The sequence below is a fragment of the Phyllobates terribilis genome, unplaced genomic scaffold (genome assembly GCF_046119375.1).
Source record: "Phyllobates terribilis strain yellow unplaced genomic scaffold, ASM4611937v1 Scaffold_4__5_contigs__length_816908805, whole genome shotgun sequence".
Lineage (NCBI taxonomy): Eukaryota > Metazoa > Chordata > Amphibia > Anura > Dendrobatidae > Phyllobates > Phyllobates terribilis.
In genome coordinates this window covers 25062213-25134301 of record NW_027362764.1, presented here as the reverse complement: position 1 = coordinate 25134301, position 72089 = coordinate 25062213, and the positions used below count along the sequence as shown (strand labels likewise).

Genomic DNA, 72089 nt, shown 5'->3' with positions numbered 1-72089 from the left:
AGCCTGTGGCTGCTGAGGTGTTATGGAAGCCCAGGTGGCTTTGATAGCAGCCTTCAGCTCGTCTGCATTGTTGGGTCTGGGGTCTCTCATCTTCCTCTTGACAATACCCCATAGATTCTCTATAATAGATTCTCTATGGGGTTAAGGTCAGGCGAGTTTGCTGCCAATCAAGCACAGTGATACTGTTGTGTGTAAACGAGGTATTGGTACTTTTGGCCGTGTGGACAGGGGCCAAGTCCTGCTGGAGAAGGACATTTCCATCTCCATAAAGCTTGTCGGCAGAGGGAAGCATGAAGGGCTGTAAAATGTCCTGGTAGATGGCGGCGCTGACTTTGGTCTTGATAAAACACAGTGGACCTCCACCAGCAGATGACATGGCCCCCCAAACCATCACTGATTGTGGAGACTTCACACCAGACCTCCAGCAGCTTGGATTGTGGCCTCTCCACTCTTCCTCCAGACTCTGGGACCTTGATTTCCAAATGAAATGCAAAATTTACTTTCATCTGAAAACACCTTGGAGCACTGAGAACAGTCCAGGTCTTCTTCTCCTTGGCCCAGGTAAGAGGCTTCTGGCGTTGTCTATTGGTCATGAGTGGGTTGACACAAGGAATGTGACACTTGTAGCCCATGTTCTGGATACGTCTGTGTGTGGTGGCTCTTGAAGCAATGACTCCAGCAGCAGTCCACTCCTTGTGAATCTCATCCAAATGTTTGAATGGCCTTTTCTTAACAATCCTTTCCAGGCTGCGGTTATCCCGGTTGCTTCTGCACCTTTTTCTACCATACTTTTTCCTTCCACTCAACTTTCCATTAATCTACTTGGATACAGCACTGTGTGAACAGACAGATTCTTTAGCAATGACCTTTTGTGGCTTTCCCTCCTTGTGGAGTGTGTCAGTGACTGCCTTCTGGACATCTGTCAAGTCAGCAGTCTTCCCTATGATTGTGGAACCTACTGAAACAGACTAAGGGACCACTTTAAAAGCTTAGGAAGCCTTTGCAGCTGTTTTTTTGTTAATTATTCTAATTTACTGAGATAATGACTCTTGTGTTCTCATTGGCTGTAAGCCATAATCATCAACATTAACAGAAATAAACACGTGAAATAGATCCCTCTGTGTGTAATGGCTCTATATAACAGATTCCTCTGCGTGTAATGGCTCTATATAATAGATCCCTCTGCGTGTAATGACTCTATATAATAGATCCCTCTGCGTGTAATGACTCTATATAATAGATCCCTCTGCGTGTAATGACTCTATATAATAGATCCCTCTGCGTGTAATGACTCTATATAATAGATCCCTCTGCGTGTAATGACTCTATATAATAGATCCCTCTGCGTGTAATGGCTCTATATAATAGATCCCTCTGCGTGTAATGGCTCTATATAATAGATCCCTCTGCGTGTAATGGCTCTATATAATAGATCCCTCTGCGTGTAATGGCTCTATATAATAGATCCCTCTGTGTGTAATGACTCTATATAATAGATCCCTCTGTGTGTAATGACTCTATATAATAGATCCCTCTGTGTGTAATGACTCTATATAATAGATCCCTCTGTATGTAATGACTCTATATAATAGATCCCTCTGTGTGTAATGACTCTATATAATAGATCCCTCTGGCTTGGTCACACTATACTGTGTTCCAAATTATTATGCAAATAATATTTTCTCAGATTTTCACAGATTACCTATATGAATTGCAGTCATTGTAATTTTCCAGTCAAATAACTATTAGAGGACAATTGAAAGGTTTTTGTATAATCTGCCGATGATAACAGGATATTTTTAAAAAAATAAAACACTCAAACTGCACTCAAAATGCATGTTCCAAATTATTCTGCACAGCAGAGTTTTCAACCTTTTCATTTTAATAAAGAACAAAAAAATGGTCATTTGTGAAATTATAAGCATTAGCAGGTTATTACAAACTGAAATCAAACAGTTTTCAACTCAAAACTTTATTCTAGGTGATGTTACATTTGCACATAGGACCCCTTGTTGGAAAGGAGCTTCTGAACTCTCTCGTCCATTGAATTTGTCAGGTTTTGGATGGTTTCTGCTTCAATTGTTTTGCATGAGGACTAGTGTTGAGCATTCCGATACCGAGTTCCGATACTTTTAGAATATCGAATACCGGAATCGGAAGTTCCCATAATGCCTGCGCTCTGCAGCGTCTCTGAAGGATGACAAGCTGGATGGCAGCGCTCAGCTTACTGTACTTGTCATTTAGTGTAAAGGATTTATTAAAAAAAACAATAGTGTTTTCATGCACCGTCTCTTAAAAAAAGCCGGCCGGCAATTCATCAGCGGCATACACCGGTACCCGACAATTTAGAACAGAAAGAATAGAGCATCACACATAGATTAGATAGATAGAAACATGTCAGTCACATATATAATAAGTACAGTGACAGTGTTGGTTACTGTACTTGTCATTTAGTGTTAAAATAAAGGATTTATTAAAAAAAAAATTGGCGTGGGGGTCCCCGTAATTTTAGTCTCTAGCGGAGGTTAAGCAGACGGCTGGGGCAGATGTTTGAAGCCTGGGAAGGGGGTAATACCCACGGAGCTTCCCAGGCTACTAATATCAGCCCCCAGCTGAATACCTAGCCTTTACTAGCTATTAAAATGGGGGACCCCCAAAAAAATGATGTGGGGTCCCCCCTATTTTAATAGCTAGCAAAGGCTAGGCAGACAGCTGGGGGCTGATATTAATAGCCCAGGAAGGGTGCCATGAATATTGGCCCCCTCCCAGGCTAGAAACACCAGCCGTCAGCCGCCCCAGAAATGGCGCATCCATAGGATGCCCCAATTCTGGCACTTAGCCTCGCTCTTCCACGCTGCCCTGGTGCGGTGGCAGGGGGTAATAGGGTTGGGGTTGATGTCCGCTTATAATGCCAGCTGACATCAAGCCCAGGTTAGTAATGGAGAGGCGTCTATAAGACACCCCCATTACTAACCCCATAGTCAAAGTTACAAAAAAACACAAACACCCAGAAAAAAGTCCTTTAATGGAAATAAAGACACAATTCTTTATTGTTCTAAATTAAACCATACTTACCATCACGCCCATTCCAGCTGAAGCCAACGATCTCCTGCAATAAAAGAAAAATAATAAAGCAGCATCATCCTTACCTCTCCATGGTTCCCAGGACAGCTTCAGCTCTGCTACATCGAGATGACAGGCTGGACCGCAGCAGAACGCTGCCATCCAGCCTGTCATCCCGCAGACACTGAGAAGCGCAGGCATGCTTGCCCTCCTCAGTGTCTGGCTGTGACGGCATCCAGATGAGCCGAGGTCATGTCCAATGAACTCAGCTCACCTCATGCACGTCACTGACAGCGTGGGAGAATTCTCCTGCACTCAGCGCTTCAGCGTGAGAATTCTCCCACGCTGTCAGTGACGTACATGAGGTGAGCCGAGTTCATTGGACATGACCTCACCTCCTTCACGTCACTGACAGCGTGGGAAAATTCTCACGCTGAAGCGCTGAGTGCAGGAGAATTCTCCCACGCTGTCAGTGACGTGCATGAGGTGAGCCGAGTTCATTGGACATGACCTCGGCTCATCTGGATGCCGTCACAGCGAGACACTGAGGAGCGCAAGCATGCCTGCGCTTCTCAGTGTCTGCGGGATGACAGGCTGGATGGCAGCGTTCTGCTGCGGTCCAGCCTGTCATCTCGATGTAGCAGAGCTGGACCGGTCCTGGGAACCATGGAAAGGTAGGGACGATGCTGCTTTATTATTTTTCTTTTATTGCAGGAGATCGTTGGCTTCAGCTGGAATGGGCGTGACGGTAAGTATGGTTTAATTTAGAACAATAAAGAATTGTGTCTTTATTTCCATTAAAGGACTTTTTTCTGGGTGTTTGTGTTTTTTTAAATACTTTACTAGAAATTCATGGCGGTCATGTCTAATATTGGAGTGACCCCATGAATTTCGGGCTTAGGGCCAGCTGATAATGCCAAGCTGGCCCTAACCCCTTTATTACCCAGTGAGCCACCGCACCAGGGCCCTGGATGAGTTGGGTACAGCGCCAGAAGATGGCACTTCTATGAACTTCTGGGGTGGCTGCGGACTGCAATTTGCACCGGGGGGGGGGGGGGGGCCAGAAAGCTTGGGCCTCCCTGCGCTGCAGATTCCAGCCCCCAGCTGCCTAGTTGTACCTGGCTGGACACAAAAATAGGGCGAAGCCCCACGTATTTTTTTTTTTTAATTATTTCATGAAATTCATGAAATAATTAAGAAAAAAAGGGCTTCCCTATATTGTTGTGTCCGGCCAGGTACAAATAGGCAGCTGGTGGTTGGGGGCAGCCCGTTCCTGCCTGCTGTACCTGGCTGGACACAAATATAGTGCGAAGCCCCACGTCAATTTTTTTTTAAATTATTTCAGGAAATTCATGAAATAATTAAAAAAAAATTGAGGTGGGGCTTCGCCCTATATTTGTGTCCAGCCAGGTACAACTAGGCAGCTGGGGGCTGGAATCTGCAGCGCAGGGAGGCCCAAGCTTTCTGCCCCCCCCCCCCCCCCTGCTAATTGCAGTCCGCAGCCACCCCGGAAAATGGCGCGTTCATAGAAGCGCCATCTTCTGGCGCTGTACCCAACTCATCCAGGGCCCTGGTGCGGTGGCTCACTGGGTAATAAAGGGGTTAGGGCCAGCTTGGTATTATCAGCTGGCCCCAAGCCCGAAATTCATGGGGTCACGCCAATATTAGACATGACCGCCATGAATTTCTAGTAAAGTATTTAAAAAAAACACAAACACCCAGAAAAAAGTCCTTTAATTAAAATAAAGACACAATTCTTTATTGTTCTAAATTAAACCATACTTACCGTCACGCCCATTCCAGCTGAAGCCAACGATCTCCTGCAATAAAAGAAAAATAATAAAGCAACCTCATCCTTACCTTTCCATGGTTCCCAGGACAGCTTGAGCTCTGCTACATTCACATGACAGGCTGGACCGCAGCAGAACGCCGCCATCCAGCCTGTCATCCCACAGACACTGAGAAGCGCAGGCATGCTTGCGTGCCTCAGTGTCTCGCTGTGACAGCATAAAGATGAGCCGAGGTCATGTCCAATGAACTCGGCTCACCTCATGTACGTCACTGACAGCGTGGGAAAATTCTCCTGCACTCAGCGCTTCAGCGTGAGAATTCTCCCACGCTGTCAGTGACGTACATGAGGTGAGCTGAGTGCATTGGACATGACCTCACCTCATGCACGTCACTGACAGCGTGGGAAAATTCTCACGCTGAAGCGCTGAATGCAGGAGAATTTTCCCACGCTGTGTCAGTGACGTACATGAGGTGAGCTGAGTTCATTGGACATGAACTCGCCTCATGCACGTCACTGACAGCGTGGGAAAATTCTCACGCTGAAGCGCTGAGTGCAGGAGAATTTTCCCACACTGTCAGTGACGTGCATGAGGTGAGCCGAGTTCATTGGACATGACCTCGGCTCATCTTTATGCCGTCACAGCGAGCCACTGAGGAGCACAAGCAAGCCTGCGCTTCTCAGTGTCTGCGGGATGACAGGCTGGATGGCAGCGTTCTGCTGCGGTCCAGCCTGTCATCTCGATGTAGCAGAGCTGGAGCCGTCCTGGGAACCATGGAAAGGTAAGGATGAGGTTGCTTTATTATTTTACTTTTATTGCAGGAGATCGTTGGCTTCAGCTGGAATGGGCGTGACGGTAAGTATGGTTTAATTTAGAACAATAAAGAATTGTGTGTTTATTTCAATTAAAGGACTTTATTCTGGGTGTTTGTGTTTTTTTTTAACTTTGACTATGGGGTTAGTAATGGGGGTGTCTTATAGACGCCTCTCCATTACTAACCTGGGCTTGATGTCAGCTGACATTATAAGCTGACATGAACCCCACCACTATTACCCCACTGCCACCGCACCAGGGCAGTGGGAAGAGCGAGGCTAAGTGCCAGAATTGGCGCATCCTATGGATGCGCCATTTCTGGGGAGGTTGACGGCTGGTGTTTCTAGCCTGGGAGGGGGCCAATATTCATGGCACCCTTCCTGGGCTATTAATATCAGCCCCAGCTGTCTGCCTAGCCTTTGCTAGCTATTAAAATAGGGGGGACCCCACATCATTTTTTTGGGGGTCCCCCATTTTAATAGCTTGTAAAGGCTAGGTATTCAGCTGGGGGCTGATATTAGTAGCCTGGGAAGCTCCGTGGGTATTACCCCCTTCCCAGGCTTCAAACATCTGCCCCAGCCGTCTGCTTAACCTCCGCTAGAGACTAAAATTATGGGGAACCCCACGCCAATTTTTTTTTTTAATAAATCCTTTAACACTAAATGACAAGTACAGTAAGCAACACTATCACTGTACTTCTTATATATGTGACTGGCATGTTTCTATCTATCTAATCTATGTGTGATGCTCTATTCTTTCTGTTCTAAATTGTCGGGTACCGGTGTATGCCGCTGCTGAATTGCCGCTTTTCATGTTTCACTGTGAGCACTGTTCCCATCGATTTGGGCAACCACCTCCCCCAATACATTTTACATTATTGTTAGTTGTTTTCCTTCATGTAGAATTAACCTACAAGGAAAGAAAGGGTTTATTTTCATTCCGATATTTGTGTCCCATTGACTTGCATTGGTTTCCGGTATCGGAATCGGTCCAATCCGATCCGATATTTCCTGATATCGGAAGGTATCGCTCAACACTAATGAGGACAGAATACCCTCCCAGAGCTGTTGCTTAGATGTGAACTGCCTCCCACCATCATAGACACTCCTTTTGATGATGCTCCAGAGGTTCTCAATGGGGTTGAGGTCAGGGGAGCATGGGGGCCACACCATAAGTTTGTCCCCTTTTATGCCCATAGCAGCGAGATGCAGATGTGTTATGTGCAGCATGAGACGGGGCATTATCATGCATGAAAATGATCTTGCTGCGGAATACACGGTTCTTCTTCTTGAACCATGGAAGGAAGTGCTGTTTGAGAAACTCAACATACATTATGGAGTTCATCTTTACCCCTTCAGGGATCCTAAAAGGGCCGACAATCTCTCTCCCCATGATTCCAGCCCAAAACATTACTCCACCTCCTCCTTGTTGGCGCCGTAGCCGTGTTTGCATGAGGTGTCCATCAACCAGCCATCCTCCACTCCATCCATCTGGACCATCGAGATCATTTCATGCATGATAATGCCCCGTCTCATGCTGCACATAACACATCTGCATCTCTGGCTGCTATGGGCATAAAAGGGGACAAACTTATGGTGTGACCCCCATGCTCCCCTGACCTCTACCCCATTGAGAACCTCTGGAGCATCATCAAAAGGAGTGTCTATGATGGCGGGAGGCAGTTCACATCTAAGCAACAGCTCTGGGAGGGTATTCTGTCCTCATGCAAAACAATTGAAGCAGAAACCATCCAAAACCTGACAAATTCAATGGGCGAGAGAGTTCAGAAGCTCCTTTCCAACAAGGGGTCCTATGTGCAAATGTAACATCACCTAGAATAAAGTTTTGAGTTGTAAACTGTTTGATTTCAGTGTGTAATAACCTGCTAATGCTTATAATTGCAAAAATTACCATTTTTTTGTTCTTTATTAAAATGAAAAGGTTGAAAACTCTGCTGTGCATAATAATTTGGAACATGCATTTTGAGTGCAGCTTGAGTGTTTTATTTTTTAAAAATATCCTGTTATCATCGGCAGATTATACAAAAACCTTTCAATTGTCCTCTAATAGTTATTTGACTGGAAAATTACAATGACTGCAATTCATATAGGGAATTTGGGAAAATCTGAGAAACTATTATTTGCATAATAATTTGGAACACAGTGTATATAATATAGGAGTTTCACTTTTTGTATTGAAGAACTGAAATAAATAAACTTTTTGATGATATTCTAATTTAGTGAGCGCACTTGTATGTTCGGTATCCCCAGTTACCATGACATGGTCCCAGTCTACATGATTAAGCTCTTCCCTTAATTTGCTGAAATCAGCTTTCCTAAATTCCAGGTTTTTGCATTTCTCTTTTTTTTTTTTTAAATATTACATTGAATCTTACCATATTATGGTCGCTGTTTTCCAAATACTCCCGGACTTGTAGATTTGAAACCAGACCCAGCAGAGCACCAGACCCAGCAGAGCACCAGACCCAGCAGAGCACCTCCCCTGGTCGGTTCATCTACAGCTGAGAGAGGTCATTGTTCTGAACTGTAGATAAGAACTTTTAGCAAAACCGGACGATACTATGTCCCATTGAGTATCTGGATAGTTACCATCCCCCATAATAAGGACCCTATTATTATTTGCTGCATTTTTAATTTGCTCCAGCATTTCATCCCCTACAAGCTCAGCTATATGAGGAGGCTTGTAACAAACTCCAATCAGCAGCTTTCCATTATGGCCATCCCCATGTACATTTACCCAGACTGACTCTACATTGTCACAGCGCCCCCCCAATGTCATCATTGAGCACACAAAATAGTTAATAAATAACATTTCCCACATGTCTACTTTACATCAGCACAATTTTGGAACCAAATTTTTATTTTTTTTTTATTAGGGAGCTATAAGGGTTAAAAGTTGACCAGCGATTTCTCATTTTTCCAACAAAATTTACAAAAAACATTTTTTTTTTAGGGACCAGATCACATTTGAAGTCACTTTGAGGGGGTCTTTACGACAGAAAATACCCAAAAGTGACACCATTCTAAAAACTGCACCCCTCAAGGTGCTCAAAACCACATTCAAGAACTTTATTAACCCTTCAGGTGCTTCACAGGAATTTTTGGAATGTGAAAGAAAAAAAAATTAACATTTAACTTTTTTCACAAAAATGTTACTTTAGACCCAATATTTTTTTTATTTGCGCAGGGGTAACAGGAAAAAATGGACCCTAAAATTTGTTGTGCAATTTCTCTTGAGTTAGCAGATACCCCATATGTGGGGAAAAACCACTGTTTGGGCGCACGGCAGGGCTCGGAAGGGAAGGAGCGCCATTTGACTTTCTGAATGTAAAATTTGCTTGAATAATTAGCGGACGCCATTATGCGTTTAGGCACATCAGGGGCTCCCCAAACAGTGGAAACCCCCCACAAGTGACTCCATTTTGGAAACTAGACCCCTCAGGGAACTTATCTAGATGCATGGTGAGTACCCTGAACCCCCAGGTACCTTGGAGAAGTTTATAACATGGAGCCGTGAAAATTAAAAAAAAAAAAAAAAAAAACTTTGTCCACATAATGTTTTAGCCACAATTTTTTATTTTCACAAGGGTAAGAGGATTTCTTGGATGGACCCCAAAAACTGTTGTGCAATTTCTCCTGAGTACGACGATACCCCATATGTGGGGAAAATACAGTGTTTGGGCGCACGGCAGAGTTCAGAAGGGAAGGAGAACTGTGTGACTTTTTGAACGCAAAATTGGCTGGAATCGAGAGCGGACGCCATGTCGCGTTTGGAGAGCCCCTGTGTGCCTAAATAGTGGAAACCCCCCACAAGTGACCTCATTTTGGAAACTACACCCCTCAAGGATTTTATCAAGGGGTATAGTGAACATTTTGAACCCAGAAGTACGACACAGAATTTGATAACATTAGGTCATCATATTGAATAAGTTGTCGTCATTAGTCTTGAGCGCAAGTACTCGCTACTTGAGTTTGCATCGGGTACTCAGGTATGCACCATGTATCGCGTGTGCTCGAGTGACATGCTCCAGTCCCCGCCCACATGTTTCACGGTTATTAGACACCCAAAAAAAACATGCGGGGGATCGCTCGTGCATGGCAGGCAATCCCCGCGAGTTTTTTTTGGCCTCGAAGCATATGAGGCGGAGACTCGAGCATGTCACTCGAGCACCCGCGATACTCGGTGCATACCCGAGCACCCGATGCAAACTCAAGTAGCGAGCACTTGCGCTCAACAATAGTCGCCATATCGTTTTTTTTTTTTTTACACTTTTGAAAAAAATCCCTAGCACAAGCCCAACGCCAAGCCTAACCCTAACCCGAGAGTTTATTTTTTACGCCGTTCCTTGTGCGGTATAAGTGATTAGAAGACTTTATTCTTCAGGTCGGTGCGATTACAGCGATACCAGATTCATATGGGGTTTTTATGACTGACAGCTGTCACACACTAAAAGACACTTTTTTTTTTTTGCAAAATCTAGTTTTTGCATCGCCATATTTTGAGAGCTATAATTTTTCCAGATTTTGGCAGACAGTCATGTGACGGCTCGTTTTTTGCGGGATGACTTGACGTTTTTATTGGCGCAATTTTCAGGCACGTGACATCTTTTGATCGCTTTCTATTCTGATTTTTGGGAGGCAGAATAAACAAAAACCAGCAATTCAAAAAAAATATATATATTTTTTTATGCTGTTCCGCGTGTGGTAAAATTGATAAGGCGGCTTTATTCTTCGGGTCAGTACGTTTACAGCGGTACCACATTTATATCGTTTTTCTATGTTTTGGAGCTTTTACACAATAAAAGCTATTTTATAGAAAAAAATATTTTTTTGCATCGCTTTATTCTGAGAGCTAGAAGTTTTTTATTTTTCGGCTGATGGAGCTGTATGGCGGCTTGTTTTTTTGCAGGACAACATGATGTTTTCAGCGGTACCATTTTTATTTATATTTGTCTTTTTGATCGCGTGTTATTTCATTTTTTGTTTGGCGGTATGGTGATAAAGCATTGTTTTTTGCTTTATTTATTTTTTTACCGTGTTCACTAAAGGGGTTAACTAGTGGGACAGTTTTATAGGTCAAGTCGTTCCAGACGCGGCGATACCAAATATGTGTCATTGGTCCAGGTCACCATGATGTACTATTAGGTCACACGTCAGGAAGGGGTTAAGTTGGATCTTATGAAAATACACACCCTCCCTCCACCTTTTTTGTCTTTCCTCCTGTCCTTTCTGAATGTAGTATATCCTTCCCTGTTGGTCACCCAGTCATGGCTTCCATCCAGCACATCATATTCCATGACCGACATAAGAGTCTCCAGTTCATTAGTTTTATTTGTGAGGCTTCTAATATTTTCCAGCCGACATTTAATACTATCAGCACATTTGTTACTCCGCCTCACCTCCCTACTATCATAGCATATCCCAGCCCCCCCTAAATCCACATTAACCCCTACTGTCTACTCTATCCCCTTATTAGCACAAGTACACTATAAAAGCTCCTCCATCTGTCTGACCAGTCCCCTCCCCCAGCACAGCTGCACCCTCCCCATTGATGTGCAGCCTGTCCCTAGCGTAGAGCCTGTAGCCAACAGCGAAATCAGCCCAGTTCTCCATGAATCCAAACCCTTCCTTCCTGCACCAATTTCCAAGCCACTTATTTATCTCCCTAAGCTTCGGCTGTCCATCTAGTGACGCACGTGGCATCGGCCGTATGTCTGAAAACACCACCTTGGAGCTCCTGGCCTTCAGCTTCTCTCCTAGTTCCCTGTAATCATTTTTAAAGGACCTTCCACCACCCTCTGTCATTGGTACCGATATTATAGAGCCGTCTACCACCAACCTGTCTGGCCTTCGCTGCACTTCTGATTCCCTCCTTCCTACAGCAGCCATTTTCTTGGTTTCTATGGGCAACATCCCGCCGCAGTGACAGCCAGTCCCCCAGGGCCCGCCATCCTACTATCAACCAAACAGGCATATTTACGAGATTGTGCCAGATCAGGACTGGGCTCCCTGGCACTTTCCCCCCTTACCCATCTACTTTTGGGTCCTGATCTTCCCCACCTCCATATCACTGGCCCCAGCCAAAGCCACTCAGTGAGCTCTAGACTCCTCTCCCGGTTTGCAATGCTGCACATTTAGATCCAGTATCTGGGCTTCAAACATGTAACTCGCTGACATCGAGCGCAGACATATTCACCCTCAAACGGCATGTCAAGGCCTGGAGACATCTCAAGATGCACCTGGTAGCATTGTCCATGGAGCTCATACTAAATGAGGATTTGGCAAGTCACTCAGCGTTTGTGACATGGACGTCACACACTCAGTGTGAGTCTTAGACTTACTCTTCGAACTCAATACATGACGCCCGCTCCAGACAGCAGACAGGGCGCCACAGCGACGCCCGCTCCAGACAGCAGACAGGGCGCCACAGCGACGCCCGCTCCAGACAGCAGACCGGGCGCCACAGCGACGCCCGCTCCAGACAGCAGACCGGGCGCCACAGCGACGCCCGCTCCAGACAGCAGACCGGGCGCCACAGCGACGCCCGCTCCAGACAGCAGACAGGGCGCCACAGCGACGCCCGCTCCAGACAGCAGACACGGCGCCACAGCGACGCCCGCTCCAGACAGCAGACACGGCGCCACAGCGACGCCCGCTCCAGACAGCAGACACGGCGCCACAGCGACGCCCGCTCCAGACAGCAGACACGGCGCCACAGCGACGCCCGCTCCAGACAGCAGACACGGCGCCACAGCGACGCCCGCTCCAGACAGCAGACACGGCGCCACAGCGACGCCCGCTCCAGACAGCAGACACGGCGCCACAGCGACGCCCGCTCCAGACAGCAGACACGGCGCCACAGCGACGCCCGCTCCAGACAGCAGACAGGGCGCGACAGCGACGCCCGCTCCAGACAGCAGACAGGGCGCGACAGCGACGCCCGCTCCAGACAGCAGACAGGGCGCGACAGCGACGCCCGCTCCAGACAGCAGACAGGGCGCGACAGCGACGCCCGCTCCAGACAGCAGACAGGGCGCGACAGCGACGCCCGCTCCAGACAGCAGACAGGGCGCGACAGCGACGCCCGCTCCAGACAGCAGACACGGCGCGACAGCGACGCCCGCTCCAGACAGCAGACACGGCGCGACGCTCGCTCCAGACAGCAGACACGGCGCGACGCCGACGCCCGCTCCAGACAGCAGACACGGCGCGACGCCGACGCCCGCTCCAGACAGCAGACACGGCGCGACGCTCGCTCCAGACAGCAGACACGGCGCGACGCCGACGCTCGCTCCAGACAGCAGACACGGCGCGACGCTCGCTCCAGACAGCAGACACGGCGCGACGCCGACGCTCGCTCCAGACAGCAGACACGGCGCGACGCTCGCTCCAGACAGCAGACACGGCGCGACGCCGACGCTCAGGGAGAGGGTCGCTCATTACACACCCGACAACCCCTTTCATTCTGGATCCCTATAACACTGCCCGCAGACCAGTTCATCACCAACGGCTTCTTGCATCTTATAAGTCGATTACTGCTGCCATGGTTCCCAAGTTTACCTGTGCCACACTTCAGTCCGGTGTCCACCGCTGACACAGAAGACGACCAACGCTCGGAGTGTGAAATAGATGACTTTATTCTACTAGCTTTAATTACAGTGCTCGTTTGTCCAAAAGAAAACAAGTTTACAAAACGGTTGATTACAATTCATTTACTGAAAGCGAGAATCCACCTGACTAGAGGACCCGTCCGCACAGCGACCACTGAGCCCAGATCCAACAGCGACAGCATTTCAGTGTTTGATCAGAGTAAAGAGGGGAAATAAAAGGATTCAATTATCAAATGGCAAATCTGAGCCTTGCAGCAAGAGGCATGCGGCCGGGGAATGACTCCAGATCGGAGAAAGGAATGACTGCCGCTTGGACGGGCACGAGCGCCACACGCCCAGAAGACCGAGCCCAACCACCATCAACCTTTGTAATCCTGTCCTAGTAATAAGGGTACCAATAAAGTGGAAACCTGACATCTTGTCTACAACCCAACCCCGCAGCACCTTCTCCACACCAGCACAGACCTTATAGGATGTCCGGCAGAGGCACTGACACGAGAGCGCTACGGGAGCAAACAAGCCTGAGCACCGCATCTGTACATGCATGGCGGCTCATACAACACACTGCGAGCCCCCGAGGAACTTCTGACGGGTGGTCCTTGCTGCAGGATTCTCCTTGCACAGGAGACCACAACATTGATTGCCCTCGTGTGACTAGACTGATTGACAGTAACTAGACAAACATTCACCACTGTGTAGTCCATCAGAAAGCGCACAACTCCGTAGGGAACCGCTAACAAATCCGGAGCTGACCGGCGCACAAAGCTCCACAAAATGGTTGTGAATTCAAGTAAATCAAAGGCCAGCAAACCCAAAATCCAGGAAAAACTGCAGCAAAATCGGGCGATAACCGCCGGAAACACAGATGTAGCCCCAGTGTCACCCAACAGACGAGTCGCCCATGTTCCTTACTTTTGTGGCTTGTCATCTTCTAACCAAGTTATCACTTGAACGCAAACAGAAGCAGCTGCAAAACGCAGACAGATCCAGCAGCATCGCAAGTACTGGAGCTGCCGATAACCATGCAAGCAACGAAAAGAGAGCTGAGCACCCTCGTGACCCCAACAAGGTGACAGTCCCACGCCCCACGCCCCAACCAGTCTGCTGTGATGGAGTCAACAGAGACCTTCTGCCAGGAGTGCAAGCATGGATGAATTCTACCCGCATGAAGCACCTCCGCCAACAGGGATGAACTCTGCCTGACGACCATGTGTAGCCCCTCCACCACCAGCGCTGACATTGACTAACTCTATACACGTGTGGCCCCTCAGCCAACAGGGATGAACTCTGCCTGACGACCATGTGTAGCCCCTCCACCACCAGCGCTGACATTGACTAACTATACACGTGTGGCCCCTCAGCCAACAGGGATGAACTCTGCCTGACGACCATGTGTAGCCCCTCCACCACCAGCGCTGACATTGACTAACTATACACGTGTGGCCTCTCGGCCAACAGGGATGAACTCTGCCTGATGGCCATGTGTAGCCCCTCCACCAGCAGCGTCAACAGGGATAAACTGCGCCCTTGTGTGAGGTAAACCGGCCAAAGTGTTAATTCTTAAAAGACAAACGAGCATTTTCATAGTAAATACGGCATCCTGGGCCCGGTGGATGATGTGAGCTCCCTCCCCGGACATGGTATTCTGATGACATAAAAAAGAAACCCAATGGAGCGTAATATTGCATAGGAGAACCAGAAACTGCCTCAGTGGAAACAAAAAGTAGTAACTATTTACATTAAATAGGAGACCTAAGGTATCGGGCTCTTCATGGCCACACGTACAGCACAGGGCGATACAGACGGAGGAACGGACGGGCAGACAGCGGCTCTCACTGCCGCAAAGTCAAACAGTTTGCCACATTAGATAGAAGCGGAGGAAGAAGAGGAAGAGGAGGAGGAGGAGGAGGAGGAGGGCGGCATGAAGAGAAGATGGGGCAGGACAAAAAATAAAGAAAATACCCCAAAAGAGGAAGAAAAAAAATATATAATATGAAGATGATTGGTGTGTCATTTCTGGTTCCGGAGCTGATTGGACAGCCAGTCCAGTCCTTCATACAGCCCGTCTCCGCTGGTGGCGCAGGTGGCCTGAATGTACCAGTTTCTATGTCGGAGTGAGTGAAGTCCTAACTTGTCTGTGATTTCTGCTGCATTCATAGCATTGGGAAGATCCTGGAGGGGGTAAAAAAGGCTGCGTCATCCATCAGCGCGGCCACATCTAGCAGCACAAGCAGCGCTCGGCGCTACGGCACCAACCTGTTTGTTAGCAAAGACCAGCAAGACGGCGTCCCGGAGCTCGTCCTCCGCCAACATCCTCATCAGCTCCTCCCTGGCCTCGTTCACGCGCTCCCGATCGTTGCTGTCCACCACAAAGATCAGCCCTGGGAAAAGGGAAGAAACATGAGGACTCAATGCCGGGATCAGCCGCAGCGCCGCCCCAAATCAGAGAGACAACGCGTATATAATCTGGAGGTGAAGATGAGCCGGTAACCAGAGCGGAGGAGCTAAACACAACGAGGAGCCGCAGAAACACACCTGCACGCACACAAATAGTGAGGAGCCGCAGAAACCTGTGCGCACGCAAATAGTGAGGAGCCGCAGAAACACACCTGTGCGCACGCAAATAGTGAGGAGCCGCAGAAACACACCTGTGCGCACGCAAATAGTGAGGAGCCGCAGAAACACACCTGTACGCATGCAAATAGTGAGGAGCCGCAGAAACACACCTGTGCGCACGCAAATAGTGAGGAGCCGCAGAAACACACCTGTGCGCACGCAAATAGTGAGGAGCCGCAGAAACACACCTGTGCGCACGCAAATAGTGAGGAGCCGCAGAAACACACCTGTGCGCACACAAATAGTGAGGAGCCGCAGAAACACACCTGTGCGCACACAAATAGTGAGGAGCCGCAGAAACACACCTGTGCGCGCACAAATAGTGAGGAGCCGCAGAAACACACCTGCGCGCACACAAATAGTGAGGAGCCGCAGAAACACAGCTGTACGCACACAAAGAGTAATGAGCCGCAGAAACACACCTGTGCGCACACAAATAGTGAGGAGCCGCAGAAACACACCTGCGCGCACACAAATAGTGAGGAGCCGCAGAAACACACCTGTGAACGCACAAATAGTGAGGAGCCGCAGAAACACACCTGTGCGCGCACAAATAGTGAGGAGCCGCAGAAACCTGTGCGCACACAAATAGTGAGGAGCCGCAGAAACCTGTGCGCACACAAATAGTGAGGAGCCGCAGAAACACACCTGCGCGCGCACAAATAGTGAGGACCCGCAGAAACCTGTGAGCACACAAATAGTGAGGAGCCGCAGAAACACACCTGCGCGCGCACAAATAGTGAGGAGCCGCAGAAACACACCTGCGCGCGCACAAATGGTGAGGAGCCGCAGAAACCTGTGCGCACACAAATAGTGAGGAGCCGCAGAAACACACCTGCGCGCGCACAAATAGTGAGGAGCCGCAGAAACCTGTGCGCACACAAATAGTGAGGAGCCGCAGAAACACACATGCGTGCGCACAAATAGTGAGGAGCCGCAGAAACACACCTGTGCGCGCACAAATAGTGAGGAGCCGCAGAAAAACACCTGTGCGCGCACAAATAGTGAGGAGCCGCAGAAAAACACCTGTGCGCACACAAATAGTGAGGAGCCGCAGACACCTGTGCGCACACAAATAGTGAGGAGCCGCAGACACACCTGTGCGGGCACAAATAGTGAGGAGCCGCAGAAACACACCTGTGCGCGCACAAATAGTGAGGAGCCGCAGAAACACACCTGTGAGCACACAAATAGTGAGAAGCCGCAGAAACACACCTGTGCGCACACAAATAGTAATGAGCCGCAGAAACACACCTGTGCGCACACAAATAGTGAGGAGCCGCAGAAACACCTGTGCGCACACAAATAGTGAGGAGCCGCAGAAACACACCTGTGCGCACACAAATAGTAATGAGCCGCAGAAACACACCTGTGCGCACACAAATAGTGAGGAGCCGCAGAAACACACCTGTGCGCACACAAATAGTGAGGAGCCGCAGAAACACACCTGCGCGCGCACAAATAGTGAGGAGCCGCAGAAACACACCTGTGAGCGCACAAATAGTGAGAAGCCGCAGAAACACACCTGTGCGCGCACAAATAGTGAGGAGCCGCAGAAACACACCTGTGCGCGCACAAATAGTGAGGAGCCGCAGAAACCTGTGCGCACACAAATAGTGAGGAGCCGCAGAAACACACCTGCACGCAAACAAATAGTGAGGAGCCGCAGAAACACACCTGCTCGCACACAAATAGTGAGGAGCCGCAGAAACACACCTGTGCGCACACAAATAGTGAGGAGCCGCAGAAACACACCTGTGCGCACACAAATAGTGAGGAGCCGCAGAAACCTGTGCGCACACAAATAGTGAGGAGCCGCAGAAACACACCTGCACGCACACAAATAGTGAGGAGCCGCAGAAACACACCTGCACGCACACAAATAGTGAGGAGCCGCAGAAACACACCTGTGCGCACACAAATAGTGAGGAGCCGCAGAAACACACCTGTGCGCACACAAATAGTGAGGAGCCGCAGAAACACACCTGCGCGCACACAAATAGTGAGGAGCCGCAGAAACACACCTGTGAACGCACAAATAGTGAGGAGCCGCAGAAACACACCTGTGCGCGCACAAATAGTGAGGAGCCGCAGAAACCTGTGCGCACACAAATAGTGAGGAGCCGCAGAAACCTGTGCGCACACAAATAGTGAGGAGCCGCAGAAACACACCTGCGCGCGCACAAATAGTGAGGACCCGCAGAAACCTGTGAGCACACAAATAGTGAGGAGCCGCAGAAACACACCTGCGCGCGCACAAATAGTGAGGAGCCGCAGAAACACACCTGCGCGCGCACAAATGGTGAGGAGCCGCAGAAACCTGTGCGAACACAAATAGTGAGGAGCCGCAGAAACACACCTGCGCGCGCACAAATAGTCAGGAGCCGCAGAAACCTGTGCGCACACAAATAGTGAGGAGCCGCAGAAACACACATGCGCGCGCACAAATAGTGAGGAGCCGCAGAAACCTGTGCGCACACAAATAGTGAGGAGCCGCAGAAACCTGTGCGCACACAAATAGTGAGGAGCCGCAGAAACACACCTGCGCGCGCACAAATAGTGAGGAGCCCCAGAAACCTGTGCGCACACAAAGTCAGGGGCCGCAGAAACACACCTGCGCGCGCACAAATAGTGAGGAGCCGCAGAAACACACCTGTGCGCGCACAAATAGTGAGGAGCCGCAGAAACACACCTGTGCGCGCACAAATAGTGAGGAGCCGCAGAAACACACCTGCACGCACACAAATAGTGAGGAGAAGCAGAAACCTGTGCGCACACAAATAGTGAGGAGCCGCAGAAACACACATGCGCGCGCACAAATAGTGAGGAGCCGCAGAAACACACCTGTGCGCGCACAAATAGTGAGGAGCCGCAGAAAAACACCTGTGCGCGCACAAATAGTGAGGAGCCGCAGAAAAACACCTGTGCGCGCACAAATAGTGAGGAGCCGCAGAAAAACACCTGTGCGCGCACAAATAGTGAGGAGCCGCAGACACACCTGTGCGGGCACAAATAGTGAGGAGCCGCAGAAACACACCTGTGCGCACACAAATAGTAATGAGCCGCAGAAACACACCTGTGCGCGCACAAATAGTGAGGAGCCGCAGAAACACACCTGTACGCACACAAATAGTGAGGAGCCGCAGAAACCTGTGAGCACACAAATAGTGAGGAGCCGCAGAAACACACCTGCACGCACACAAATAGTGAGGAACCGCAGAAACACACCTGTACGCACACAAATAGTGAGGAGCCGCAGAAACCTGTGCGCACACAAATAGTGAGGAGCCGCAGAAACCAGTGCGCACACAAATAGTGAGGAGCCGCAGAAACACACCTGTGCGCGCACAAATAGTAATGAGCCGCAGAAACACACCTGTGCGTGCACAAATAGTGAGGAGCCGCAGAAACACACCTGTGCGCGCACAAATAGTAATGAGCCGCAGAAACACACCTGTGCGCGCGCAAATAGGGAGGAGCCGCAGAAACACACCTGTGCGTGCGCAAATAGGGAGGAGCCGCAGAAACACACCTGTGCGCACACAAATAGTAATGAGCCGCAGAAACACACCTGTGCGTGCACAAATAGTGAGGAGCCGCAGAAACACACCTGTGCGCGCACAAATAGTGAGGACCCGCAGAAACACACCTGTGCGCACGCAAATAGAGCAGCAGAAACACACCTGTGCGCGCACAAATAGTGAGGAGCCGCAGAAACACACCTGTGCGCACACAAATAGTAATGAGCCGCAGAAACACACCTGTGCGCACACAAATAGTGAGGAGCCGCAGAAACACCTGTGCGCACACAAATAGTGAGGAGCCGCAGAAACACACCTGTGCGCACACAAATAGTAATGAGCCGCAGAAACACACCTGTGCGCACACAAATAGTGAGGAGCCGCAGAAACACACCTGTGCGCACACAAATAGTGAGGAGCCGCAGAAACACACCTGCGCGCGCACAAATAGTGAGGAGCCGCAGAAACACACCTGTGAGCGCACAAATAGTGAGAAGCCGCAGAAACACACCTGTGCGCGCACAAATAGTGAGGAGCCGCAGAAACACACCTGTGCGCGCACAAATAGTGAGGAGCCGCAGAAACCTGTGCGCACACAAATAGTGAGGAGCCGCAGAAACACACCTGCACGCAAACAAATAGTGAGGAGCCGCAGAAACACACCTGCTCGCACACAAATAGTGAGGAGCCGCAGAAACACACCTGTGCGCACACAAATAGTGAGGAGCCGCAGAAACACACCTGTGCGCACACAAATAGTGAGGAGCCGCAGAAACCTGTGCGCACACAAATAGTGAGGAGCCGCAGAAACACACCTGCACGCACACAAATAGTGAGGAGCCGCAGAAACACACCTGCACGCACACAAATAGTGAGGAGCCGCAGAAACACACCTGTGCGCACACAAATAGTGAGGAGCCGCAGAAACACACCTGTGCGCACACAAATAGTGAGGAGCCGCAGAAACACACCTGCGCGCACACAAATAGTGAGGAGCCGCAGAAACACACCTGTGAACGCACAAATAGTGAGGAGCCGCAGAAACACACCTGTGCGCGCACAAATAGTGAGGAGCCGCAGAAACCTGTGCGCACACAAATAGTGAGGAGCCGCAGAAACCTGTGCGCACACAAATAGTGAGGAGCCGCAGAAACACACCTGCGCGCGCACAAATAGTGAGGACCCGCAGAAACCTGTGAGCACACAAATAGTGAGGAGCCGCAGAAACACACCTGCGCGCGCACAAATAGTGAGGAGCCGCAGAAACACACCTGCGCGCGCACAAATGGTGAGGAGCCGCAGAAACCTGTGCGAACACAAATAGTGAGGAGCCGCAGAAACACACCTGCGCGCGCACAAATAGTCAGGAGCCGCAGAAACCTGTGCGCACACAAATAGTGAGGAGCCGCAGAAACACACATGCGCGCGCACAAATAGTGAGGAGCCGCAGAAACCTGTGCGCACACAAATAGTGAGGAGCCGCAGAAACCTGTGCGCACACAAATAGTGAGGAGCCGCAGAAACACACCTGCGCGCGCACAAATAGTGAGGAGCCCCAGAAACCTGTGCGCACACAAAGTCAGGGGCCGCAGAAACACACCTGCGCGCGCACAAATAGTGAGGAGCCGCAGAAACACACCTGTGCGCGCACAAATAGTGAGGAGCCGCAGAAACACACCTGTGCGCGCACAAATAGTGAGGAGCCGCAGAAACACACCTGCACGCACACAAATAGTGAGGAGAAGCAGAAACCTGTGCGCACACAAATAGTGAGGAGCCGCAGAAACACACATGCGCGCGCACAAATAGTGAGGAGCCGCAGAAACACACCTGTGCGCGCACAAATAGTGAGGAGCCGCAGAAAAACACCTGTGCGCGCACAAATAGTGAGGAGCCGCAGAAAAACACCTGTGCGCGCACAAATAGTGAGGAGCCGCAGAAAAACACCTGTGCGCGCACAAATAGTGAGGAGCCGCAGACACACCTGTGCGGGCACAAATAGTGAGGAGCCGCAGAAACACACCTGTGCGCACACAAATAGTAATGAGCCGCAGAAACACACCTGTGCGCGCACAAATAGTGAGGAGCCGCAGAAACACACCTGTACGCACACAAATAGTGAGGAGCCGCAGAAACCTGTGAGCACACAAATAGTGAGGAGCCGCAGAAACACACCTGCACGCACACAAATAGTGAGGAACCGCAGAAACACACCTGTACGCACACAAATAGTGAGGAGCCGCAGAAACCTGTGCGCACACAAATAGTGAGGAGCCGCAGAAACCAGTGCGCACACAAATAGTGAGGAGCCGCAGAAACACACCTGTGCGCGCACAAATAGTAATGAGCCGCAGAAACACACCTGTGCGTGCACAAATAGTGAGGAGCCGCAGAAACACACCTGTGCGCGCACAAATAGTAATGAGCCGCAGAAACACACCTGTGCGCGCGCAAATAGGGAGGAGCCGCAGAAACACACCTGTGCGTGCGCAAATAGGGAGGAGCCGCAGAAACACACCTGTGCGCACACAAATAGTAATGAGCCGCAGAAACACACCTGTGCGTGCACAAATAGTGAGGAGCCGCAGAAACACACCTGTGCGCGCACAAATAGTGAGGACCCGCAGAAACACACCTGTGCGCACGCAAATAGAGCAGCAGAAACACACCTGTGCGCGCACAAATAGTGAGGAGCCGCAGAAACACACCTGTACGCACACAAATAGTGAGGAGCCGCAGAAACACACCTGTACGCGCACAAATAGTGAGGAGCCGCAGAAACCTGTGCGCACACAAATAGTGAGGAGCCGCAGAAACCTGTGCGCACACAAATAGTGAGGAGCCGCAGAAACCTGTGCGCACACAAATAGTGAGGAGCCGCAGAAACACACCTGTGCGCGCGCAAATAGTGAGGAGCCGCAGAAACACACCTGTGCGCACGCAAATAGTGAGGCGCCGCAGAAACATCTGTGCGCACAAATAGTCAGGAGCCGCAGAAACACCTGTGCGCACACAAATAGTAATGAGCCGCAGAAACACACCTGTGCGCGCACAAATAGTGAGGAGCCGCAGAAACACACCTGTGCGCACACAAATAGTGAGGAGCCGCAGAAACACACCTGCGCGCGCACAAATAGTGAGGAGCCGCAGAAACACACCTGCGCGCACACAAATAGTGAGGAGCCGCAGAAACACACCTGTGCGCACACAAATAGTGAGGAGCCGCAGAAACACACCTGTGCGCACACAAATAGTGAGGAGCCGCAGAAACACACCTGTGCGCACACAAATAGTGAGGAGCCGCAGAAACACACCTGTGCGCACACAAATAGTGAGGAGCCGCAGAAACACACCTGTGAGCACACAAATAGTGAGGAGCCGCAGAAACACACCTGTGCGCACACAAATAGTGAGGAGCCGCAGAAACACACCTGCGCGCGCACAAATAGTAATGAGCCGCAGAAACACACCTGTGCGTGCACAAATAGTGAGGAGCCGCAGAAACACACCTGTGCGCGCACAAATAGTGAGGACCCGCAGAAACACACCTGTGCGCACGCAAATAGAGCAGCAGAAACACACCTGTGCGCGCACAAATAGTGAGGAGCCGCAGAAACACACCTGTACGCACACAAATAGTGAGGAGCCGCAGAAACACACCTGTACGCGCACAAATAGTGAGGAGCCGCAGAAACCTGTGCGCACACAAATAGTGAGGAGCCGCAGAAACCTGTGCGCACACAAATAGTGAGGAGCCGCAGAAACCTGTGCGCACACAAATAGTGAGGAGCCGCAGAAACACACCTGTGCGCGCGCAAATAGTGAGGAGCCGCAGAAACACACCTGTGCGCACGCAAATAGTGAGGCGCCGCAGAAACATCTGTGCGCACACAAATAGTCAGGAGCCGCAGAAACACCTGTGCGCACACAAATAGTAATGAGCCGCAGAAACACACCTGTGCGCGCACAAATAGTCAGGAGCCGCAGAAACACACCTGTGCGCACACAAATAGTAATGAGCCGCAGAAACACCTGTGCGCACACAAATAGTAATGAGCCGCAGAAACACACCTGTGCGCGCACAAATAGTGAGGAGCCGCAGAAACACACCTGTGCGCACACAAATAGTGAGGAGCCGCAGAAACACACCTGCGCGCGCACAAATAGTGAGGAGCCGCAGAAACACACCTGCGCGCACACAAATAGTGAGGAGCCGCAGAAACACACCTGTGCGCACACAAATAGTGAGGAGCCGCAGAAACACACCTGTGCGCACACAAATAGTGAGGAGCCGCAGAAACACACCTGTGCGCACACAAATAGTGAGGAGCCGCAGAAACACACCTGTGCGCACACAAATAGTGAGGAGCCGCAGAAACACACCTGCGAGCACACAAATAGTGAGGAGCCGCAGAAACACACCTGCGCGCACACAAATAGTGAGGAGCCGCAGAAACACACCTGCGCGCGCACAAATAGTGAGGAGCCGCAGAAACACACCTGCGCGCACACAAATAGTGAGGAGCCGCAGAAACACACCTGTGCGCACACAAATAGTGAGGAGCCGCAGAAACACACTTGTGCGCGCACAAATAGTCAGGAGCCGCAGAAACACACCTGTGCGCACACAAATAGTGAGGAGCCGCAGAAACACACCTGTGCGCACACAAATAGTGAGGAGCCGCAGAAACACACCTGCGAGCGCACAAATAGTGAGGAGCCGCAGAAACACACCTGCGCGCGCACAAATAGTGAGGAGCCGCAGAAACACACCTGCGCGCACACAAATAGTGAGGAGCCGCAGAAACACACCTGCGCGCACACAAATAGTGAGGAGCCGCAGAAACACACCTGTGCGCACACAAATAGTGAGGAGCCGCAGAAACACACCTGTGCGCACACAAATAGTGAGGAGCCGCAGAAACACACCTGTGCGCGCACAAATAGTAATGAGCCGCAGAAACACACCTGTGCGCGCACAAATAGTGAGGAGCCGCAGAAACACACCTGTGCGCGCACAAATAGTGAGGAGCCGCAGAAACCTGTGCGTGCACAAATAGTGAGGAGCCGCAGAAACCTGTGCGTGCACAAATAGTGAGGAGCCGCAGAAACCTGTGCGCACACAAATACTGAGGAGCCGCAGAAACACACCTGTGCGCACACAAATAGTAATGAGCCGCAGAAACACACCTGTGCGCGCACAAATAGTGAGGAGCCGCAGAAACACACCTGTGCGCGCACAAATAGTGAGGAGCCGCAGAAACACACCTGTGAGCGCACAAATAGTGAGGAGCCGCAGAAACACACCTGTGCGTGCGCAAATAGTGAGGAGCCGCAGAAACACACCTGTGCGCGCGCAAATAGTGAGGAGCCGCAGAAACACACCTGTGCGCACACAAATAGTAATGAGCCGCAGAAACACACCTGTGCGCGCGCAAATAGTGAGGAGCCGCAGAAACACACCTGTGCGCACGCAAATAGTGAGGCGCCGCAGAAACATCTGTGCGCACACAAATAGTCAGGAGCCGCAGAAACACCTGTGCGCACACAAATAGTAATGAGCCGCAGAAACACACCTGTGCGCGCACAAATAGTCAGGAGCCGCAGAAACACCTGCGCGCACACAAATAGTGAGGAGCCGCAGAAACACACCTGCGCGCGCACAAATAGTGAGGAGCCGCAGAAACACACCTGCGCGCGCACAAATAGTGAGGAGCCGCAGAAACACACCTGCGCGCACACAAATAGTGAGGAGCCGCAGAAACACACCTGCGCGCACACAAATAGTGAGGAGCCGCAGAAACACACCTGCGCGCACACAAATAGTGAGGAGCCGCAGAAACACACCTGCGCGCACACAAATAGTGAGGAGCCGCAGAAACACACCTGTGCGCACACAAATAGTGAGGAGCCGCAGAAACACACCTGTGCGCACACAAATAGTGAGGAGCCGCAGAAACACACCTGTGCGCACACAAATAGTGAGGAGCCGCAGAAACACACCTGTGCGCACACAAATAGTGAGGAGCCGCAGAAACACACCTGTGCGCACACAAATAGTGAGGAGCCGCAGAAACACACCTGTGCGCACACAAATAGTGAGGAGCCGCAGAAACACACCTGTGAGCACACAAATAGTGAGGAGCCGCAGAAACACACCTGTGCGCACACAAATAGTGAGGAGCCGCAGAAACACACCTGCGCGCGCACAAATAGTGAGGAGCCGCAGAAACACACCTGCGCGCGCACAAATAGTGAGGAGCCGCAGAAACACACCTGCGCGCGCACAAATAGTGAGGAGCCGCAGAAACACACCTGCGCGCACACAAATAGTGAGGAGCCGCAGAAACACACCTGCGCGCACACAAATAGTGAGGAGCCGCAGAAACACACCTGTGCGCACACAAATAGTGAGGAGCCGCAGAAACACACCTGTGCGCACACAAATAGTGAGGAGCCGCAGAAACACACCTGTGCGCGCACAAATAGTAATGAGCCGCAGAAACACACCTGTGCGCGCACAAATAGTGAGGAGCCGCAGAAACACACCTGTGCGCGCACAAATAGTGAGGAGCCGCAGAAACCTGTGCGCACACAAATACTGAGGAGCCGCAGAAACACACCTGTGCGCACACAAATAGTAATGAGCCGCAGAAACACACCTGTGCGCGCACAAATAGTAATGAGCCGCAGAAACACACCTGTGCGCACACAAATAGTGAGGAGCCGCAGAAACCTGTGCGTGCACAAATAGTGAGGAGCCGCAGAAACCTGTGCGCACACAAATACTGAGGAGCCGCAGAAACACACCTGTGCGCACACAAATAGTGAGGAGCCGCAGAAACACACCTGTGCGCGCACAAATACTGAGGAGCCGCAGAAACACACCTGTGCGCACACAAATAGTGAGGAGCCGCAGAAACACCTGTGCGCACACAAATAGTGAGGAGCCGCAGAAACACACCTGTGAGCACACAAATAGTGAGGAGCCGCAGAAACACACCTGTGCGCACACAAATAGTGAGGAGCCGCAGAAACACACCTGTGCGCGCACAAATAGTGAGCCGCAGAAACACACCTGTGCGCACACAAATAGTGAGGAGCCGCAGAAACACACCTGTGCGCACACAAATAGTGAGGAGCCGCAGAAACACACCTGTGCGCACACAAATAGTGAGGAGCCGCAGAAACACACCTGTGCGCACACAAATAGTGAGGAGCCGCAGAAACACACCTGTGCGCGCACAAATACTGAGGAGCCGCAGAAACACACCTGTGCGCACACAAATAGTGAGGAGCCGCAGAAACACACCTGTGAGCACACAAATAGTGAGGAGCCCCAAAACAGGGAGCAACGCAGGTCTCTGGAGAGGAGCAAGCACCGGGCACATAGCTAGGAGACACCCGATAATGTTTGTTATTTAACCCCTTCATGACTGGGCAATTTTCATTATTTTTTTGGCGCTTTCATTTTTCCCTCTTCTTGCTAGAGCCATAACTATTTTCTTTTTTATACAAGTAAAGTTGTAAACTTGAATAACATCGTTCATTTTACCAGGAATCTATAATATAATCAGGGATGTGTCTTTCTGTCCGAAGCCTCCATAGACTGGAGCGTTGCGCTTGCTCAGACAGAAGACCGCATGGAGCCGTTACAGGTAAGAGGAGTGTATGGCGCCGGAGATCGCGGGGTGCGTAGACACTGAACGTATACCGCCATCTCCGGCGCCATAAGGACATACCTGCCCGGGAGGAGCGGTGCCGTGGCGCCTCTGTTTGGGCCAGAGACCAAGGTAGGAGTGCGGCGTCGGAATTGGCGCATACGCTCGGGCGCTATCCGGCGCCATTTTAGTGAAGACACATTTGCAGTGTGGGGGGCAGAACACGGCGCCATATGGGGGGCATATAGCAATAAAAATGCAGGCTCCCCAGGCGTAGAATGGGTTCAATAGCTAGTTGTTATATATATTCTAACATGATCATATATCGTACATTGACCCATCACAGACGCGGCATTAACACGGACTGATGTCTTTACTTTTAAACTAGGGAAAGGGGGGGTTGTGTATAAGTTTTACATTTTTTTCTTTTTAACTTATTATTTCTTAGCCTGTGGTAGGGCTTCACCAGGTACCCGATGACCCGGAGGCCGTAGTAACCTATAATAGGTCCGCGATAGGATCTCAGACTGGTGGGGCGAGAAGGGCGCATGAAGCGCGACACCCTCAGGATCACACACATTGAGTGCAGCAGTCACAGGAGCTAAACATCAGAAATCAGACGGCGCTCAGGTCGCTGCTGTTAACGGCAGGTGCGGGTGTATTCTCTGGTCTCAGCGCCAGGAGAGGAGGAAGAGTGAAAGCAAGTATGCGATTTGCCAGTTAGGATGGATCTGGCCTCGCTCAATGCAAGTGTATTCAGTGATGGCGGAAACAGTCTAGTCGGAATGTGGCCAGAGTATATGTATCGCACACTTGCGTCCACATGACTGCTCCCTGCTGGTGCCGGCACGTAGTGTGTGCGCAATGTGAGGAGTTACAGGTCTGCAGTGACTGCAGACTTGTAGTTTAACCACTTTACAGCTTGTGGCGTATTAGTACGCACCAGGTTGTCACCCCGTTCAGCGCGGGCTCCGGAGCTGAGCCTGCACTGAACCGGGCACGTCAGCTGATTCTTACAGCTGACGTGCCCGCAACAGCCGCGGGTGGAATCGAGATCCACCCGCGGCTGTTCACATGTTAAATGCCGCTGTCAATCTCTGACAGCGGCATTTAACATCACCGCGCCGAAAGCGCGTCACTTACCCTGGATCACTGATGGGTGGGCATGACAACCCTGGGTCTGCAGCAGACCCCAGTGGTTGTCATGACCTGGTCGCTATGAGTGCCACCTCGTGGTCGGCGCTCACAGCACAGGACCATTTCTGCTACATACAGGTGATCTGCTGATCACCTCTATGTAGCAGAGGCGTTCAGACAAGTCCTGCTTCTAGTCTCCTATGGAGACTATAGAAGAAAGCAAAAAAAAAAAAAAAAATGTTTTCAAAAATATATATATAAAAAAAAATATATATATATATATAAAAGTTTAAATCACCCCCCTTTCACCCTATTCAAAATAAATAAAAAAAACACACATTTGGTATCGTCGCGTTCAGAATCGCCCGATCTATATGAAAAAAGAATTAATCTGATCGGTAAACTGCGTAAAGAGAAAAAAAAATTCTAAACGCCAGAATTACGTTTTTTGGTTGCCGCAACATTGCAATAAAATGCAATAACGGGCGATCAAAACATCGGGTCTAACGCAAAATGTATCAATAAAAACTTCAGTTCCGCGCCCAAAAAATGGAGACGCTACGGGTCTTGTAAAATAGCGCTTTTTTTTTAAGCAAGCTTTGGAATTTATTTTTACCACTTAAATAAAAAATAACCTATACATGTTGGGTGTCTATGAACTCGTAATGACCTGGAGAATAATAATGGCAGCTCAGTTTTGGCATTCAGTGAATGTGGAAAGAAAAATAAAAAAAACATCTGTTGTATTGCACTTTTTTGGCAATTTCACCGCATTTGCAATCTTCCCCCCCCGTTTTCCTGTACACGATATGGTAAAACTAGTAATGGCGTTGAAAAGTACAACTAGTCCCGCAAAAAATAAGCCCTCACACGGCCATATTGCCCAAAAAATAAAAATGCTATGGTTCTGGGAAAAAGGGGAGCAAAAAACGAAAATGCAAAAACAGAAAATCGCAGGGTTGCGAAGGGGTTAAGACTTGACGATCCCTTTAAATGGACGAAGAGAGAATCACAACAGGCGTACATCAATGTCCTAGAGCCCCATACAAGACACAAAGGCAAAGAAAATGTCACTGCTCACAAATCGAGGAAGAGCAGCCAGCACTCAGCCCCCCTAAAATTGAGAGTTGGGGACGCCTGGTACCCTGCTCCCTCAACAGTACCAAGATTAGGCAACTATCTGTCCCGAGATGTTCGCCCCCTGCAGCCCATGAAGCACTCGCCCCCCTGCAGCCCATGCACTCACTGCCTCTCGGCCCATGAAGCACTCGCCCCGCGCCTCTCGGCCCATAAAGCACTCGCCCCCTGACTCTCGGCCCATGAAGCACTCGCCCCCTGCAGCCCATGCACTCACTGCCTCTCGGCCCATGAAGCACTCGCCCCCTGCAGCCCATGCACCCACTGCCTCCCGGCCCATGAAGCACTCGCCCCCTGCAGCCCATGCACTCACTGCCTCCCGGCCCATGAAGCACTCGCCCCCTGCAGCCCATGCACTCACTGCCTCCCGGCCCATGAAGCACTCGCCCCCTGCAGCCCATGCACTCACTGCCTCCCGGCCCATGAAGCACTCGCCCCCTGCAGCCCATGCACTCACTGCCTCCCGGCCCATGAAGCACTCGCCCCCTGCAGCCCATGCACTCACTGCCTCCCGGCCCATGAAGCACTCGCCCCCTGCAGCCCATGCACTTACTGCCTCCCGGCCCATGAAGCACTCGCCCCCTGCAGCCCATGCACTCACTGCCTCCCGGCCCATGAAGCACTCGCCCCCTGCAGCCCATGCACTCACTGCCTCTCGGCCCATGAAGCACTCGCCCCCTGCAGCCCATGCACTCACTGCCTCCCGGCCCATGAAGCACTCGCCCCCTGCAGCCCATGCACTCACTGCCTCCCGGCCCATGAAGCACTCGCCCCCTGCAGCCCATGCACTCACTGCCTCCCGGCCCATGAAGCACTCGCCCCCTGCAGCCCATGCACTCACTGCCTCCCGGCCCATGAAGCACTCGCCCCCTGCAGCCCATGCACTCACTGCCTCCCAGCCCATGAAGCACTCGCCCCCTGCAGCCCATGCAGTCACTGCCTCCCGGCCCATGAAGCACTCGCCCCCTGCAGCCCATGCAGTCACTGCCTCCCGGCCCATGAAGCACTCGCCCCCTGCAGCCCATGCAGTCACTGCCTCCCGGCCCATGAAGCACTCGCCCCCTGCAGCCCATGCAGTCACTGCCTCCCGGCCCATGAAGCACTCGCCCCCTGCAGCCCATGCAGTCACTGCCTCCCGGACCCTGAAGCACTCGCCCACTGCAGCCCATGCAGTCACTGCCTCCCGGACCCTGAAACACTCGCCCCCTGCCTCCCAGGCCCTGAAGCACTCGCCCCCTTCCTTCTGCAGCCCACGCCTTCTGTAGACCACACCTCCTCACCCTACAGCTCCACCCCCTGCCTTCTGTAGACCACACCTCCTTACCCTACAGCCCCACCCCCCGTGCCTTCTGTAGACCACACCTCCTCACTTTACAACCACACCCCCTGCAGCCCACGCCTTCTGTAGACCACACCTCCTCACCATACAGCCCCACCCCTGCCTTCTGTAGACCACACCTCCTCACTTTACAGCCACACCCCCTGCAGCACACGCATTCTGTAGACCACACCTCACTCTACAGCCCCACTTTCTGTAGACCACACATCCCCACCCTACAGCCCCACCCCTGCAGCCCAGGCCTTCTGTAGACCACACCTCCTCACCCTACAGCCCCACCCCCCGCAGCCCACGTCTTCTGCAGCATCACCTACCTTGTGTGTTCTGGAAGTAGTGGCGCCAGAGAGGTCTGATCTTGTCCTGCCCGCCCACGTCCCATACTGTGAAGCTGATGTTCTTATATTCTACAGTCTCTACATTAAAACCTGAAAGAGAAGGAGGTGGTCATCGTCTCTATCACAACAAAAGTTGTGACAGTGGATTAGCGGGGGGCACTTACCTATTGTGGGGATTGTGGTCACAATCTCTCCCAGCTTCAGCTTATACAATATAGTGGTCTTGCCGGCAGCGTCCAGACCGACCATGAGGATCCTCATCTCTTTCTTGCCAAAAAGGCCTTTGAACAGATTGGCAAACATATTCCCCATGTTGGAAATGTGAGAGTCTCAGGTGTGGCAAGAAAAACCTGCAAAGAAACAAATCCGTGAAATTACTACAACAGTTCTGTGAGCAGCAAATAATGTTGTGGTAAAGCGGAGGCGGCAGACAAGGAGCAACAGTACGAGACGCATCCGTGTAAACTTCATCAATACATTTGCCGAAACATTCCGTTTAACCCCTTTAATGATCCCCCCCCCCCCCCCCCCCCCTTCTTCCAAAAACCATAACTTTTTTTGTTGCCGTGTGATGCGTTTTTTTCCGTGCCGAGCTGACGTTTAATTAACACCATTTTGGGGTGGATACAACGTTTTGACCATTTTTTTTTATTCCATTTTTGTTTCTTTTTAGAAAGGTGCATCGACAAAGTAAACGCTGCAATTCTGGAGTTTCAATACCTTCTTGTTACAGCATTTACAGTTCGGGTTAATTTAATATTTTGATAGATCGGCCTTTTACAGACGTGGTGACACCACTACGCTTACTATTTATCATTACTGAAGGAAAAGAACATTTTTTATATATTTTTTTGTATTAATCCCGCGATCCTCTAAATGCTTGTTCTATACATAGTAAAAATGACGACCTGTGAAGTTCAGTCCCTGATTGAGCCTCACAAAAGGACAAAGATGGCGGCCACCAGCCGTTCCCCCGGCGGCCACCAGCCGTTCCCCCGGCGGCCACCAGCTGTTCCCCCGGCGGCCACCACAACCATCAGTGGATATGCTATTTACAGGTCATTAGCAGCAACTGATCGAAGAACCTAAATGGTTACACAGGAGCGATCAGAGGCCGCTGAGATGGTGAAGATGGCGGCTACTGAACTTGCTGCTGCTCACTACCAGTCTCCATGATAGGGAGAAGTGAAGCTGAGAAGCCCCGAACAGTGGTGCTTGGGCCAGTTAAATAGCAGCACCTGTTCCCCTTACATTAATCCCAATCACCTGTTTGTATTTAATTATATACCGTATATTCCGGCGTATAAGACGACTTTTGAAGACTGAAAAATCTTCTGTCTAGTCTGGGGTCGTCTTATACGCCGGTAATGCTTTTGAACTTTCAGAAATTGACATGCGGGGATACTCTGGGGGTGTTAATAAGCTGCCGTGGCCGTATCCCTGCCATGTCGGAGTTAATATAAGGTGGAGGGAGTTAAAATACGGCGGCGGTAGGTCCAGACAGTCAGCGCTTCTGTGCTGAAACGGACACATCGCTGCGTATTCCCAGCTCCGGACACAGCGCAGGGCTTCTGTGCCGACAGCTTTCACTTGTCACAGAAGCGCTGCGCTGTGTCCGGAGCAGGGAAGTTCGCATCGCTTCTGTGACAATATATGAAAAGCCGGCAATTCAGCAGCGGCATAAGCCGGCACCCGACAATTTAGAATAGAAAGAATAGAGCATCACACATAGATTAGATAGATAGAAACATGTCAGTCACATATATATGAAGTACAGTGATAGTGTTGCTTACTGTACTTGTCATTTAGTGTAAAGGATTTATTAAAACAAATATTAGTGTTTTCATGCACCGTCTCTTTAAAAAAGCCGGCCGGCAATTCAGCAGCGGTACCCGACAATTTATAACAGAAAGAATAGAGCTTCACACATAGATTAGATAGATAGAAACATGTCAGTCACATATATATGAAGTACAGTGACAGTGTTGGTTACTGTACTTGTCATCTAGTGTTAAAATAACGGATTTATTTTAAAAAAAATTGGCGTGGGGTTCCCCTTAATTTTAGTCTCTAGCGGAGGTTAAGCAGACGGCTGGGGCAGATGTTTGAAGCCTGGGAAGGGGGTAATACCCACGGAGCTTCCCAGGCTACTAATATCAGCCCCCAGCTGAATACCTAGCCTTTACTAGCTATTAAAATGGGGGATCCCAAAAAAATGACGTGGGGTCCCCCCTATTTTAATAGCTAGCAAAGGCTAGGCAGACAGCTGGGGGCTGATATTAATAGCTCAGGAAGGGTGCCATGAATATTGGCCCCCTCCCAGGCTAGAAACACCAGCCGTCAGCCGCCCCTGAAATGGCGCATCCATAGGATGCGCCAATTCTGGCACTTAGCCTCGCTCTTCCCACTGCCCTGTAGCGGTGGCAGTGGGGTAATAGGGCTGGGGTTGATGTCAGCTTATAATGCCAGCTGACATCAAGCCCAGGTTAGTAATGGAGAGGCGTCTATAAGACACCCCCATTACTAACCCCATAGTAAAAGTTAAAAAAAACACAAACACCCAGAATAAAGTCCTTTAATTGAAATAAACACAATTCTTTATTGTTCTAAATTAAACCATACTTACCGTCACGCCCATTCCAGCTGAAGCCAACGATCTCCTGCAATAAAAGTAAAATAATAAAGCAACCTCATCCTTACCTTTTCATGGTTCCCAGGACAGCTTCAGCTCTGCTACATCGAGATGACAGGCTGGACCGCAGCAGAACGCTGTCATCCAGCCTGTCATCCCGCAGACACTGAGAAGCGCAGGCATGCTTGCGCTCCTCAGTGTCTGGCTGTGACGGCATCCAGATGAGCCGACAATGAACTCAGCTCACCTCCTGGACGTCCGTCACTGACAGCGTGGGAAACTTCTACTGCGCATGCGGGGAGCAGGAGAATTTTCCCACGCTGTCAGTGACGTGCATGAGGTGAGCTGAGTTCATTGGAGATGAACTCACCTCATGCACGTCACTGACAGCGTGGGAAAATTCTCACGCTGAAGCGCTGAGTGCAGGAGAATTTTCCCACGCTGTCAGTGACGTGCATGAGGTGAGCCGAGTTCATTGGACATGATCTCGGCTCATCTGGATGCCGTCACAGTCAGACACTGAGGAGCACAAGCATGCCTGCGCTTCTCAGTGTCTGCGGGATGACAGGCTGGATGGCAGCGTTCTGCTGCGGTGCAGCCTGTCATGTGAATGTAGCAGAGCTGGACCGGTCCTGGGAACCATGGAGAGGTAAGGATGAGGTTGCTTTATTATTTTACTTTTATTGCAGGAGATCGTTGGCTTCAGCTGGAATGGGCGTGATGGTAAGTATGGTTTAATTTAGAACATTAAAAAATTGTGTCTTTATTTCAATTAAAGGACTTTATTCTGGGTGTTTGTGTTTTTTTTAATTACTTTACTAGAAATTCATGGTGGTCATGTCTAATATTGGCGTGACCCCATGAATTTCGGGCTTAGGGCCAGCTGATAATGCCAAGCTGGCCCTAACCCCTTTATTACCCAGTGAGCCACCGCACCAGGGCCCTGGATGAGTTGGGTACAGCGCCAGAAGATGGCGCTTCTATGAACGCGCCATTTTCCGGGGTGGCTGCGGACTGCAATTTGCAGCGGGGGGGGCCCAGAAAGCTTGGGTCTCCCTGCGCTGCAGATTCCAGCCCCCAGCTGCCTAGTTGTACCTGGCTGGACACAAAAATAGGGCGAAGCCCCACGTCTTTTTTTTTTTTTTAAATTATTTCATGAAATTCATGAAATAATTAAGAAAAAAAGGGCTTCCCTATATTGTTGTGTCCGGCCAGGTACAAATAGGCAGCTGGTGGTTGGGGGCAGCCCGTTCCTGCCTGCTGTACCTGGCTGGACACAAAAATATGGCGAAGCCCCACGTCAACATTTTTGGGAAAAATTAATTACAAAATTAATAATAATTTAGGGACTGCATCTTTATTAACCCCTCAATTGTCATTTAGTGTTAAAATAAAGGATTTTTTAAGAAGAAAATTGGCGTGGGATCCACCATCATTATAGTCTCTAGCGGAGGTTAAGCAGACGGCTGGGGCAGATGTTTGAAGCCTGGGAAGGGGGTAATACCCACGGAGCTTCCCAGGCTACTAATATCAGCCTCCAGCTGAATACCTAGCCTTTACTAGCTATTAGAATGGGGGACCCCCCCAAAAAATGACGTGGGGTCCCCCCTATTTTAATATGTTTATGAGTGACAGTTTTCCTGCTATATACCTGCATGTCATAAGAATTTAAATTAAAAAAGGACCATGTTAAATTCAAATCTGTTTTTTTTAAATTTTTACCGGTGTTTGGTATGCGTTGGAAAAGGGGTAGTCTTATACGGTGAATATATCCTAAACTCTATATTTTAACAGGAAAGTAGGGGGGTCGTCTTATACACCAGGTCGTCTTATACGCCGGAATATACGGTATATATTTTTTTCTTTAGACAAGGGATGTCGACGCGGTTAGTACCGCACTTATACTTGCGATTAGAGATGAACGTGACCGGAATTCCGGGTCCCGGTCACGTGACCGCCCCGAGGCGCGGCGACATCATCAAGCCGCGACTCACAGGAGGAGGCCGGAATCACACGCCCCTAGGACACAGATGCTCCAGCCGCGGCCGCTCCAGGGGGATGATCGGGCCTGTTTTCCCAGACAGGGACGCAGCCCCCCAGAATATCCAGAGCGCCACTCTCCGCCGGGGGTCGATGTGAATGGCACCCCACGCAACCAGCCATCATCTTCAGGGCGTTGGTGGGCTTGCCACCCCAGATAGGGACACAGTCCCACTGCGGTCCAGACCAGTCCAGGGGCAGCCCCCCCCCCCCCGATAGGGGCACAGACCTGGCTGTAGCAGGTGAGGTTAGGGCTGCCAACCCAGATAGGGGCGCAGCTCCCAATGCTATCTGGTGCAAGGATGCTGTGCATTCCCCAGATAGGGGTGCACCTGCATAGCTGACACTGGAGCTGCCGATCCCAGATAGGGGCGCTGTTCGACAGCCATATCCAACTTCATACGAAGATCTTCCATGAGCCTGCTATAGGTTCCCTCCATCAAGGACAGGAAACCAAACAGAGGCGAGGGAGAGGGCCGCCCCTCTTAAGCCTGTAGGTTTCCTGTCCTTGGTGCTGTCATGGTCGACCGATAAAAACACCACTCACACCGCTCCATGGGAAATGAATGAAAGGAACCTGTGATGTGAAAAATACACGTTTAATTTGCCTCATCTTCTGTGACTTAAAATGACCCTGCCATGTGAAAAAACTCCATAAACCTGCAGATTAACAGCTTTTTTTTTTTTTTTTTTTTTTTAAAGCAAAAAATATTCTACATTTCATTTAGATTTGGCCTAGTCATCGTCCTGACCTACAGATATTTAAAGGGGATATCCGAAACTTAAAGGAGTTGTCCACTACTTTATATTATCCCCCTAATGTATTCCCCCGGGGCCTCTAAGCCTTTTTGTAATTACCTTCTGTTGCAGGTACTGCCTGTGAGGGGCGCCATCACTGGCCGCAGCCGGCTCTGACATCCGCTGGTGTCACGTCATGGTTCCGGATGAAGCCGGGGGTCCACAGGTGGATGCTGGGTTGTGGGTGGGGTTACTCCCCGCGTCACACCCAGCATCCACCGCGCGTCCCTCTCCCCATTTATAGGGAAAGCGCACGGTGGATGCTGGGTAACCCCACCCACAACCCAGCATCCACAGCGGGGACCACATCTCTGATGTCACACCTCACTTGACATCAGCGCGGGTCACGTGATGCCAGTGAGCGGCCACCGATAGCGCCACTCTCAGGCAGTAACTGCAACAGAAGGTAATTATAAAAACTTTTATGGGCCCCCAGGGGCGGGTAATTGCAACTGACTGTTGTGCACGTCGCCGTTCTTCTCCGGTACAGAGCGGTCACAGACAGCTCCTGCCGGGGATTCAGAAGCCTCTGCTGGCATCACAGCCACAGAGCGGAGGCTTCTTTTCTGCTCCACAATCGACGGGTCGGGACTTCCGACGTCATTCTGATTGCTGGATCCCCACTGCCACACTGGGGGAGCCGGCTGTCAATCAGAATGACATCAGACGTCCCAACCTGTCAGCAGAATCCCCGGTGGGTGATTCACCCCATAATGAGTTTGTTTTCCCCATTTTTTCACACTTTTTTATGGAAAGTGAAAGGAGTCACTGAAAAAACAAAAACAAACTAAAGATAAGAATAATGTACATTCTCATTTTGCTTTTCCTACAACTCACTGAGCGTTTGACCACGGGACACCTAGCGACCACCGAGATCAGCACTCTGCAGCCCGGCCTGGAAAGTCGCGGAGCTGCGCACGCTCAACCTCCATTCATTGTGAATGGGAGAAAGGCCGGGTGCTTCATTCAAGGTCGCGCATGCGCACCATCACTTCCTGCACAGGCCCATTGTCAGGATCGCAGGGGTCCCAGGAGTAGGAGTCTTAATATGCATGGATAGATAACTTGTGGCGATTTTTTTGGGTGGGAGGAAATCAGGGCTGTGGAGTTGGTACGCCACGGCCCCAGCTCCCTCATACACGGCCCCCTCATACACGGCCCCCCTCATACACGGCCCCCCTCATACACGGCCCCCCTCATACACGGCTCATGTGTAAGTGATGAATTTACTGCAGCACAGATTCATCTCAGCTAAACGTCCAGACCCTGAGATCAGGAATAGGACAGACATTTATAGGACATTTCATAACTTTCCCAAATTCTTATGAAAAAATATTCCCCACAAACTGCACTGAACTACTGCACCCAATGTATTAGATATTATAGGAGTCGGTCCATTTCATACCGACTCCACAGCCCTGGAGGAAATAACCCTTAATAGTCCGTACACCTCATTTACCCGGTGTCCGTGTCGCCCTTCAGGCCTGAGCAGTAGGAGAAGTGTTCTTTATCAGTGTTGTGGACACCGTGGGACTATCGACATTAACACTGAGCACTTTGGGGTCCAAATACAAACCACTAGTGCGAACTGAGCCGACATCCCCAGGGGAACCGATGAATAAGAAGAGTCACCCACGGCCGCAGGACGACTGGAGAAGCCGTATGTGCACAGCCCCGTGCGTCTACACAAAGGAAAAGCAAACGGCATAAACTGAAGTCTCCTTACTACGGATCTAATGCCGTCAGTGGCACCACAGGCGGAGCACGGGACCCCTCATTCTACACCGCAGGGCAGTCCCAAAAAGCCACAGAGTCTCCATCCCATAAACTATCGCATTTTCAGACTAAGACTTATTTTTAACAAGAAAAACTCTTGTTAAATTGTGTGCGTCTTATATTCTGGAGGAGGAGAACCCCGACACCTGTCTGACACTGATCTAGGTGATCGATGCAGAGCAGGAGAGGACGCTGTCCAGACTGAGCAGAGGCTGCAGGACCTTCTGCACCAGCAATTCCAGGACCTTTCAGGTGGGCCGCTTCACGGCCTTCCCCTCCGGCCGCCTCACGGCCTTCCCCTCCGGCCGCCTCACGGCCTTCCCCTCCGGCCGCCTCACGGCCTTCCCCTCCGGCCGCCTCAGCCGCCTCACGGCCTTCCCCTCCGGCCGCCTCACGGCCTTCCCCTCCGGCCGCCTCACGGCCTTCCCCTCCGGCCGCCTCACGGCCTTCCCCTCCGGCCGCCTCACGGCCTTCCCCTCCGGCCGCCTCAGCCGCCTCACGGCCTTCCCCTCCGGCCGCCTCAGCCGCCTCACGGCCTTCCCCTCCGGCCGCCTCAGCCGCCTCACGGCCTTCCCCTCCGGCCGCCTCAGCCGCCTCACGGCCTTCCCCTCCGGCCGCCTCACGGCCTTCCCCTCCGGCCGCCTCACGGCCTTCCCCTCCGGCCGCCTCACGGCCTTCCCCTCCGGCCGCCTCACGGCCTTCCCCTCCGGCCGCCTCACGGCCTTCCCCTCCGGCCGCCTCACGGCCTTCCCCTCCGGCCGCCTCACGGCCTTCCCCTCCGGCCGCCTCACGGCCTTCCCCTCCGGCCGCCTCACGGCCTTCCCCTCCGGCCACCTCACGGCCTTCCCCTCCGGCCACCTCACGGCCTCCCCTCCGGCCACCTCAGCCGCCTCACGGCCTTCCCCTCCGGCCACCTCACGGCCTTCCCCTCCGGCCACCTCACGGCCTTCCCCTCCGGCCACCTCACGGCCTCCCCTCCGGCCACCTCAGCCGCCTCACGGCCTTCCCCTCCGGCCACCTCAGCCGCCTCACGGCCTTCCCCTCCGGCCACCTCAGCCGCCTCACGGCCTTCCCCTCCGGCCACCTCAGCCGCCTCACGGCCTTCCCCTCCGGCCACCTCAGCCGCCTCACGGCCTTCCCCTCCGGCCACCTCAGCCGCCTCACGGCCTCCCCTCCGGCCACCTCAGCCGCCTCACGGCCTTCCCCTCCGGCCACCTCAGCCGCCTCACGGCCTTCCCCTCCGGCCACCTCACGGCCTTCCCCTCCGGCCACCTCACGGCCTTCCCCTCCGGCCACCTCACGGCCTTCCCCTCCGGCCACCTCACGGCCTTCCCCTCCGGCCACCTCACGGCCTTCCCCTCCGGCCACCTCACGGCCTTCCCCTCCGGCCACCTCACGGCCTTCCCCTCCGGCCACCTCACGGCCTTCCCCTCCGGCCACCTCACGGCCTTCCCCTCCGGCCACCTCACGGCCTCCCCTCCGGCCACCTCAGCCGCCTCACGGCCTCCCCTCCGGCCACCTCACGGCCTCCCCTCCGGCCACCTCAGCCGCCTCACGGCCTCCCCTCCGGCCACCTCACGGCCTCCCCTCCGGCCACCTCAGCCGCCTCACGGCCTCCCCTCCGGCCACCTCAGCCGGCTCACGGCCTTCCCCTCCGGCCACCTCAGCCGCCTCACGGCCTTCCCCTCCGGCCACCTCAGCCGGTTCACGGCCTCCCCTCCGGCCACCTCAGCCGGCTCACGGACCATCTTCCTCGGCCTCCCCTCCACCGGTCTACTCCATGATGTAATTCCCCCGTCTTTCCTCCGTCTCCCCCGGCCTCAGCGCATCTTCCTCGTCATCTCACCTCTCTCCGTCGCGGATGGCTGCGCTCGTCTCCCGCCCCGTCCGTCTCTCGGCAGCTCCCCGTCCGTTTTCCGTGTCTGTGAGGCGTTGGTTTGTCCGCAACAAGATGGCGGATCCCGGCGGCCACGTCAGAGGAGAGTACGCGCTGCGTCCCGTGCGTGCGTCATTAACATGGCGGCCGGAAATAGGGGGCGTGGCCGTGAGGGAGAATCCCAGACTGGCAGTGTGGGCAGCGGCTGTGGGCGGGGCCTGAACGCTGATAGGAGGCTGTGCGGTTCTGGCGGCTTTTTACCTCAGTGGCTGTGAGGTGACGGAAGTGAGCGGCGTTTGGTCTGTCCCCGCGCGTGACCCGTGCGGGGGTGAGGGGGTGGGGTCATACGCGCCTAGGTGGAGGAGGTGGCCGTGACCACCCACGCGGGGCCCGTGACCCCCGCTCCGTACGCCGCCTCCCCGCGCCGTACGTTGCCTCCCCGCGCCGTACGTCGACTCTCTCTCACCTTTCTCACAGGTTTCATTTCGTGTTGAACCCCTTAATGACCACCGATGTGTGTCTTCACAGCGTCCGTTAAGGGGCCTTATTCCTTAGCACTGCTTTTTACTAGCGCTGAGAAATTAGTAAATATCGCCCCCCCCAGAGTCGGAAAAACTCTGGGTGTTCAGCTACTGGAGGCAGCTGAAACCCTGGAGAACATGATCGGGGCCATTTTTTGACCATTCTCGTGACATCCAGTTTAAAAATCATTTATCTCTCCTCTGAGAGTAATAATGTCCCGCACGGTACCTCAGCGCTGTTGTCATCCATCCCTGGTCCAGCGCCTCTTCCTGAAGCAAAATGGCGGACGCACGCACTGTGCGCCTGCGGAGATCTGCTGGTTGACGCCTGACAACATCAGGAGCCAAGTTGATTGGTTTGTGACTCTGATCACTGTGATGGACGTGGCTCTCCTACCCCTGCCGTTCTTCTGGGAGAGAAGAGAGATCACTACGTCCAAGTGCTGTCCTCGGTGAAAAGGAAAAATCAGTTCAAGTTCAGTAAATCCTTCCCTGCGCTTTATGGTTTCCTAATCAGACCCCCGATAACCGCCCCCCTTCCTGCGTCATCCTTGAGTCAGATTAATTTTTTTTACTTTATTAATTTTTATTGCTATTTTTATTTCTTTTAGTTCACTAACGTCAGGTCTCTTCTCTGCTGCTCTTGGCTAGTTGGTTTTTTTTTCCAAAAGTTAAAAAATAAAACATTTACTAGCGTGTTAGATTAGGTTTAGGTTTTATTTTGCTTTTGGGCAGCAAAAATGACCCGTTAGAATGGTGATTACGGACCGGGCGTACACCCTGTGTAGCTCTGGGAGTGAGGCAGATCTCTCCAGCTGGTGACGAGGATCTCGGCCCTATGGTAGAGGAGTAAGCTCCCCCACAAGTGACCCCATTTTGGAAACTAGACCCCCCAAGGCACCTATCTAGATTCATAGTGAGCACTTGGAACCCCAGGTGCTTCACAAATTGATTCATAAAAATGAAAAAGTGTTTTTTTTTTCACTTTTTCATTTTTACGAATCAATTTGTGAAGCACCTGGGGATTCCAAGTGCTCACTATGCATCTAGATAGGTGCCTTGGGGGGTCTAGTTTCCAAAATGGGGTCACTTGTGGGGGAGCTCCAATGTTTGGGCACACAGGGGCTCTCCAAACGCAACATGGCGTCCGCTAACAATTTGAGCCGATTTTCCATTCAATTTGTTAGGGGACACCATGTCGCGTTTGGAGAGCCCGTGATGTGCCTAAACAGTGGAGCTCCCCCACAAGTGTCCAAACTATACCCCTCAAGGATTTTATTAAGGTGTATAGTGAACATTTTGAACCCAGAGGTACGGCACAGAATTTGTTTACATTAGGTCATCATATTGAATAAGTTGTCATTAGTCTTGAGCGCAAGTGCTCGCTACTTGAGTCTGCATCGGGTACTCAGGTATGCACCATGTACAGCGTGTGCTCGAGTGACATGCTCGATTCCCTGCTCCGCATGTTTCACGGTTATTAGACACCCAAAAAAAAACCTGGGGGATCGCTCGTGCATGGCAGGCAATCCCCGTAAAGTTTTTTGGCCGCGAAGCATATGGGGCAGAGACTCGAGCATGTCACTCAAATACCCACGATACTCAATGCATACCAGAGCACCCGATGCAAACTCAAGTAGCGAGCACTTGCTCTCAACACTAGTCGCCATATCGTCATCTTTTTTTCTTACTTTTGAAAAAAATCCCAACCCCAGCCCTAACCCTAGCACAACCCTAGCCCCAGCACAACTCTAGCCCCAGCACAACCCTAGCCCCAGCACAACCCTAGCCCCAGCACAACCCTAGCCCCAGCACAACCCTAGCCCCAGCACAACCCTAGCCCCAGCACAACCCTAGCCCCAAACCCAGCCCTAGCCCCAGCACAACCCTAGCCCCAGCACAACCCTAGCCCCAAACCCAGCCCAAGAGTTTATTTTTGACGCCGTTCCTTGTGCGGTATAAGTGATTAGACGACTTTATTCTTCGGGTCGGTGTGATTACAGCAATGCCAGAATCATATGGGGTTTTTATGACTGACAGCTGTCACACACTAAAAGACGCATTTTTTGTAAAATCTAGTTTTTGCATCGCCATATTTTGAGAGCTATAATTTTTCCAGATTTTGGCAGACAGTCATGTGACGGCTCGTTTTTTGCGGGATGACTTGACGTTGTTATTGGTGCCATTTTCAGGCACGTGACATTTTTTGATCGCTTTCTATTCCGATTTTTGGGAGGCAGAATAAACAAAAACCAACAATTCAGGAATTGTTTTTTTTTTGTTTTTTTTATTCTGTTCCACGTGTGGTAAAATTGATGAGGTAGCTTTATTCTTCGGGTCAGTACGTTTACAGCGGTACCACATTTGTATCATTTTTCTATGTTTTGGCGCTTATACACAATAAAAGCTATTTTATAGAAAAAAATATTTTTTAGTATCGCTTTATTCTGAGAGCTATAACTTTTTTATTTTTCGGCTGATGGAGCTGTATGGCGGCTTGTTTTTTGCGGGACGAGATGACGTTTTCAGCGGTATCATTTTTATTTATATGCGTCTTTTTGATCGCGTGTTATTCCACTTTTTGTTTGGCGGTATGGTGATAAAGCATTGTTTTTTGCTTCGTTTTTTTTTTTTTTTTTTACCGTGTTCACTGAAGGGGTTAACTAGTGGGACAGTTTTATAGGTCAGGTTGTTCCGGACGCGGCGATACCAAATATGTGTACTTTTATTGTTTTTTTTTTATTTTTTTTATAATAATATTTATTGATGGGTACATTATATTTTTATTTTTGGTGTATTATTTTTTTTTATTTTTTTATAATATTTTTGCACATTTTTTTTTTTTTTTCCACTTTCACACAGTTTATACACTTTATTACTTTGTCCCACTCTGGGACTTTCACTTTTTTTTTTCTGATCGCCTGCATGGCAAAGGAATGGAGCACCATCCCTATGCCATGAAGGCTGTCAGAAGTGCACAGTGTGAAGATTGCTTGGAGATGCACTGCGCATGTCCAAGCAATCTTCCTGCTCTCTGGTGACCCGGATGTTGTCATGACGACATTGGGTCGTCATGGCAACACCCGGGAAGCCTTTGCAGACTGCGCTGGAAGCCGGAAGAGGAGGTGAGTATCGGCGATCACCTCCCCTTGCCCCCGCAATGCCGCGATCGACTTCGATCGCAGCATCGCGGGGGTTAATGTGCTGGGAGCGGTGCAGGACCGCTCCCTGCACATAGTACCGGGTGTCAGCTGTGACAATCAGCTGACACCCGGCGGCGATCGCGCCCGCACAACCTGTGTGCGGGCGCGATCGCGATGACGTACTAATACGGGTCTGGCTCTTAAGTCCCAGGGCACAGACGTGTATTAGTACGTCAGATGTTATTAAGGGGTTAATTTCCTTCCTTAAACACTCATTTTTTAAATTCTTATACCCTTGACCAAAATGTAGCAGTTGACAGGTTCCTTAAGAGCGTCAAGGGCCGCCTTTCCTTCCTCCAATTCGTTCCCTCTAAGCCTGACAAATATGGAATTACATTATACAAAATGTGCGGAAGCACAACGGGTACACATCCGTATTTCTCACTTATACCGCTAAATAAATCCTCCAGACTATTGACTTCCTGGGTAAAATTGTTTGGGAACTAATGATGCCATTTTTGTATCAAGGGTACCACGTGTACACGGACAACTATTACACAAGTATCCCCCTCTATAAATCCCTGCTTGCTGCAAATACTGGGGCCTGAGGAATAGTTTGTAAAAATGAGTAGGTTTTCCATCACAGTTAGTGTCCAGATGTTTGGAGAAGGGCGTCATTCGCACTTGCAAGCGACCAACTTGGCGGTGAAGTGGAATGACCGAAAAGACGTTGTAAGGCTGCGCTACTTATTATCCTGGGGGATATTCGCTTTGCTGCGTCAATCACTGCACACCAGCAACTACTTTGCCGTTTTTCACAATCCACAGTTTATTACACTCCATAAACCGTATTTCACATACAACATGTCCACGAGCCCAAGTGGCAGACCAGCCCACTTGGCTCTAATTACAGCCTTCCGCAAGGTAATAAAACAATGTCCATGAAAATGTCCATAACATAAAGAGTATTACCTTTATCGGCTTTCAGCTGCTTTTAGTCCGCCACCGCTGTGACTCTAAGGACTGACCACACGTGGTCTCCAGCCCTCCACCCGTCCAAGGCCACTGGCATCTCTCACATACTCAGATCCAGGCTCTGCCCTCCAGGACGCTTGTGTGGCACTCTGAGGCTTACTGGCATCCCACACACACACACCCAGGGATCCAGGCTTCACCTCCACCGGAGTCCACCAGGCCTCACCAAGCCTCATACGATCGGTGTTCCCCACACACACAGGGAACAGCCTCGTTCCAGCCGTCACTCCCTTTAAGGCTTATTGGCATACTACTCATATCCAGGTTTCACCTTTCAGGATGCTTGTGTGGCACTCCGAGGCTTACTGGCATCCCTCACACTCTCATACAGGGATCCAGGCTTCACCTCCACCGGAGTCCACCAGGCCTCACCAAGCCTCACACGAGCAGTGTTCCCCACACACACACAGGGAACAGCCTCTTGTCTCTCACATGGTGCCCACACAGGAGCTCCCAACACATAGGAACTCCTACACACCGGAACACACCCACACAGGAACACACAGGGTTTTTATATCTTGCAGCACACATCCACAGATAGGACCTTAACTGATGTCAGAGTCATGTGACCAGTCAATTAAAGGGGAAGGTACATGGTCATTCAAACACACTGAACCATTAAAGGCATGTCTGCTACATCACATATTCCCCCCCTCTGTTCAAACTTGTGGGGTTGAACACATAATATATAAAACAGTCTATATCCCACAGTTCACACTGAGACCATGCACTTGACCCTTGCGTTGTCCAGCCCCTGGAACATTAAACATTGACATTAGCCCACTCCTTAGGGATCTACCATCTGTCAATGTCATCGACTCCGTCAAGTCACATTTCCGGGTCGTAAACTTGTCAGACTTCCGCCGCTCCCAGCGGCTCCCCTGCTCCCAGCGGTCAGTCGTAACCTTGTCAGGTCTCCCCCGCTCCCAGCGGTCAGTCGAAACCCTGCCAGGTCTCCCCCCGCTCCCAGCGGTCTATACAACAGTGTGACTCCACATGGTTCCGTCCTCTATTGGGTCGATTGTATGGGCCACTCAACCCTGAGTCACTGGAGGTCTCCCTACCTCCAAACCCACTCCCAGGACAACTTGAAAGGTCCCTAACCTCAGCTGCTCTGATATTTAGGGAGCCCTTTCTCTGTTTGGTCTCACACTTTCTAGACGGCTGCCATCTTCTGCTGCTCAGATGATGCTGTCTATCCACTCTCAGTCTAGCGAGATTCAACTTTTCCACCTCTCGCAGGTAGGTCACTCGGTACTCCACCAGCATGCTCATATCTGCAAGACTTTCTTCCGTTCCTACAGCGTAGAACGACACCATGCCGTCTTCATTCGGCATCCAGTCTCGACGATCACGTGGACTGCTTACTTTTACCACACCAGACTTTTTCACCATCATCTGCATGGCTCGGCCATTTCTCCCAATGAGCTCTCTCACCAGAACACAAGGCACCCGGATGACCTCTTCTCGCAGATTGTGAGCCTTTCTCATCAGCTCCAGTTGTCTAGCGGCTTGCTCCGTCTTCAACCGGAGAAACCGCTTCGTGCGAATACATCGCCAATGTATGTCACTCAGGATCGCCACCCTCTTCACTGTGACTTCAGTCGTGGACAGGACCACCAGCTGTCTAGCCTCTGAGGTCAAGTACACCTTACAGGCTCCCACGGCCTTCTTAAACTCCTCATGCACGAACTCACGGGTGCATTCTTCCCTCAAGTCCTCGGGTACATCTACGAGGCACTTGTACCGAGACGTTTCGGTCTCACCAGTGGTTTCCAGACGATCAACCAGCTCAGGTTTCAGGGACAACTGACTTCCAGCTTCTTCACCCTGGATGCTTCCCCTGAGCCGACTCACAGCTACAACTTCACAACTTTTCGTCTTGACCACCTCCACCTCACCATTATCTTCCAACACCATACTCTTAGCTCTCCTCAGGTCCACCTTCTCATGGTCTAAGTGAGTAAGTGCAACTTGTTTGCCTTTTCCCTTCTCCAAGGAGACCTCGTTCACCACGTGACACTTTGCTAGGCGATCTTTGAGCTCTAAAACCTCTCCTTCCAGCTCAGCTACTCGCCTCTCAGCAGCCCATCTCTGAAGCTCTTCCTGCTTCAACTGCTCTTCCAGCAGCAGAGCTCTCTCAGACCTCTCCGTCTCCAATGCGCCCACTCGGCTCTCAATAGCCAGTCTCTCACGCTTCTCTTGCGTCCACTGGGCTTGTAGCAACTCCTTGAGCTGCTTGATCTCGGCTCCGACATCCACCGAATCCTCCAAGCCCACATCACTCGAGGAAGTATTTGCTTCATACCTCCCATCACCAGCGGTCAACTCCTGGCCCTGGTCTGTGGCTTTTCCGATGGACTCCTCCATCTTCTCTCGCTCAGATTCCATCTTGCTGACTGTTTCCTTAAGGTACGTCTCCGCCTTCTGGAGAGTATCACAGGACATCTGTAGCTCCTTCACCTGAGCTTCCAGATCTAGGGTCTTTCCCCGGAGATCATCATTCTCCTCACGGATATCTTGCAGAGTGGTCTCAACCACTTGGTGCTCTTGCTCTGCATCCGCCTTATCCTCCTCTAGTTTTTCCTTCACCTTGAGGAGATCCTCATAATCTCTCTTACTCTGTTGCAGTTCCCTACTGCGTTCACCACACCTTCCTGGAGTCACACAGCTCCTGGTTATGCTGTTTGCGCAGTCGTTCTAGAATTTGCTCACGTCCAGAAACTCCATCCTGCCGCGCCTCCTTCTCAAGCTTCAATTGCAAAACCTCTTCCTTGATTTTGCGGCGGTCCTCCTTAATTGCGTGGAACATCTCCTTCCACTGGACAACTTCCTCGTTGCTTTCCTTTAGACCTCGCTGCAAGTCCTTCACAACCTGGCATACCCTCTGCCGTTCAGACTCCAGGCTCCGCTGGTCTGAGGACACGTCTTCCAGGTCCGTCACCTCCTCTTCTGCCTCTGAAGGAGGATCCACCCTTGTAACAACGGCACACACCATTACATTTTCTTTATTTTCACTTTTAGTCAAGACTACAGGAGCAACCTTTTTGTGGCCCCTGCGCCGTCTACGCGAGGTTGACTTTCTCACCTCATCTATCCCCTCCTGACTGACCTCTCCTTCTACTTCCGTAGTGTCACCGTCAGCTATGGGGTCTGTGTCACTCCCCATGGTGTTGTGGACTAACAGGTCACCTCCCACTTTGACATCAACCCCCTCCACTGGAGTCACCCCGTTCTCAACGGTTAAATTGTCATTTTTAGGAGGTACCAACCCACCATCAGCAACAATTTTAAGTTTTCTACCCTCTATGCTCTTGTGAAAATCCGCCCCCTTTTGAGACTCCGTCCCCTTTTGTACAACCACACCTGTAAGGGAATTTTTACAAAAAACATCAGCGACAGTCTTAGGACTCAGTTCACAAGACCTCTTACCATTTCCCCGGGCACTCTGGGACAACACGGGCGCCCCCGGAGAGTCCATAGAATGGTCCACTGCCGCCATTCTATACGGTGCCCACAGCTCCTGCGGTTCCCGCACCATGTCCTGTAAGGGTTTCTCAAATACCTGCTCCGGTCCCAACCGGCCCTTCAAACGCTCAATAGCTCCAGACACATCTGTTGCTTTGCTCACAGCCATCACGGTACACTGTTCACACTTGAACTTCACCGCTCTCCCCGAAAAAATCTTCGTGGCCCCGCCGAGCCACCGCAACACAGGATTTGAGTGCGATGTCAATCTTCGCAACCCCGCCGAGTTGCAGCAAGATGCTTTAACTTCGTGAGCCCCGCCGAGCCACAGCAAACCAGGTTTGAGTGCGACGACGACCTTCACAACCCCGCCGAGTTGTAGCCAGATGCTTTGACCTTTGTGAGCCCCGCCGAGCCACAGCAAACCAAGTTTGAGTGCGACGACGACCTTCACAACCCCGCCGAGTTGTAGCCAGATGCTTTACCACACTCGTCGACCTGTACAGTTGCTCCCAGCAACCAGACTGCAGATGCTCCCAGCAACCAGACTGCAGATGCTCCCAGCAACCAGACTGCAGTTGCCCCTAGCAACCAGACTGCAGCTGCCCGCATTCTCCACCACATGTAAGGCAGCGCTACTTATTATCCTGGGGGATATTCGCTTTGCTGCGTCAATCACTGCACACCAGCAACTACTTTGCCGTTTTTCACAATCCACAGTTTATTACACTCCATAAACCGTATTTCACATACAACATGTCCACGAGCCCAAGTGGCAGACCGGCCCACTTGGCTCTAATTACAGCCTTCCGCAAGGTAATAAAACAATGTCCATGAAAATGTCCATAACATAAAGAGTATTACCTTTATCGGCTTTCAGCTGCTTTTAGTCCGCCACCACTGTGACTCTAAGGCCTGACCACACGTGGTCTCCAGCCCTCCACCCGTCCAAGGCCACTGGCATCTCTCACATACTCAGATCCAGGCTCTGCCCTCCAGGACGCTTGTGTGGCACTCTGAGGCTTACTGGCATCCCACACACACACACCCAGGGATCCAGGCTTTAACTCCACCGGAGTCCATCAGGCCTCACCAAGCCTCACACGAGCGGTGTTCCCCACACACACAGGGAACAGCCTCGTTCCAGCCCTCACTCCCTTTAAGGCTTACTGGCATACTACTCATATCCAGGCTTCACCTTTCAGGACGCTTGTGTGGCACTCCGAGGCTTACTGGCATCCCTCACACTCTCATACAGGGATCCAGGCTTCACCTCCACCGGAGTCCACCAGGCATCACCAAGCCTCACACGAGCGGTGTTCCCCACACACACCGGGAACAGCCTCGTGCCTCTGGTGCCCACACAGGAGCTCCCAACACATAGGAACTCCTACACACCGGAACACACCCACACAGGAACACACAGGGTTTTTATATCTTGCAGCACACATCCACAGATAGGACCTTAACTGATGTCAGAGTCATGTGACCAGTCAATTAAAGGGGAAGGTACATGGTCATTCAAACACACTGAACCATTAAAGGGATGTGTGCTACATCACAATGTCTACATTCTGACCATGCTGTATACGGACACCACTGTGACGCTCAGAGACAACGTTACCAGCAGGCACAAACAAAAACCTGCAGAAATTCATGGGGGATGTAGAGTTGTCATACCAGGTGCTTCAACCATAAATGCTGATGTGAAAGACCAGGGCCTGGTATAAGTAGGTAGTAATCTATCTCAGCCAGATTGATACCTACAACAGTTTTGTTCTGTGCAAAAAGTCTTAAGGAGCACTCACTTTTCTCCACTTCCAGGAGAAAATTGCCAAGTGTCTCCTATTTGATTTAATGGCACTGACACACTATTCAGCCTACGAGTCTGAGGGTGTCCTTAGACTTTAAGAGCAACATTTTATTCATCCCGTCCCTGCCACTCCGATATAAAACTATCCCCAAAAAGATGCTCAGTTTGTAGAAAGCACGGGAGAAGGATCGATTCCCGGTAATATTGTCCCATGTGCCCATCATGTTGGCCATTTGTATCTCCCCGTTTTGAGACCTACCCCACATCTTCCAATTATTAAATTGACATGTGTCAAATTGTGTGGTAGCATCTTTTTTTGTTTTTCATATAATTTATATTTTCTGTTTAGTGGCCCCAGTAGAGAAGAATTTTTATGGGACAAGTAAGAAAAATAATATTTTTATCAGTAGGACACATTTTAGCCCATTTCACAATTCCAGGCCGTGATCATCACATACTAATCTATGCCCATGTCTGCATATTCCAGATTGTGGACCCCACGAGTGTTCTTGAAAATTCAGGTCATTTGACAATTCCAGGACTCTTATCACTCGCATAATTTTTTTTTACCATTTATCTTTTTTTACGACTATGTCTTGCTACTAGTGTTGAGCGAGTATGTTCTGTCCGAGTATGCTCAGGCCGAGCTCCGAGTATTTACAGCTGCTCGGTGATATGGTTGAATCGCTCCCGTGTGCATGAACTGTTTGACAGCTTTATTACATGTGAGGAATGTGTAAGAAATAGACATTCCTCACATGTAATAAAGCTGTCAAACAGTTGCAAATCATGCGGGAGCGATTCAACCGAGCAGCTGTAAATACTCGGAGCTCGCCCGAGCATACTCGGCGGAAGGGTTAATAGAACATACTCAACACTACTTGCTACACAAACTTCTCAGTTATATTATTGTTTGGTGATGATCGTTGTTTTATTGGAGCATCTCTAATAACGAGGCTGTTCCGTATTTATACACTGTATAGTTCTTACTGAACCTCCTATACCAGACAATACTTTTAGAATTCTAGGTGATTAGTTGTTTTGTTCCCACAACAGTTCCTACCTTGGCGGGCAGGAGCCTGTTATGGTGTATCATGTCGCTTGGCATTTTTGTCCCCCATATACGGGTTGGTGGAGCTAAAGAGATGTTGCACAACGAATTGTGGTGTACAACGTGGACAGTCTCTGAGAGATAAACCTGTCATTCTCGCCCTGCTAGTGTTCTTTCATCTTTGGAGCAAATTCAGTTTTTCCACATAGTTGGCTACATTTTCCTCCATATTTTGAACATTTTTCCCTTCACTCCAGTGCTGTTTATTTTTCCTGATACAATATACACAGTTGTGGTACAACTTCTTTGTTAGCCAGAACAAGTTTTATAATCAGCAAATGTGTTTTTAGGGGTATGCCTCCCTTTATGAGTATTATTAATTCCTGGAAGGATTTTCTTGTTTGGCAGCTCACTGTCTCTCTAAGCTTTGAATGGGTCCTGGAATTCCATCAATTCTACCCTGAAGACCAAATGGTGCTCCATCTATTATGGGCACAGCTGGTGGTCCAGGACTCACATTGGTGCCACATTGGGTAACAAACTGTGGGGTCCACAGGGGATTGTCTTTAGCATCCCCATGAATGCAGTGGACACCCACCTTCTTACCAGGGATCAGTTGGAGAGGGAGTGTGGCCCTTACGAGGGTAACCAAAATCCCTGAGTCTAGTAGTCCAGTCATTTGCAGTTGCAGTCCATTCACTTTTACGTGACAAGCTTGGTGCCCCTCGTTAAGTGGGCAGTCCACACTGCAGGCTGAATATGCGTAGTATGAACACTGGCTTCCCATGCTACAGTCCATCTGCTCGGTGGTCAGGGGACAACAGGCGGCTATATGACCTGGACTGTGACATATCCAGCAAATTACAATCCCAGCTGAGGCCTTGGATGCCCCAACCTCTTTTGAGCATCTGCCCCCATGTCTGCATCGGCCTCAGAAGGGAGTGCACGAACCGGTCCATTATAACTCGCTCTACCATCGGCGCTGGGGTAGCGGACTCCGACTACAACCATTTTTGGACGAAGTGCAGTAGATCAAACATTTGGGAGCGAGAGGGTTTGTCTTGGTGATATGCCCAGCAGTGGACCGGTTGTGCCCTGACAGTCATTTTCACTCCCAAGGGCGCAAAAATGTCCGTTTTCAATTTTGTCCTGTAAGGCTAAATCATAGTAGGCCTTTTGTGGCTCCCCCATTAAGTATGGCACCAGGACTTCTGTCCACTCCTCTGGCGGGAGTCTCTCCCTAGCGGTGACTCTTTCAAAAAATGTTAAAAAGGCCTCTATCTCGTCACCCGGGGTCCTTTTCTGCAAGGCTCTCCACCTTCTGGACAGAGAAATCATCAGCCGACCTTGGAGTCAGAGCTTCCGCCATGCCATGTACCACCTCTGTGAATAGTTCAATTTGTTGCTGCTGTTGTTGGATATGTTGCTGGATCTGTTGCCTAAAAAATTTTTGTTTCCTGCTGGGTCTGCACCGGGTGTTTAATCAGGTCCTCCATGCTGGCTGACGTCGCTCCCTGGCTTATATCCGCCTTCACCCAAGACATGCAGTACCTCGGTAGTAGTTACACTTGTTCCCTTTGAACGCTGCCCACACTTCTATCACCAAATATAACAAAGCTACTCACTTGGGTGCGGGATGAGGTACCATGGGAACCTTTTCTATTTAAAAGTCCAGCTGGTTTATTTCACTCCACATTAACCGCAACAGAGGAAAACTTAAATACAGCTTGTTCCCAGCACAAAGTCCATGTAAAAGTAATGCGGGTTGGCCCGCTTGAGTTAGAGTCTAGCTCCTTAGACCTTCAGCAAAGGGATCTGCACACCTCCACACACAGAACATGTGTGAGACAAACAGGCCCTATCTTACAATGTGAACCGCACCCAGGGGTGGAGATATGGTGAACAGCCATCCTGCCCAACTCTTCAGCTGCTCACAATAAACCCGGCCCTGTCTTGACCAATTAACCCCTCTTAGTACTATGTGTACTAGAGCATTACTCCAGGTTTACATCACAGAGGACAACCACCTCTGTGATACATATTCCCATCCACTATGCATCCAGCAGCCACTTTACACCCTTAAGCTGGCCGAACAAAGGCAAGAACACCGTCGTGCCAAGGGACTGTGCTGCTACTGTGGTAACACGGAACTTCTGATTCGTACATGTCCCAAGAAGTCTGAAAACTCCAATGCTTAGGGTCTGTAGGAGAGGCTTGGATGAAAGTAATTCCTCTCCACTATTGATTTTTTCTATATCCATATCATGTGGAGGTTCTTGATTCATTTAGACAGCTAATCTGGATTCCGGTGTGGCTGGAAACTTCATGCAGCAAGCAGTGGTAGATCGGTACCAGATTCTTGTTCAACGCCACCAGAATCTTATGATGGTGTCATCTGTCGATGGGAGGCTCCTATCCAAAGTCGTCCATGTTGTCACTGAGGAAGTAGAGCTTCGAATAGGAATGCTGCACACGGAGAAGATTAACTTCTATGTACTTCCTGGCCTGTTTAATCCACTCTTCTAAGGCTACATGTACATGAACCCATTTTAGACTGGAGATCCGGCGATGTGCGCTAATGGGGACAGTCATGGCATGAAAAATGTCTTGTTACTGTACGTCCAGTTCGGCAAGTGGCGAAGGCATCTAATCTGCCGGGTCTGCCATCCGCTTACTGGTCATACGTGGATGTCTTCGAAAAGTAAGAAGTGGAGACTTTACCTCCACATAGGCCATACGACTGTCCCATTGACCTGCTCACCGGATCCTAGACCGTATCTATCCTTTGTCGCAAGCGGACACCCTAGCAATGTCCGAGTATCTAAAGGAGAATCTGGCTAGGGGATTAATCCAGAAGTCATCGTCACTGGCTGGAGCTGGCTTCTTTTTTGTTAAAAAAAATCCGCTGCCTCTGATCACGGAGTTGTTTAAACCTCTAAAAGGTGCCAAGATCTTCACCAAGCTGGATCTGAGAGGAGCCTATAATTCAATCCTCGTCCGCCAAGGAAATGAGTAGAAAACGGCTTTCAACACCCGGGACGGCCACTATGAGTACCGTGTTATGCGTTTTGGGCTGAGTAATGCCGCAGCCATCTTGCAAGAATTTGTTAATGGTATCTTCTGAGATCTCCTGTACTCCTGCGTGGTAGTTTTCCTGGATGATGTCCTGGTTTTCTCGCCAGACCTGCCTTCTCATAGGAGAAATGTCCTAGTCCTGCAAAGACTTACAGAGAATTGTGTGTATGCAAAGTGTGAGAAATGCGTCTTTGAGAAGACCTCTCTGCGTTTTCTAGGATATATCATCTCGGATATGGAGTTGAAGATGGATCCCGATAAGTTGTCTTCCATTCTCAAATGGCCATGTCCTGATGGCATTAAAGCAATTCAGCGGTTCCTTGGATTTACCAAGTATTACTACCAGTTTATTCCCCATTTCTCTTCTCTAACCACCTTCATTTTGGCATTGATCCGTAAGGGCGCCAATCCAGAGGTGTGGACTCTGGAGGCTGAGAACGAATTTCTGACCCTAAAACAGCCCTTCTTTTCTGCTCTTGTGCTATACAGACCCGGGATCAGCAAACAATTTTTCCTAAAAGTAGATGCTTCATCTTCTGGAGCAGGGGCAGTTCTCACACACAAATCTTCCTCTGGTCGAATGTTAACCTGTGGTTTCTACTTCAGGATCTTCTCTGCTCCTGAAAGAAACTACTCAATTGTCGACCAAGAGTTGTTGGCAATCAAGATAGCTCTAGAGGAATGGCGTTATTTACTCGAAGGAGCAGTCCATCCAGTCATCATATACACCGACCATAAGAACTTGGTCTACATACAGTGTGTACAAAGGCTGAATCCGTGCTAATCTAGATGGTCGCAGTTGTTTTCCTGCTTTGATTTCGTCCTATGTTTTCATTCAGGAGACAAGAATGTAAAGACTGATGCGCTTTCTAGGTCCTTCCTCGACCACGAGAAGGAACCCCAGCATATCATTGAACCAACCAGGATGGTGATTGTGGATGCGGTGAACTTTTGTGTCTGAATCTGATAAGCGAGTTCTGCCTATGATGAGAGAGGATATTCTGGAGTATGTCTAATCCTGTCCTTCCTGTGCTCGAAACAAGACCCCTAAACATCTTCCGTCCGGGCGTCTTCTACCACTTCCTGTTATTTAAACTCCTTGGCAGCACATCGCAATGGACTTTATTACGGACCACTTTGCATCCTCGGGTTTCTCCATCATCTGGGTTGTGGTAGACCGCTTCTCAAAAATGGCTCACTTTATTCCATTGCCCAGTCTCCCCTCTGCTGCGGACCTCGCTGAGAGCTTTATTCAGCATATCTTCTGTCTTCATGGGTTTCAACTTCACATTGTGTCCGACAGGGGCGTTTATTTCACATCCAGGTTCTGGAGAGCTACTTGTAAACTATTGAATGCGGTCTTGGACTTTTCATCTGCATGCCATGCTCAGTCCAACGGTCAAGTTGAGGGAGTCAACCAGATACTGTCTAACTTTCTTGACTAGGTCAAGCTGTTGCCTTGAGCGGAATTCTCTTATAATAGTCATGTAAGTGAGTCCTCCGCGAAATCACTGTTCTTCATTGTTTATGGTTACCAGCCTGTTATTCCTCTTCTAGTGTCGGACGCTTCTGGTGTCCCTGCAGCCGATGCTCTCACTGAAGAATTCTCCAAGATCTGGAGGGATACCAAAGCCACTCTGGAGAAGTCCGCTGAACAGATGAAAAGGCATGCCGACAAGAGACGCCTGAACCCACCAACCTTCCAGCCCGGAGATAAGGTGTGGCTCTTTTCAAAATACTGTTGTAAGATGCTGTCTTACAAGTAGGTTCCCCACTTCATTGGTCCCTTCGAGGTCCTCAAGCAGATCAGTGCGGTATCCTACAAATTGAAGCTTCCAGCTTCATTACGCGTGCCTAACTCCTTCCATGTACTTCAGGTGTGCATTAAAATACATCCACAGGTGTGTCTCTAATTAACTCAGATGTTGCCAAAATGTGCTTGAAACCCGGTCTTGTCTGAACCAGCTTCAATATCTGTTCCACCAGAATCCGGTCCTGCCTTGGACTCAGAGTCCGTGTCTGCTGTCCTGACCCTTGAGGGGTAAGCTGCTGCGGTATCGAGATCCGCCCTGGAGTGGCACCTGGAGTATACCTGTGGCTTAAGACCACCATCAGGGGCTCTAGTGAAAATCCAGGTGGTCGCTTAGTTATGCCCCTCAAGGCTCTCCTCGGTCTGTGGCGCAGTGGGTCCACAATCCACCATAAAGGGCCTGTCTTTGCCCTCTACAGGTCCCTGGCTGCCAGGGCAACCCATCAGCAATCACCTTGCAGCAATTAAGGCGTTAATAGCAGCGATGAAGGCTTAGTTTTGGTCCCTGCAGGTAGAGGCTATAAAGGAAGTTTGTCAGCCAAAATTGCACTCTTACCAGTTATCCCTACTGAGGATTTAGAAAGTATAATTTTTGATTATTTTGTTTATTCACCACTCGTTTCTGTCCCCCTTTTTTTTTTTTGCACAGCTGCACCCACCTCTCTTTGTAAAGGACATATTGATACTCATGCTAGAGCAACTCCATTTTGTCTGCTTGCTTTAAAATCATGTTATTATCACTCCTTGCATAACATACATTCTTTCTTTCTCCTCCCATGGAACTTCTCTCACACTAACTTTTTCTCAAGAGAACATTTTGTTAGACACTCTTTTATCTAACTTGTTTAGGCCCCAGGTTTGACCTTGTAAAATTTCCATAGTGCTTCGAACTAACGATGATAATATGACCATATATGTGTTTCCGTAATAATTGTACTAACATTAGTTAGCCTATAGTACTGTAGTATGGCTGCAGAGTTGATTGGCTATTAAAATACTCAGAACAATATAAAATGCTAAGCAAAATAAACGGGATCAGAGATTCTTTGAATCCTCCCAATACAGAACATTGTTTCCGTTTGGTTTTCTGTGGATTGCAATCAACATAATAATTTGACACTCACTTGGTCAACCGTGAAGGGTTATTGCCCTCCCTCAACATCTTCTGATTGACAGCACTGTCTGCGAGAGAAAGCAGTCTTTCAGCACCCTAATTTTTATGTAAATAAGTTTGTTTTTTGTGGACAAGGGAGTGATTTCTACAAGGGCTGAATCCTTGGGTATGTGGTTGGTTTAGAATGCAATCCGAGGTGGACCTTCTCATCAGACGCTCCACAAGGCCTTATTCGCAGGGCAATTTATATAATGTTTCTTCAATTATCAGTATTGGATTAGAATAAGGAAAACCAAAATTATACAACAAGGACAAAGCCGAAAATTTCAGTTATGAACATTTCTTGTTGCCAAGAGCCCAAAACCTCTCACCCTCACACACATTATCATTGCGGTTGTGGCATGAAAAATTTGTTTAATTTGCATCATTTCCTTCTTGGACATTCCTTGTGTCACATTTAACGCTGTTTACTCCAATTTATTACACTAGTTTTCAGTTCCTGCGCCGACACTTAAAAACAATGGGGGGACGTGGTTACCCTTTATGGCGTGAAGTAAGACTTATCTATGAATGCATTTCTATGTAAAGGTTGCGTATTCGAGACAGGTCATAGCGGTCTCAGAAAAGGTGCAAGACAAAAATGCATAATTTTCTGTCTGCCACCATTTTAGGACGCATTAAACATTCGTGATTGGTGCGTTGGTCTTACCAAACATTAGGATGCGCACTACCATACCCAGAAAGCTGCGCCAAACTTATCAATGAGGTCAACATTTGATAAAATGTGGAGTGGCGGAGTTGAAGCGAGAACACTAAAGATTTGGTGCCCTTTTTTCTTTGACGTTGGCCAATATATCTTCCATTATCTCACAGTCTAATCTCTCTTTTTCACAGTGTGTCGCTTCCGGTATCTTTGTCCCCATGGGGTCACATTCACCAGACAGAAGTGTAGTTTCTGCACAACCACACGGCCATTAATGAGTAAAGAATCTGTCCTCTACATGGTGCCCGCAGCCTTTATGTGACACCCTATTTTTTGTCTCAGCTCTATAGAATGTCTATTTTCAGCTTGAATTTGGATACGGAGGATGACCCCCGAATCGATTAGTCCGCAGTGTTGACCCTATTTTGCGGTACTTCTGGTGTGTACACACAGCAGCCAAGTCGTTGACCCACTGCGGTTCATAAAACTGAAGTCATCTGAATGGATACTTTTGTTTTGCAAGGTTCCCACTGTTTACACTTTAATTTCGCTCGTTTTCCTGTATAAACAACAATTACCATGGAATGTGGCGTCGAGAAGAAGAGACCGTCCACATACGCTCTATCATCAGAGTGTAATTAGCCGTGCAGAGCACTAATCAATATGGACAGGGCTGACATTTATTGGCGTCAGTCAGCAGAGCGAGTTGAAAAAAAAAACGTCCCTGGATCGACTGTCAATCATGCCGCCGGCAGTCGTAGATGCTTCCTGAACTCTGACTTTAAGAATGATGAGGTTTGTGTAATGAGAGGAGACATTATCTGGAGCAATCTCTGGTCGCAGGAGCTCGGGAGACACCTGCCTCTGGACTCCGCGTACTGACGAACGGCAAAAGATGCCTAATAGGTGGAGGTGATGAGAAGAAGTGAAGACCTCGGGTTATTACACGATAGATAGAATTCCATTGAGGACATTGGAGTTCGCACTTTTTGTTACTTTTTCTCCCAGAATAGTTGAAGCAAATCTCGTTTTGAAGCTGATGAAAAATTGGAAAAGTTTGTTTTTCATAACCCCTTTTTTTCTTTTGACAGGTTTTCAGACACGTGGCTAATTGTTAGGCCCCCGATTTCTGTCATTAAAGGGGGAATCTGATGGTCAGTTGGAATTAACCAGACATCATGGTGGCTCAGCGGTTTGCACCGTACAATACATAGGTCAGAACGGCGGCTCAGTGGTTTGTGTTTTCATTGGCTGTAAGCCGTAATCATCAACATTAACAGAAATAAACCCTTAGGTCTGGGCATTGATTATTGAGACAGGCTGATCCTGCATCCCTTCCACAACTTTACCCTTTTTTATTTTTATTCTACTGAGGATGGCCCGCCGGCCGGCAAGACCACCATGACAGTTGGCCGCCATTATTCAGACACAATTGTCACGGACTGTCAGAATGAAGAAAGTGGAGAATTTTTTTTTCGAATTTCTCCACATACAAGAAAATCCGATGACACTCACACGACATGCTGATCAGAATAATTGCTCCAGTTTTCTTTTACGTGAAAAAATCGGCCAACTGAATGAGGCTTTAATATATATGGGTGTAGATGAGGACAGAGAAGCCCCTGGACGTGGATGTGGGGGGCACATACTTTCCTCCATATTAATGTCTATGGATGTAGATGAGGACAGAGAAGCCCCTGGAGGTGGATGTGGGGGGCACATACTTTCCTCCATATTAATGTCTATGGATGTAGATGAGGACAGAGAAGCCCCTGGAGGTGGATGTGGGGGGCACATACTTTCCTCAATATTAATGTCTATGGATGTAGATGAGGACAGAGAAGCCCCCGGAGGTGGATGTGGGGGGCACATACTTTCCTCCATATTAATGTCTATGGGTGTAGATGAGGACAGAGAAGCCCCTGGACGTGGATGTGGGGGGCACATACTTTCCTCCATATTAATGTCTATGGATGTAGATGAGGACAGAGAAGCCCCTGGACGTGGATGTGGGGGGCACATACTTTCCTCCATATTAATGTCTATGGATGTAGATGAGGACAGAGAAGCCCCCGGAGGTGGATGTGGGGGGCACATACTTTTCTCCATATTAATGTCTATGGATGTAGATGAGGACAGAGAAGCCCCTGGAGGTGGATGTGGGGGCCACATACTTTCCTCCATATTAATGTCTATGGATGTAGATGAGAACAGAGAAGCCCCTGGAGGTGGATGTGGGGGGCACATACTTTCCTCAATATTAATGTCTATGGATGTAGATGAGGACAGAGAAGCCCCCGGAGGTGGATGTGGGGGGCACATACTTTCCTCCATATTAATGTCTATGGGTGTAGATGAGGACAGAGAATCCCCTGGACGTGGATGTGGGGGGCACATACTTTCCTCCATATTAATGTCTATGGATGTAGATGAGGACAGAGAAGCCCCTGGACGTGGATGTGGGGGGCACATACTTTCCTCCATATTAATGTCTATGGATGTAGATGAGGACAGAGAAGCCCCCGGAGGTGGATGTGGGGGGCACATACTTTTCTCCATATTAATGTCTATGGATGTAGATGAGGACAGAGAAGCCCCTGGAGGTGGATGTGGGGGCCACATACTTTCCTCCATATTAATGTCTATGGATGTAGATGAGAACAGAGAAGCCCCTGGAGGTGGATGTGGGGGGCACATACTTTCCTCCATATTAATGTCTATGGATGTAGATGAGGACAGAGAAGCCCCTGGAGGTGGATGTGGGGGGCACATACTTTTCTCCATATTAATGTCTATGGATGTAGATGAGGACAGAGAAACCCCGGAGGTGGATGTGGGGGGCACATACTTTTCTCCATATTAATGTCTATGGATGTAGATGAGGACAGAGAAGCCCCTGGAGGTGGATGTGGGGGGCACATACTTTTCTCCATATTAATGTCTATGGATGTAGATGAGGACAGAGAAGCCCCTGGAGGTGGATGTGGGGGGCACATACTTTTCTCCATATTAATGTCTATGGATGTAGATGAGGACAGAGAAACCCCGGAGGTGGATGTGGGGGGCACATACTTTTCTCCATATTAATGTCTATGGATGTAGATGAGGACAGAGAAGCCCCTGGAGGTGGATGTGGGGGGCACATACTTTTCTCCATATTAATGTCTATGGATGTAGATGAGAACAGATAAGCCCCTGGAGGTGGATGTGGGGGGCACATACTTTTCTCCATATTAATGTCTATGGATGTAGATGAGGACAGAGAAGCCCCCGGAGGTGGATGTGGGGGGCACATACTTTCCCCATATTAATGTCTATGGATGTAGATGAGGACAGAGAAGCCCCCGGAGGTGGATGTGGGGGGGCACATACTTTCTCCATATTAATGTCTATGGATGTAGATGAGGACAGAGAAGCCCCTGGACGTGGATGTGGGGGGCACATACTTTTCTCCATATTAATGTCTATGGATGTAGATGAGAACAGAGAAGCCGCCGGAGGTGGATGTGGGGGGCACATACTTTCCTCCATATTAATGTCTATGGATGTAGATGAGGACAGAGAAGCCCCCGGAGGTGGATGTGGGGGGCACATACTTTTCTCCATATTAATGTCTATGGATGTAGATGAGGACAGAGAAGCCCCCGGAGGTGGATGTGGGGGGCACATACTTTCCTCCATATTAATATATATGGATGTAGATGAGCACAGAGAAGCCCCCGGAGGTGGATGTGGGGGGCACATACTTTTCTCCATATTAATGTCTATGGATGTAGATGAGGACAGAGAAGCCCCTGGAGGTGGATGTGGGGGGCACATACTTTTCTCCATATTAATGTTTATGGATGTAGATGAGGACAGAGAAGCCCCCGGAGGTGGATGTGGGGGCACATACTTTTCTCCATATTAATGTCTATGGATGTAGATGAGGACAGAGAAGCCCCTGGAGGGGGATGTGGGGGGCACATACTTTCTCCATATTAATGTCTATGGATGTAGATGAGGACAGAGAAGCCCCCGGAGGTGGATGTGGGGGGCACATACTTTTCTCCATATTAATGTCTATGGATGTAGATGACGACAGAGAAGCCCCTGGAGGTGGATGTGGGGGGCACATACTTTCCTCCATATTAATGTCTATGGATGTAGATGAGGACAGAGAAGCCCCTGGAGGTGGATGTGGGGGGCACATACTTTCCTCCATAATAATATATATGGATGTAGATGAGGACAGAGAAGCCCCCGGAGGTGGATGTGGGGGGCACATACTTTCCTCCATATTAATATATATGGATGTAGATGAGGACAGAGAAGCCCCTGGAGGTGGATGTGGGGGGCACATACTTTTCTCCATATTAATGTTTATGGATGTAGATGAGGACAGAGAAGCCCCCGGAGGTGGATGTGGGGGGCACATACTTTTCTCCATATTAATGTCTATGGATGTAGATGAGGACAGAGAAGCCCCCGGAGGTGGATGTGGGGGGCACATACTTTCCTCCATATTAATATATATGGATGTAGATGAGCACAGAGAAGCCCCCGGAGGTGGATGTGGGGGGCACATACTTTTCTCCATATTAATGTCTATGGATGTAGATGAGGACAGAGAAGCCCCTGGAGGTGGATGTGGGGGGCACATACTTTTCTCCATATTAATGTTTATGGATGTAGATGAGGACAGAGAAGCCCCCGGAGGTGGATGTGGGGGCACATACTTTTCTCCATATTAATGTCTATGGATGTAGATGAGGACAGAGAAGCCCCTGGAGGGGGATGTGGGGGGCACATACTTTCTCCATATTAATGTCTATGGATGTAGATGAGGACAGAGAAGCCCCCGGAGGTGGATGTGGGGGGCACATACTTTTCTCCATATTAATGTCTATGGATGTAGATGACGACAGAGAAGCCCCTGGAGGTGGATGTGGGGGGCACATACTTTCCTCCATATTAATGTCTATGGATGTAGATGAGGACAGAGAAGCCCCTGGAGGTGGATGTGGGGGGCACATACTTTCCTCCATAATAATATATATGGATGTAGATGAGGACAGAGAAGCCCCCGGAGGTGGATGTGGGGGGCACATACTTTCCTCCATATTAATATATATGGATGTAGATGAGGACAGAGAAGCCCCTGGAGGTGGATGTGGGGGGCACATACTTTTCTCCATATTAATGTTTATGGATGTAGATGAGGACAGAGAAGCCCCCGGAGGTGGATGTGGGGGGCACATACTTTTCTCCATATTAATGTCTATGGATGTAGATGAGGACAGAGAAGCCCCCGGAGGTGGATGTGGGGGGCACATACTTTTCTCCATATTAATGTTTATGGATGTAGATGAGGACAGAGAAGCCCCCGGAGGTGGATGTGGGGGGCACATACTTTCCTCCATAATAATATATATGGATGTAGATGAGGACAGAGAAGCCCCTGGAGGTGGATGTGGGGGGCACATACTTTTCTCCATATTAATGTTTATGGATGTAGATGAGGACAGAGAAGCCCCCGGAGGTGGATGTGGGGGGCACATACTTTTCTCCATATTAATGTCTATGGATGTAGATGAGAACAGAGAAGCCCCTGGAGGTGGATGTGGGGGGCACATACTTTCCTCCATATTAATGTCTATGGATGTAGATGAGAACAGAGAAGCCCCTGGAGGTGGATGTGGGGGGCACATACTTTCCTCCATATTAATGTCTATGGATGTAGATGAGGACAGAGAAGCCCCTGGAGGTGGATGTGGGGGGCACATACTTTTCTCCATATTAATGTCTATGGATGTAGATGAGGACAGAGAAGCCCCCGGAGGTGGATGTGGGGGGCACATACTTTTCTCCATATTAATGTCTATGGATGTAGATGAGGACAGAGAAGCCCCCGGAGGTGGATGTGGGGGGCACATACTTTTCTCCATATTAATGTCTATGGATGTAGATGAGGACAGAGAAGCCCCCGGAGGTGGATGTGGGGGGCACATACTTTTCTCCATATTAATGTCTATGGATGTAGATGAGGACAGAGAAGCCCCCGGAGGTGGATGTGGGGGGCACATACTTTCCTCCATATTAATGTCTATGGATGTAGATGACGACAGAGAAGCCCCTGGAGGTGGATGTGGGGGGCACATACTTTCCTCTATATTAATGTCTATGGATGTAGATGAGGACAGAGAAGCCCCTGGAGGTGGATGTGGGGGGCACATACTTTTCTCAATATTAATGTCTATGGATGTAGATGAGGACAGAGAAGCCCCCGGAGGTGGATGTGGGGGGCACATACTTTCCTCTATATTAATGTCTATGGATGTAGATGAGGACAGAGAAGCCCCCGGAGGTGGATGTGGGGGGCACATACTTTTCTCCATATTAATGTCTATGGATGTAGATGAGAACAGAGAAGCCCCTGGAGGTGGATGTGGGGGGCACATACTTTCCTCCATATTAATGTCTATGGATGTAGATGAGAACAGAGAAGCCCCTGGAGGTGGATGTGGGGGGCACATACTTTCCTCCATATTAATGTCTATGGATGTAGATGAGGACAGAGAAGCCCCTGGAGGTGGATGTGGGGGGCACATACTTTTCTCCATATTAATGTCTATGGATGTAGATGAGGACAGAGAAGCCCCCGGAGGTGGATGTGGGGGGCACATACTTTTCTCCATATTAATGTCTATGGATGTAGATGAGGACAGAGAAGCCCCCGGAGGTGGATGTGGGGGGCACATACTTTTCTCCATATTAATGTCTATGGATGTAGATGAGGACAGAGAAGCCCCCGGAGGTGGATGTGGGGGGCACATACTTTTCTCCATATTAATGTCTATGGATGTAGATGAGGACAGAGAAGCCCCCGGAGGTGGATGTGGGGGGCACATACTTTCCTCCATATTAATGTCTATGGATGTAGATGACGACAGAGAAGCCCCTGGAGGTGGATGTGGGGGGCACATACTTTCCTCTATATTAATGTCTATGGATGTAGATGAGGACAGAGAAGCCCCTGGAGGTGGATGTGGGGGGCACATACTTTTCTCAATATTAATGTCTATGGATGTAGATGAGGACAGAGAAGCCCCCGGAGGTGGATGTGGGGGGCACATACTTTCCTCTATATTAATGTCTATGGATGTAGATGAGGACAGAGAAGCCCCCGGAGGTGGATGTGGGGGGCACATACTTTTCTCAATATTAATGTCTATGGATGTAGATGAGGACAGAGAAGCCCCCGGAGGTGGATGTGGGGGGCACATACTTTCCTCTATATTAATGTCTATGGATGTAGATGAGGACAGAGAAGCCCCCGGAGGTGGATGTGGGGGGCACATACTTTCCTCTATATTAATGTCTATGGATGTAGATGAGGACAGAGAAGCCCCTGGAGCTGGATGTGGGGGCACATACTTTTCTCCATATTAATGTCTATGGATGTAGATGAGGACAGAGAAGCCCCTGGAGGTGGATGTGGGGGGCACATACTTTTCTCCATATTAATGTCTATGGATGTAGATGAGGACAGAGAAGCCCCCGGAGGTGGATGTGGGGGGGCACATACTTTCCTCCATATTAATGTCTATGGATGTAGATGAGGACAGAGAAGCCCCTAGAGGTGGATGTGGGGGGCACATACTTTCCTCCATATTAATGTCTATGGATGTAGATGAGGACAGAGAAGCCCCCGGAGGTGGATGTGGGGGGGCACATACTTTCTCCATAATAATGTCTATGGATGTAGATAAGGACAGAGAAGCCCCTGGAGGTGGATGTGGGGGGCACATACTTTCCTCCATATTAATGTCTATGGATGTAGATGAGGACAGAGAAGCCCCTGGAGGTGGATGTTGGGGGCACATACTTTCCTCCATATTAATGTCTATGGATGTAGATGAGGACAGAGAAGCCCCTGGAGGTGGATGTGGGGGGCACATACTTTCCTCCATAATAATATATATGGATGTAGATGAGGACAGAGAAGCCCCCGGAGGTGGATGTGGGGGGCACATACTTTCCTCCATATTAATGTCTATGGATGTAGATGAGGACAGAGAAGCCCCCGGAGGTGGATGTGGGGGGCACATACTTTCCTCCATATTAATATATATGGATGTAGATGAGGACAGAGAAGCCCATGGAGGTGGATGTGGGGGGCACATACTTTCTCCATATTAATGTCTATGGATGTAGATGAGGACAGAGAAGCCCCTGGAGGTGGATGTGGGGGGCACATACTTTCCTCCATATTAATGTCTATGGATGTAGATGAGGACAGAGAAGCCCCTGGAGGTGTATGTGGGGGGCACATACTTTTCTCCATATTAATGTCTATGGATGTAGATGAGGACAGAGAAGCCCCTGGAGGTGGATGTGGGGGGCACATACTTTTCTCCATATTAATGTCTATGGATGTAGATGAGGACAGAGAAGCCCCCGGAGGTGGATGTGGGGGGCACATACTTTTCTCCATATTAATGTCTATGGATGTAGATGAGGACAGAGAAGCCCCCGGAGGTGGATGTGGGGGGCACATACTTTTCTCCATATTAATGTCTATGGATGTAGATGAGGACAGAGAAGCCCCTGGAGGTGGATGTGGGGGGCACATACTTTTCTCCATATTAATGTCTATGGATGTAGATGAGGACAGAGAAGCCCCCGGAGGTGGATGTGGGGGGCACATACTTTCCTCCATATTAATGTCTATGGATGTAGATGGGGACAGAGAAGCCCCTGGAGGTGGATGTGGGGGGCACATACTTTTCTCCATATTAATGTCTATGGATGTAGATGAGGACAGAGAAGCCCCTGGAGGTGGATGTGGGGGGCACATACTTTCCTCCATATTAATGTCTATGGATGTAGATGAGGACAGAGAAGCCCCCGGAGGTGGATGTGGGGGGGCACATACTTTCTCCATATTAATGTCTATGGATGTAGATGAGGACAGAGAAGCCCCCGGAGGTGGATGTAGGGGGCACATACTTTTCTCCATATTAATGTCTATGGATGTAGATGAGGACAGAGAAGCCCCCGGAGGTGGATGTGGGGGGCACATACTTTCCTCCATATTAATGTCTATGGATGTAGATGAGGACAGAGAAGCCCCCGGAGGTGGATGTGGGGGGCACATACTTTTCTCCATATTAATGTCTATGGATGTAGATGAGGACAGAGAAGCCCCCGGAGGTGGATGTGGGGGGCACATACTTTCCTCCATATTAATATATATGGATGTAGATGAGCACAGAGAAGCCCCCGGAGGTGGATGTGGGGGGCACATACTTTCTCCATATTAATGTGTATGGATGTAGATGAGGACAGAGAAGCCCCTGGAGGTGGATGTGGGGGGCACATACTTTCCTCCATATTAATGTCTATGGATGTAGATGAGGACAGAGAAGCCCCTGGAGGTGGATGTGGGGGGCACATACTTTCCTCCATAATAATATATATGGATGTAGATGAGCACAGAGAAGCCCCTGGAGGTGGATGTGGGGGGCACATACTTTCCTCCATATTAATGTCTATGGATGTAGATGAGGACAGAGAAGCCCCTGGAGGTGGATGTGGGGGGCACATACTTTCCTCCATAATAATATATATGGATGTAGATGAGGACAGAGAAGCCCCCGGAGGTGGATGTGGGGGGCACATACTTTCCTCCATAATAATATATATGGATGTAGATGAGGACAGAGAAGCCCCTGGAGGTGGATGTGGGGGGCACATACTTTCCTCCATATTAATGTCTATGGATGTAGATGAGGACAGAGAAGCCCCCGGAGGTGGATGTGGGGGGCACATACTTTCCTCCATAATAATATATATGGATGTAGATGAGGACAGAGAAGCCCCTGGAGGTGGATGTGGGGGGCACATACTTTCCTCCATATTAATGTCTATGGATGTAGATGAGGACAGAGAAGCCCCCGGAGGTGGATGTGGGGGGCACATACTTTTCTCTATATTAATGTCTATGGATGTAGATGAGGACAGAGAAGCCCCCGGAGGTGTATGTGGGGGGCACATACTTTCCTCCATATTAATGTCTATGGATGTAGATGAGGACAGAGAAGCCCCCGGAGGTGGATGTGGGGGGCACATACTTTTCTCTATATTAATGTCTATGGATGTAGATGAGGACAGAGAAGCCCCTGGAGGGGGATGTGGGGGGCACATACTTTTCTCCATATTAATGTCTATGGATGTAGATGAGGACAGAGAAGCCCCCGGAGGTGGATGTTGGGGGCACATACTTTTCTCTATATTAATGTCTATGGATGTAGATGAGGACAGAGAAGCCCCCGGAGGTGTATGTGGGGGGCACATACTTTTCTCCATATTAATGTCTATGGATGTAGATGAGGACAGAGAAGCCCCTGGAGGTGGGTGTGGGGGGCACATACTTTTCTCCATATTAATGTCTATGGATGTAGATGAGGACAGAGAAGCCCTCGGAGGTTGATGTGGGGGGCACATACTTTTCTCCATATTAATGTCTATGGATGTAGATGAGGACAGAGAAGCCCCTGGAGGTGGGTGTGGGGGGCACATACTTTTCTCCATATTAATGTCTATGGATGTAGATGAGGACAGAGAAGCCCTCGGAGGTTGATGTGGGGGGCACATACTTTTCTCCATATTAATGTCTATGGATGTAGATGAGGACAGAGAAGCCCCTGGAGGTGGATGTGGGGGGCACATGCTTTTCTCCATATTAATGTCTATGGATGTAGATGAGGACAGAGAAGCCCCTGGAGGTGGATGTGGGGGGCACATACTTTTCTCCATATTAATGTCTATGGATGTAGATGAGGACAGAGAAGCCCCTGGAGGTGGATGTGGGGGGCACATACTTTCTCCATATTAATGTCTATGGATGTAGATGAGGACAGAGAAGCCCCTGGAGGGAGATGTGGGGGGCACATACTTTTCTCCATATTAATGTCTATGGATGTAGATGAGGACAGAGAAGCCCCCGGAGGTGGATGTGGGGGGCACATACTTTTCTCCATATTAATGTCTATGGATGTAGATGAGGACAGAGAAGCCCCTGGAGGTGGATGTGGGGGGCACATACTTTCTCCATATTAATGTCTATGGATGTAGATGAGGACAGAGAAGCCCCTGGAGGTGGATGTGGGGGGCGCATACTTTCTCCATATTAATGTCTATGGATGTAGATGAGGACAGAGAAGCCCCCGGAGATGGATGTGGGGGGTACATACTTTTCTCCATATTAATGTCTATGGATGTAGATGAGGACAGAGAAGCCCCCGGAGGTGGATGTGGGGGGGCACATACTTTTCTCCATATTAATGTCTATGGATGTAGATGAGGACAGAGAAGCCCCTGGAGGTGGATGCGGGGGGCACATACTTTTCTCCATATTAATGTCTATGGATGTAGATGAGGACAGAGAAGCCCCCGGCGTGGATGTGGGGGGCACATACTTTCCTCCATATTAATGTCTATGGATGTAGATGAGGACAGAGAAGCCCCCGGAGGTGGATGTGGGGGGCACATACTTTCCTCCATATTAATGTCTATGGATGTAGATGAGGACAGAGAAGCCCTCGGAGGTGGATGTGGGGGGCACATACTTTTCTCAATATTAATGTCTATGGATGTAGATGAGGACAGAGAAGCCCCCGGAGGTGGATGTGGGGGGCACATACTTTTCTCCATATTAATGTCTATGGATGTAGATGAGGACAGAGAAGCCCCCGGAGGTGGATGTGGGGGGCACATACTTTCTCCATATTAATGTCTATGGATTTAGATGAGGACAGAGAAGCCCCTGGAGGTATATGTGGGGGGCACATACTTTCCTCCATATTAATGTCTGGATGTAGATGAGGACAGAGAAGCCCCTGGAGGTGGATGTGGGGGGCACATACTTTTCTCCATATTAATGTCTATGGATGTAGATGAGGACAGAGAAGCCCCTGGACATGGATGTGGGGGGCACATACTTTCCTCCATATTAATGTCTATGGATGTAGATGAGGACAGAGAAGCCCCCGGAGGTCAATGTGGGGGGCACATACTTTTCTCCATATTAATGTCTATGGATGTAGATGAGGACAGAGAAGCCCCTGGACATGGATGTGGGGGTCACATACTTTCCTCCATATTAATATATATGGATGCAGATGAGGACAGAGAAGCCCCTGGAGGTGGATGTGGGGGGCACATACTTTCCTCCATCTTAATATATATGGATGTAGATGAGGACAGAGAAGCCCCCGGAGGTGGATGTGGGGGGCACATACTTTCTCCATATTAATGTCTATGGATGTAGATGAGGACAGAGAAGCCCCCGGAGGTGGATGTGGGGGGCACATACTTTTCTCCATTTTAATGTCTATGGATGTAGATGAGGACAGAGAAGCCCCCGGAGATGGATGTGGGGGGCACATACTTTCCCCATATTAATGTCTATGGATGTAGATGAGGACAGAGAAGCCCCCGGAGGTGGATGTGGGGGGCACATACTTTCTCCATATTAATGTCTATGGATGTAGATGAGGACAGAGAAGCCCCTGGAGGTGGATGTGGGGGGCACATACTTTCCTCCATATTAATGTCTATGGATGTAGATGAGGACAGAGAAGCCCCTGGAGGTGGATGTGGGGGGCACATACTTTCCTCCATATTAATATATGTGGATGTAGATGAGCACAGAGAAGCCCCTGCAGGTGGATGTGGGGGGCACATACTTTTCTCCATATTAATGTCTATGGATGTAGATGAGGACAGAGAAGCTCCCGGAGATGGATGTGGGGGGCACATACTTTCTCCATATTAATGTCTATGGATGTAGATGAGGACAGAGAAGCCCCTGGAGGTGGATGTGGGGGGCACATACTTTCCTCCATATTAATGTCTATGGATGTAGATGAGGACAGAGAAGCCCCTGGAGGTGGATGTGGGGGGCACATACTTTTCTCCATATTAATGTCTATGGATGTAGATGAGGACAGAGAAGCCCCTGGAGGTGGATGTGGGGGGCACATACTTTTCTCCATATTAATGTCTATGGATGTAGATGAGGACAGAGAAGCCCCTGGAGGTGGATGTGGGGGGCACATACTTTTCTCCATATTAATGTCTATGGATGTAGATGAGGACAGAGAAGCCCCCGGAGGTGGATGTGGGGGGCACATACTTTCTCCATATTAATGTCTATGGATGTAGATGAGGACAGAAAAGCCCCCGGAGGTGGATGTGGGGGGGCACATACTTTCTCCATATTAATGTCTATGGATGTAGATGAGGACAGAGAAGCCCCTGGAGGTGGATGTGGGGGGCACATACTTTTCTCCATATTAATGTCTATGGATGTAGATGAGGACAGAGAAGCCCCTGGAGGTGGATGTGGGGGGCACATACTTTTCTCCATATTAATGTCTATGGATGTAGATGAGGACAGAGAAGCCCCCGGAGGTGGATGTGGGGGGCACATACTTTCTCCATATTAATGTCTATGGATGTAGATGAGGACAGAAAAGCCCCCGGAGGTGGATGTGGGGGGGCACATACTTTCTCCATATTAATGTCTATGGATGTAGATGAGGACAGAGAAGCCCCTGGAGGTGGATGTGGGGGGCACATACTTTTCTCCATATTAATGTCTATGGATGTAGATGAGGACAGAGAAGCCCCTGGAGGTGGATGTGGGGGGCACATACTTTCCTCCATATTAATGTCTATGGATGTAGATGAGGACAGAGAAGCCCCCGGAGGTGGATGTGGGGGGCACATACTTTTCTCCATATTAATGTCTATGGATGTAGATGAGGACAGAGAAGCCCCCGGAGGTGGATGTGGGGGGCACATACTTTCCTCCATATTAATATATATGGATGTAGATGAGGACAGAGAAGCCCATGGAGGTGGATGTGGGGGGCACATACTTTTCTCCATATTAATGTCTATGGATGTAGATGAGGACAGAGAAGCCCATGGAGGTGGATGTGGGGGGCACATACTTTTCTCCATATTAATGTCTATGGATGTAGATGAGGACAGAGAAGCCCCCGGAGGTGGATGTGGGGGGCACATACTTTTCTCCATATTAATGTCTATGGATGTAGATGAGGACAGAGAAGCCCCCGGAGGTGGATGTGGGGGGCACATACTTTTCTCCATATTAATGTCTATGGATGTAGATGAGGACA

General features: G+C 49.9%; 1 protein-coding gene across 1 annotated transcript; it reads right to left on the bottom strand.

The window, feature by feature from the left end:
* Window positions 1-13302: 13302 nt before the first annotated feature.
* Window positions 13303-40304, bottom strand: ARF1 (ARF GTPase 1). The gene is made up of 5 exons (XM_073677180.1): window positions 40135-40304; window positions 31207-31392; window positions 31022-31132; window positions 15553-15677; window positions 13303-15468 (listed from the first exon to the last, which is right to left on the bottom strand). Exons 2-5 carry the CDS (start codon window positions 31352-31354, stop codon window positions 15307-15309), a joined length of 546 nt encoding a protein of 181 aa, XP_073533281.1. The 5' UTR covers window positions 31355-31392; window positions 40135-40304; the 3' UTR covers window positions 13303-15306.
* Between the last annotated feature and the right edge of the window lie 31785 nt (window positions 40305-72089).

Excerpts from the sequence above, each read along its gene's own strand:
- ARF1 (XM_073677180.1), bottom strand. The coding sequence starts at position 31,354 with ATGGGGAATATGTTTGCCAATCTGTTCAAAGGCCTTTTTGGCAAGAAA. Across the intron at positions 31,133-31,206 it reads GACCACAATCCCCACAATAG|GTTTTAATGTAGAGACTGTA; the intron begins GTAAGTGCCCCC and ends CTTCTCTTTCAG. Across the intron at positions 15,678-31,021 it reads CTACTTCCAGAACACACAAG|GGCTGATCTTTGTGGTGGAC; the intron begins GTAGGTGATGCT and ends CCCTTTTCCCAG.